At 41.9% G+C, this 72089-nt stretch overlaps 1 protein-coding gene across 1 annotated transcript; it reads left to right on the plus strand.

Moving 5' to 3' along the window:
• Nucleotides 1–1571: 1571 nt before the first annotated feature.
• On the plus strand, nucleotides 1572–45327 carry LOC146234291 (contactin-associated protein-like 5). The gene is made up of 24 exons (XM_084688498.1): nucleotides 1572–1644; nucleotides 8644–8754; nucleotides 10942–11135; nucleotides 17659–17806; nucleotides 20081–20284; nucleotides 21602–21786; nucleotides 22041–22184; nucleotides 23286–23553; nucleotides 24687–24830; nucleotides 25519–25690; nucleotides 28880–28986; nucleotides 30451–30570; nucleotides 32105–32305; nucleotides 34219–34375; nucleotides 34802–34929; nucleotides 35157–35327; nucleotides 35835–36053; nucleotides 36917–37156; nucleotides 38378–38602; nucleotides 39867–40000; nucleotides 41151–41238; nucleotides 42228–42431; nucleotides 42818–42892; nucleotides 43279–45327. Exons 1-24 carry the CDS (start codon nucleotides 1572–1574, stop codon nucleotides 43479–43481), a joined length of 3915 nt encoding a protein of 1304 aa, XP_084544624.1. The 3' UTR covers nucleotides 43482–45327.
• The last annotated feature ends 26762 nt before the right edge of the window (nucleotides 45328–72089 follow it).

A 72089-nucleotide genomic window follows, 5' to 3' on the forward strand; every position in this document is an offset into this window, starting at 1 on the left:
AGTAGACCTTAGATAACATTGTGCACATTTGCCCAAAAGTGCACTTTATTTAACAATGGAATTGTGTAAAGAAGTCTTGATAGCATTGGCATGCATCAGACAATAAGTGTACTATATGAACCCAATTTAAATAAATTGTCTCCAGTAGGGGTCCCTTTCCAGTCTAATGTGTACTGAAGGACAGGCTAAAAGGCTAGTCACCATGGCAAACTCACTTCCTGTCAGTCTAGCAGCCAAAACAACCAATTGGAATCCAGTGTCAATCTCTAAAGGAGTTTCTTAGTCCATGTGAGAAAGGAGTTCCTGCAGTGTCAAATATGATTGGAACCATCACTTTGGATTTGTACTCGTTATCTCTGGCAGGGCATGGAGAAGGAAAAAGTATATGAACAGAAATTCTACAAATCCTTCGCAGTCAAGAAATGTTGTGTGTTTGTATTGACTCAAACACAAAGATGAGTGCCATAGACAGACAAAGGTGTTTGAACGAAGAGTTGAATGTGCCTCAGTCCAAGGAGACAACATAAGCAATCTATTGGAATATAGGGCGATTTGTTATCATAAACGAGTCTGGTGTCATTGTAGGGCAACACTTGTTTGTTTGGTGTCTGAGATACTTGCTAATTAGCAGTAATTCCTGCCAATCTGCTGAGAAGCACTCTCAAAAGATATGGCACATTTTGTTCTTTGTTAGGGGTTCCAGAATTCCAGAATATGGTTTCTGAACCATAAAGTTATCAAATATAAATCATAAATGAGTCAGCATATTTAAAATGTTCTATAAAAGTAATTAAATAAACTAATTGGAATTCCAATTTCTTTTAGATTCTAATAGTAAATAGTGTGTGCATGGCTCTAAAATACATACATTTAGTTTAAGATCTTTACGGAAATATTGACTTCAAACTGTACATATAAATCCCACATACATATAGTTTGAAAAATATTTGCTCCATTGTATGGGCAGGAACACAGAATGCCTATCCCTGCTTTGTCTTATTGATGTACATTTCTAGAATACATCCCCCATGAATCCAATAGCCCGGTTAGAACATAAGAAACAATAATTGTTTCCCTCTACCCTCTACCAGCAGAAACCTAGCAAGAAAGGAAGGTAGAGCATCCCCCTTTGACTCCCCCTCAGCAGTAATATGCTAGTGTACCTTCATGATTTATGGAGTTGTTGCTGACTGTGTTGCTGTTTGATATTCAGCACACACCTCCAAAGCCTCAGCCTTCATGCCCTTCACTTTGGGTCGACTTTATTATGGGGAGTTCCAAACCCAACACCTGAACTGGGAAGAGCCCTTGTCTTGACACAGTCCTCTCTAAGCTTATTTTAGGATGAGAACCTTCAGGATTTATCAGTACATATCTCGGAGACAGAAATACCATGGGCTCGCATCTTAGGAGACGGCACTTGATTTGAGTATGCACCCATCCTCATACCTGTCAGGGCGAAAAGTGCTTACATGCAAAGTGTGTCACATTTCAGTGGATAATTCTCTAACACTTTGGGAGAAAATCTCCCTCAGTCACCCACCTGTCTTGTCAGTGTGTTGTAAGCGATTATGTCACCCCAGTCCCCCCTCTACTCCCCCACTCTGATAATCTTGCTCACTTGTCTGTATCCACTGAGGGAAGGTAAGGAACTTTTAATTTACTTTTTTTTCCTGGTCTTTAACAGCAGTTGGAGAACACTCAGAAAATGAGAAACAGAAAGCAGTAGAGAGAGAGAGAGAAAGATTTAGAGACAAATACATAGAAAGAAAGATATAGAAGAGAGAAGGACAGAGAGAAAGACAGGGAGAGCTCTGGTGCCTAAAATCTTCCCTCATGGCTTGGTGCCGCTAGTGCTAGCAGCATCAGTCCTAACGTGCTGACCACAGGGAAATGTAATTATACGACCACCAACTGTTTTACGCTGAGTCACGGCTTCAGTCGGGGCCTCCTCTATTCCAGCCCGATGACTTGCGCCACAGGGGTGGAACTGAAGTGTTTAAACGTGTTCCTGCACACATGTTGAGCTGGCTGATATGAAAATGTTCAAGCTGTGTTCATAACATGTTATCACCCACTGATAAATAAAAGTGGAAAGATTACATGTTTGGATCCATTGGGCGTACGTTCAATAATTGACTTCAAGTCATATATGATGTGTAACCTAATTGTAGGGAAAGTATACTTATCTGTTTTTAGATTTTGAGGTATTTATGAGGGGAGAGGTCAAAGATTTGCTATCATTCGGTCTCTCTGTCTATCTCTAAGAGTAGGGAGGGAGAAGGAGAGGTTCTGGCTGCAAGAAAGAGAGAGAGAGAGAGAGAGAGAGAGAGAGAGAGAGAGGTGAGATAAGAAGGGAGGAAGAGCAAACAGCCTGCAGCGCAGACTGAAGAGAGAGAGTCCACATGAAATCCCTTCAGAGTAAATTTGCTCTAGAGCTGTGATGTACGTAATGTACATTGGCAGATATCTCACTTCCCGTCCTTATTTGGGTCTTAGATAGCAGCTTGAACCACTCGACAGAAGAGACATCTGCTGGCGAGTGATCTGTGTGCAGTCAAATCAGGTCAGAGGAGATCCAGTAGGCCAAAAACAGGCAGAAGCCGTCATTCTTCAACATGGCGTACCGTGGCAGAATGTCTAGCAGACAGCTAGTTAGCTTTTGTGAAGGGGAATGTTATCAGCGGGCCTCCAACTGAGAGAGGATCATATCCATAAAACATGAAGCCTCTTGTAACAAAGAAGACTGAATGGATCTCTAATGGAGAGAGTACAGTAGTCATTGTAATCAAGCTGCTAACAGTTCCTATTATGTCCTCATTGTCCTTAGTTGCTTTTCACAAACACACACGTACATGCACATACACTTTGCCGCGCTCACTCACACACACAGCTCTGCTCATCGGCATCAACAAAGCCTGCTCTTGCAGTAAGTGGAGGAGCTCCACCCCACCTCACTGCTCTTCTTGTCCTGGCAGGGCTGGATCAGGGGAAGAGGACGCTCAGATCACTGGCCTCTTAATCTCCTGCCTGTTGGAAGGCCTCTAATCTCACTAGATTAGAACATGTGTGTGTACATGCATGTATGTGTGTGCTTGTGTGTGTGTGTGTGTGGGGGGGGGGGAATGAGTAAGAGTACAGGTGTGCTACTTTAGACCTACAAACAAAATGCCTTGTGTTTTTACATTTAGTCATTTAGCAGACGCTCTTATCCAGAGCGACTTACAGTAAGTAAAAGCGTCTGCTAAATGAATACATGTAAGTACAGGGACATTCTCCCCTGAGGCAAGTTGGGTGAAGTGCATTGACACAACATCATTTGTCATGGCCGAGACTCGAACCGGCAACCTTCTGATTAATAGCACAATTCTCTAACCGCTCAGCCATCTGACTCCCTTTTCCCACTTGGCATGCCCTTACCACACATAGTCTACATTTTCAGTGAATTATGACTTGTATTTATTTTCTACTATCGTACACTAATCCCTATCCATGATAAAGACTACATACTTAATGGAGTCTTGTTGGTAGAGCTTTAATGAGCTCTTTTACCATGAACAACTCATTACCCTTTTTTAAGGTGTTAATCCCTAGCTGTTTTTCATGCCTCAGAAAACAGGTAATAGGCTAATGAAAGCCTGTGGGCGATTTGATGAAACAGTCAAGAAAATGTATCTCAGGATTTAAGTGGTGTAGATATAGTTTGATTGGATTTAAGCTCTCATTGACTCAGGACAAGGTATGATACCCAGCAGATACACTATTGTGACTGGTTGGTAAATAACATTGCAGATAGTGGTTAGGTTCTTGGAATATAAAATTACATTTGTACAGAGCATAATGAGCTGTATGGTGTGCAATTGTCAAGAAGCTGTTTACTTATCTATTCATATATCTTCATATCAAAATGCGAGATGGGATGGGTTGTTTTTTTGAGTGAGTAGATCCCCTGATACAAGGGTGAAAAAGGGGGGAATGTTTAGGTATATTACAATGGAAATCAGTTTCATTAAATACAGTCAGCAATGGCCTGCATGACCGAGAATTCCTCAGTGTAAATATTTATGTTCAATTATCTGTATCATTTTTGTGTTTTTGCTTTCAAGGCCATCGATTCTTGTGAGAGGTACTAATGCATTGGTAGAAGAGAATAGGTTATCTGAACAAGAATGTGTTGTCAGAAAGGCCAGGAAATGTCATCTTCAATCCCCAGCCAGAAGCGTTTAATATAGTATGTGAATAACATATGATCAGAAAACGAATGTAGTGAAAACTAAATTGCGAACACACACACAGTAGTGGAGATAAAAAAAACTCTGGAGTTGGCTTTAAAATATATGTTTATATATATTTTCAGCTCTATCAAAAGCTGTCAAAAACGATGTCAGCGAATTCCTGTGTGTTTTCTACTAAAGAGTCACTGTTCAGCAGAAGCCAAGACCTCGGGAGGAAAGGTCTACAAAGTAGGTCTAGGATTTCAAACAAGGCTGATGGTCTTCCAAGAGTCAACTTTCTTCAGAGGAGCTCCGTGGTGATCTCCCTTTTTTAACCATCACAAAGTAGATTTTCTCTTCTTTTCTTTTAACATTTCTTTGACTAATGATTCATATTACCTGGTAGTGGGAGCAAAGTTAGAAGTCTATTCTTAAAGAAAGGAAAAAGTAACTATACACAGTCACAGTGTTTCATGAACATCTTATTTTTTTCATGTTTGTTTCTATTAACAGGACTTATAATTTTCTTATAGGCCCATGCTCTAGTTGTTGGTTTGTGTAGAATGGGTGTTTGAATCCTCACATACACAGGCACACCTCTATCCAATAACAACCAAGATTACATTGTAACCAATGGATTTAAAAGGAGAATGTAAAAAAAATGTTGACTTGGAAACACAATCAATTTCATTGTTGTAGTTTTTTTTATCCCAGTGCATTGTGGCACCACACATGTGGCAGGTGGTGCTTTTTAATTACCATAGGACTGTACCTGATGCTACTGTGAGAGGTGACAATTAGTCATTTTAATGGTGGTAATGAAAGTGAAAGACTGCCTGGGTGGAACGCGTGAGGACAGTCGGAATGCCGACCAGAAGAAGAGGAGGGAGACTGAATGTGTTGATGAGAGGGAACATGATTCATACATTTAGTGGGTGTCACCGTATGATTGACTTTTGGTTTGACATTTTTTGCCTCTCACATAAAAAACCCCATTAACGAATAAAACAAAATGTGTGATTCAAAAAGTCCCTTTGTGTAGGCTACTGTTAAAACTGTAGGCTTGATGCTGATTGCTTTTGCCAAAGGTTTATGGTCCAGGACACCTCCGTCAGAGTCATCCGACAGTAGTAGTGATGACAAGCTATAATAAGACCAAATGAACCAGAATGAGAGAGGAGGTGGATGTTATCCCTTTATTTACCCCTAGATCTTGTTTTAGTTCTAACCTCAACCTTAACCGGCTTTAGTCCTGACTCTAAACTTCTGTATTTCGAAACAGGTTTCTTCTTTCTTTTCATGCCACAAACTGCTGTACTCTTATATGTTTAACAATTGCAGTTTGCATAGACAGAACCATTAGGTTAGAAAATGGGACAACAATACATTAAAGGCCTGCTTGTGCACATACTTTTGTAGAAATTGGTTGAAGGATGGACTGCATCTGGCTTCCATGTGAGCAGTCTCAGCACAATATGAAGATAAAAACACCTACTACTTAGATTCATTGAACTCCATTTTAAGCTCTACTTTCTTTCAAGGACTGAGTAGTCCAGCTACACTTGAAGCAAACCTAGATGCACGCATATCATTCACCAAGGGCAGTTTTTGAAATCCAGAAGGACAAGAACCAATGAATATGATGCAGTAAACAAAACAAAAGAAAGAGGAAAGACAGCTTCTTCAATCTTTACAGACGTCTTCCCCTCTTTCCATCTGTGTGAAAGGTTGAAAGTTTCTCTCTCAAAAAACGCTAAGAGCTTAAGGACACATCCAAGTGATTCAACATCCTGTATGTTTCTGAGCGGATTTCAGCCTACTGTCCATTCCTTTAGGTACTTAGTGCCCCCATAGTAAGATTAAGGCAGGGTATCATATAATTCTCTGTCCACACCGCCTCAGAGCTTAGAGTCCAAACCTCACTTTCAACCTGTTTTTCTTATCCTTTTTGTACAGAAAATGTAAAGCCTTTTTCCAGGGTTAGAACTTGTCTCGACTGGTGTGTAAATGGTATCTCCTCTGATGTGCCTCGGAAACACTCACACTGAGAAATAACTAGAGATCTCCACAGGCTACAGACATCTCTCCACCTCCTGCCCTTTCCACCTTCTACCCTTTTCTTACCTCTTTCATCGCCATCCCCCCTTCTCCCAGCTGTCACTCTGTGTTGGTAGAGATCGATTCATAAACCCCTGGCCATCGTTTTCTGATGTCAGGCTCAATGAACAGCTTCTAAAAGGTTAATTAGCTGAATAATCAGCTTAAGGCGGGGAAACTAAAACTAGCACCCATTGGGAATGTAGGCATGCTCATTTTCCTGAGCCTGTTTTGCTATGTATTTAACCACACCAGTCACAGCAACGGGCGTAGCCATGGGGCGGACATCTGGGGAATCACGTCGACCTTAATTTCAGAACACTGTTCCCCATGTGCTCTTGCTTGTCAAATCATTCAGTAAAAATGCATGCAGGGGTGAGGCCAGGGTGAGGCTGGCGTGAGGCTAGCCTCTCAGCGGACGCTGGGAACGCCACTGTTCACCTGCAGATGCCCTGTGGGATGTGTCCAGGACTGTCAAGAGGAAGAGAGGAAGGAGGGGTCAGTGACAGGTCTGCAGTTTGGAGCTCATTCTCTGTCCAGCTGACGAGGGAGAAACCTGTCCCCGGCAATCACACAGCGCCGGAGATGAGGAAGAAGTGCTCTCTAATGAGGAGGGGAGAGAGACAGGGAGGTGGAGGCGGGCAAGTGTGGAGAAACAGCATCAGGGGGAGAGAGAGAAGAAAAAATATCAAGAAGCTTAGACGTGAGTGGGAGGGAGGAATAGAGTGCCAGGGAGAGTCTAAGGTTATGAAATAGAAATTATGCATGTGTAGGAACAGGAACCTTCTTCTGTGGAGAATGAGAATTGGGAAATCTTTTTTACTCTGTCCATTTCCAATACTTACCCAGTGAGACCAGGGCTGACCACAGAAAATGCATGGGGCTGGACTAGCACTGAAATAATGAAAACTTTTGACAGACAGCACAAGAATGTGTGATATGTGCCTGAGAAAATCCCTTTAGCAAAGTGAATGCGACACAGATGCTTTGAAGCCACAATTGAATAATACAGCATACTAATGGTTTGTCCCTTTGGTTTTCTTGACACTGCTCCAAGTAAATAAATGTATGTGTCAAGTGACGAGTAAGGGCAAACTGCAAGCAGCAAAAGAAGAAAAACTATTTGTGGTCTTTTATCCGAACAACGATTGCTTGTTGTTTTGTTTAGAACTGAAAATGACTCTGTCCCACAGTGGCAGATTAAAGAGACGGGTATCCCCTTCGGACACAGACGGATCGCTTCAAACACTTGCAGAGCAGTTTGTTGTCGGTCATTTCAAGGGCTCTGATTCTGCATAACCCAATCCTTAGAGTAGAACATTCCTCGGGAGATGAACCATGCTGTAATATACTGCAGAGCACAATAAGATGTGTACAATAAAATGTGGAGACTCAGAATATTCAAAATTCTATATTATCTGGTTCAAATCGATGATGTATGACACACATGACTAATCTCTCGGAAAGAGATTAGTTTATTTCCTTTCATTCCTGTCACATAGACGATGAGAGTGAGAAAACAAACTTTTACTGCGGTGCTCCATCATAAAAGTCACATTGACTGATTACAAAGAAGGTAATTAGACCACATATCCCACTGCACAAAGAATAGCCTGGCTTGATAAAACCTGAAGAAAAGGTTACAAGACGGAGTATTCCATCGGCACATGAGTGACTTTGAGAGGCTGTGTCCAGGTTCATCCCTGACTCCCACCCATTTATTACACTGTTTCCGGTGTCATTGCAGTGTAATGAGTTGGCTTCCACGTCTGTCCCCACACTGTATGATGTAATTTGTCAGGTATTGCAGGCAGTAAACTCTCACTTGATAGTCATCAATCATTCGCGGGAGGCAGAGTATGATACTCAAGGGGATTACACAAAATAAGATTTACACATTGGGATCAGTATTGCATAATGAATATGTGGTATATCATACATTGTCACTTACAAGATGTGTAAATGTTTTTTTGGAGTTTAATGACATATTAAATATATGGTAATAACTAGTCATCTCACAAATACAGGAAATTGCCATTTAAATGTAATGAATTTAGCAGATACTTTTATTCAAAGCAACTCAAGGGTCTGTCCCTATGTGCTGCAGATAATCAAGGACCAGAAGTGCACAGTTCTAACAGTAGCTTATACCTCAGTGGTTAGAGCCAAGGAATGAGCTGTGTTTGTACACAGTAACATTATCTCAACTACAATATTGCATAACTCTGCTCATAGGACAGTGCAATAACTGAAAGATTCAATGAACACTTAAGGTCAACTGAGCCCGGAGGAAGTCATTAACCTGATGCTGGTGCTGTTTTGTTCCCTCCAGATAACTGCGACAGCCCGTTGGTGTCCACGTTGCCTCCATTGTCCTTTCAGAGCTCCACCCAGTCCTCTCTCAGCACTGGCCCTCAGTATGCCAAGCTTAACAGGCGAGATGGTAAGTACAGTTAGACACAACACTCTCTCGGTTGTTGTTATCAACATTCTTGCATTATCCTCACGTGCAGTTGACTGTAGATTACCTGTGTTTGGTGAAATCTTGAGGCTTCCACCTTGGTTTCCAGAGATGTCCGAATAGGAAAACTAGTAGGTTTTTCAACTTACTAGCAAAACTGGGTCATGTGACTTGGGACATTCAGTTGATGTTGAAGACATTAACCAGTGTCCTATCATATTGTGCTACCAATCGGAATGTGCCACCAGTATTGCTGGGTTAGCTACAGTTGCAAAGTCTGGCCAAACACCAGTCCTAGCTTTATGTTCGCTCCAGAATAAACATCAAGACTTTAGCTCTGTCAATGAGCTTCTAAATCTCACTCAGAACTGTTCAATACTCAGATAGAGGTATTTAAAAATATATTTGTTCCGTAATCCATACCAATCAACCACGCATGTTTGATCAAAAGATAGTGTATATTAAAATGGTGTCATTCAAGATTTGACTTGGTTGTAAAAAGGTGTTGCCACCTATTATAGCTAGAATTCAACACCTGTTTTTGATTACACACTTGCTGTGAATCTTGTGTTGTTTTCCGAGTGTATTTTTAATATGGACTGGCGTAAAATGTTTTCAGACTAGTTGATTTATGAGTGTGTCCACCTGTGACATCTTCATAAATATGCAACAATCAAATATAGACATTCTCATACATATTTGATATGCCACAAACACATTTTGCACGTCTATCATATCCTAACTGTATCTCAGGTTATTCTTAGCGGTGGCCAACCTCCGCTACGGGTGCCTGTAACAACAGCACGATGCTGCTCCCTGGGGGGCTCCGTAAACGATGCTTCCTCCGTGGTGGAGACTCTGGTTTGATATTCTGCACTCATCTGCTCCCATGGTGTTGTGTCCCAGCCCACAGCGGCTGAGTAATGAACCTTCCTGCCAGAGCTGACCTGTTTCTCCAGCCTGATAGCTGGGGAGCTTGTGGGGTTACACACACATCTTCATGGAGCACATGATACATTATGTCTCAATATCTACACTCTGTTTCTTCCATGTCGCCTTGCATGATCTGTAGAAATCTAACATGAGATCATGACAGTGTGTTGAGGAACATGATTAAGTGCATGCAATGTAACACACCAACACTACCGACCATTAATCTTTGTCTTTCGGCATGTCTGCCTCGGCAAGTTTATCTTGGAAGCAAAGTCAATAGGCTATAGGTTATCAGGACAACACCCCAACTGTATTTTCTCCTAAAATATTTCTATATAACAGCTTGAATAGCAACTTGAATGTCAGACCAGAATAAAAGCTGTTTTTGTTTCGTTCTGTTATCTTGATGCTTTTAACTCTTGACCAACAGAAGATATCTAAAACGTGAAAGATAATCCATGTGTGGATCACAGATAAAGAGATCATACATACAAAGTACAGACAGGAAAAACCAGGCTGTGGGAGCAGATGAACAGACACCATCACTGACGACTTATTGTGTCCTCACACTCAAAGTCAAGTTTGGAGAATAGTATTTTTTTACTAATTATGTTGACTTATGATGGATAAAAAGTTCACAAAACATGTAAAGATGCCCATCTGCAGACTTTGGCAAGAAAGGTCAGATCAATATAGGGAACCATCGCAATAAATCCACTATAATCCCATCCAGCCCAGAAATAGAAAACGGATTTATAAATAATTTCATTTATTTATAAACTGATTTATTTATAAACCTCAATGTCAACAACGCAGTTCAGTTCCCCATGCTAGCTCAGAGTTCATCCATGGTATCCCCATGTGTACAAGTCACTGTACAGCATAACTATCTCTGTGATCAAACACAGCTGTCCTCACTCTCTGTATTCCCCTCACCCTCTATTCTTAAAGCACATGCTGAAAGTACTGTTCGCCATCTGTTTGTGGTGCGCGTGTAGCCTTCTGTATTTTCATGTCGAGTGACACCTATGACAGCTCAGTCAGCAAGTTTGGCTTTCTGGCTCACGATCTCTCTCTTTCTTGGTCACTCTTTTTCTTTCTCTCCTCCCGACTCTCTCGGTCTCTCTCTTACCTCTTACTACCTCTATCTTCTTTCATCTCTCTCTCTCTTTCTCACCTATTCTCTCTCCTCTCAACATTTCTGTCCCGTGACTCTCTCCTCTGTGCTCTCCCCAGGAGCGGGAGGCTGGTCTCCCCTGGTGCTGGACAGGCAGCCCTGGCTGCAGGTGGATCTGAGAGACAGGATGGAAGTGACAGCCGTGGCCACACAAGGGCGCTACGGCAGCTCTGACTGGCTCAGCAGCTTCCTGCTTCTCTACAGTGACACGGGCCGGGCCTGGCAGCAGTACCGGCAGGACCACGGAGTTGGGGTGAGTCTTGTTTGGGGGGATCGGTGTCAACTGTATGGTGCTGCTACGTGCTGCATGATCATGGACCGTAATACAAGCTCAGATTTCCCAGACTTGTTCATTTAGGTTTTAACCTGTAACAATATCACACAGTAGTCTGAACACATCTGATATCAATGCAGAATAGCGTTTAAAGTTATGAACTAGTAGAAGAAACGCTCTGTCAGTTATGTTAATCCCCGAAAGTACATACCTCAAACAAGCTTCATAAACACTTATTTCAGAAGCAGACAGGAGAATAAAGATGGGCATCTTAAGGGACAGACTTCTCTTCCTGCCTGTCAGCTCCCACCTACTAAATGCTGAATGTGATGTTTAGCTGTACTAAAGATCTGAATCAAGCTGGAAAATGACATTGCTAAATAAGACCTCTTTGCTTCTCAGCTCTATCTCCCCTCGGCAGTTGTAAGCAATGCTTTCAAGTATTCTCTTCTTTTCAGAGATATTGTTGGGGAGAGATAGGAGATGATCAAGAATGTTGAATTCTTGCACTTTGCTATCTTTTAGAAATTCTTTCAGATCAGGGGTTTTAGCTAAGAGCCTTTTATTCATGACTCTAACACAGAGTGAATCACATGATAATTACGATAATCATATTCATACAGTATATCTTTAAAAACTTGGAGTATAGGATGGACTATGGAAACAATGGTATTTATTTCAAGTTGTGAAGTGCTGAGAGCAACGCCAAAGCTCATCTCTGAATGTCCACATTTGCCGTGACTGACTCACACAAACATAAAGTAATCCGATAACAAAATATCATCTGTGCATGGACACACATTTTATGCACGGACAAATATCGGTCTTGCTCCTGATCATTCCTCAGCCAAACAGTCCACTGAATGGAAGACCACAGAGGCAACAGCTGCATATTGCTACACATAGCTGGAAGGTTTAAGTGCACTCCACTTAAAGGGCCTGACTGACTGAAAGCCCTGCTGCAGTGAACAGCCATTCCAGTATTCCTTACTGCATTGATGGAGGTGGAGCCACCATTGGATCCAGCGTGGTGGTCTTTGTTCTGTCAGACTCCAGTAACCTTGACGCTGACTTCACTCCTCACCTCTCACTTGTTACTTAGCGCCAGGCCAACTTTGATACTCTTTTGAGTGGTTTGCAAAGTGCACAAGACTTTTTGAGTGCTTTCAGCCCAGTTATTATCTTACACCAAATATATGGATTTGGGACACTGGGAAGATTTGAAGGATGTCATGTCAATGGTTCATGTTCAAGGACATGGTCTGCTTGTAGCTTCTCTTGACTTTGCAGGACCTGTGTTTACTTTATGGTAGACTTATTGTGCTGAAAGAACAGTAGGAAACCATGGAGGAATTGAGAAATTTTAACATGCATCAAAAACTTATTTTTGGGCTTATGTTTGGGACTTGAACTAGTAAGTGACAAGGAGTAACATACTGATTCACCTGGAAAAATGTAAAAGATTGACAGTTAACTGACCTGTTAATAAATTATTACTTGAATTTGATAACCATATGCTTTGCTAATGGACACAATATAATTAATACTTATAGCATATTATATACAGAAAGCATTCAATGTAGAGATTCATGAAAAGGATCTCCAGTCAAAATCATAATCATAACAATGTTAACGTTAGACATTGTGAGGATATCAACCAATATCTCAGTTGTTCAAGTGGTCAGTTCTTTCCATTAAACAGTTTCTCCCAGGAGTCTTTGGGGCTTTTTGTCTTACTTCATACAGCGACTTTGTCCTTGATAAGAAAAGAATGTCACTGTGGTTCAAACTCTTGAGCTGCTGAGGTTTCAGAAGTTCAACCTCATCATAATTCCCCATGAAAGGTGTCAGAAAAAAACATCTTTTGATGTAGGCGCACAAGGTACTTTTTAGAAGAACAAAAAAGTTGTTTCTTTAATCAGAGATAGGAATTGAGAGAAAGAACTCTTAAAGAGACGGATAGAGACAGAAACAGACAGCTGAAAATAGAAGCTGAGGGTGAGAATAACAACAGAAAGAAAGAAAGAAAGACAGACAGAAAGACAGAAAAAAGAAAGAAAGAAAGATAGAAAGACAGACAGACAGCACCTTTTAAAAGAATTGTATTCATTGACATGCTGCTGGTAATTTTCTCCAAGTCCCAGGATCAAAGACATTGAAAGACCAGTGCAGCTGCAGCAGATACGTCCCTGCATACAAATTGGGGTGAAGCTAAAACAGCAGGATTCATTAGCCCTGTGTGCTTCTGTCATCTTCCTGGTGACAGTGTGGATGTCACACTGCCTTAGGCTGGAGGGAAACACAAGCAAACACATCTTTCATTAGTTCCTGGAGACCAGCTCCAAGGTCCTGTTCCATTTCGATGGATCACATGACCAGAAGTCTGATCATGTGTACTCTCTCCCTCCTATTCATCCCTTGATTCCAGCACCATAATCTTCCATTACATGGTGGCCTGGGCGGCCTGTAGGTAATCAATATGGAGTCTATTCCCATTTGAGGATTGATTGGCTTAGACCATATGGTCTGATGCTCAATGGAGATCTTCCATGGGTTTAATTGATATTGAGTATGTGACTCATTTAGCTGTTCAGGAAAAGGACAAAGGGTGTTGAGTTTGTAATTGTTCATGGATCTTCTGAGAACCAAACCCAATCATTTGTTTTCTTTAGTGATCAATATGGGCCCTTAATGGCATGATCTCAGTGGGTTAAATATCTATCTGATGTCTTGAATCAGTTCCGGGGAAACAAGAGAAATACTTTTATTAGGATTTTAAAATTGAGCTTCAGTCTAGCTTCAGAGTACCACATGGAATAAGGCTTTGACTGTATGATTATATGAGGAAGGTACAATCTATTGACGATTTGGGTATTGGTTTGTTTGTATTTGACACTATTTCACTGAAATACTGGATGTCTCTGTTATGCAGCTATGTTTCAACAATGTTTCTGCAATGTGAAGATAGTTTACTTTTATAATTCATATTGTATTCAGAGAAAACCAGCAGCTCTTGACAAGATTTCTAGAAAAACTTCTATGTAGGGGTTAGAGCTAGCTTCAATATATAACCTCCCTCTCTGCTCTCATGAATGAGTCATTGAGTATATTCACTAACTGTAAAATAAAAAACTACAAGAAAAGAAAACTTAAATCTAATCTTAAATCTAACTTAAATCTAGTTTAATTGTATTTGTACACAATTAATACATTTATTATTTAAATCACTGAAATAGAAAATTGACACCTAATGAAATTGTGTGAGTGCAGGTTAGTATTATTTTGTCAATCATCTTTCATGTTTTATATTCCTACTTGGGTAACACTTTATCCAATGCTTTTTGACATTTACAAAGTGTTAAGATAATAAGACAACTCATTTTGTTTAATAAGGCATAGATAGTTTTCACTTTAGATTAGATCATGCAAATAGTCTTCATTAACAGTTAGTACATTCTTTATATAGCAGCCAGGAATCAAACTGGCAACCTTCAGATTACTGGCCCTATGCCCTAACCGCTCAGCCACCTGAATCTCTGACACAACAGCTTAGCTAATTATTTAATAATGTATTGTTAATGTTTTATAAAGGATGAACTAACTATTAGCCAACACTTCGTAAATGCAAAAAAGCGTTGACTTATTATGAAGTGTTTCCCATACTTTCAATTCAAAATCATGATCGTATTTCAATTTCCTTTTACCACACATCACCAGAGCAGCAGCAGATCACCAGATGTGATGACATCATCTCCAATCTCAAGTCTCATCCCAGGTGCTATTCTGTGTTTTCCCTCTCATTGAACATAGTAAATAATAGATTTTCCTCAGATGTTTGCCTATGTGCAACTGTACCGGAAAATCTGATGCAGTGGAAGAAAGTAGCACTCCCTTGCCTCCCCCATAGTCCTTACCCCTGCCTCCCTCTCATGCTCCCCCCTTCTCCCACCGCTGGCCCTTCCACTCCTGCCCTATCCTCTCTTCCCTCCCCATGGGAAAGCTTTGCTGTCTTAGCCTCTCTAATAAGCCTGGTAACCATGGCACTCAGGTTTTCTCTGTATTTGACACGTAAACAGGTGTCAAGGGTTGGGGTTACGGGGGGATTAAAAATAACAAACATCCGGTCATTTCCTCCCGAATGCCCTTCATATTTAACCCTGTGTCATTTATTTATGAAGTACTTCTCTATTCTAAACTGCTCTACCCTGCTGTACTCTACTTTTTCCTGCTCTTTTATACTCTACACTGCTCTATCCTGCTCTGCACTACCCTGCTCTACTCTTCTCTGTTACTCTTTGTTCTTATGAAGCTCTCTTCCCCTCTGTCTCCAACTCTGTATCTGTATCTGTAGATACTTTCCTGGAGGTTTTCAACACTAATCTAGCATCTTGATTTTAACAATTATTGGTTGTTGTGTTGAATCTAGTTACGTTACAACTAGGGTTGGATCAATAACCTGCTGTAAGGTAGCTCTGCAACAACATGATGAGTTTCCTCTCGTGTGTTGGGCTTGATTATGTCTCCAGCAGTAGCAATGCAGCACACGCATGCAGCTACAGTAGCAGCAGAGCACTCTGCTTCACCCAGGGACAGGCAGTCATTCAGCTGATGTCAGTGACTCGAGAGAGGACCACACGGGAGAGGGGCAGTAAAGACCTCTAATGACAGAGGGGGGAGGATTCAGGAGTTGATACAGAAATAGAAATAATGAAGTCAGGGTGAGGTTGGGAGCTGTTCATGTGGACAGTGACTAACCTGAGCCCTGGGTTCATCTGGGAGCTGGGAGCCCCCTCGGGCCTGAGTCCTCAGACTCAGGCATCACATCCGCACTCTAATTACCAGGATGTATTGTCACAACTTTTTTTTTCCGATATGGAATAACAAGGAGCATTCTGGGACATGGTTTGTCCTCTTTACGCGATACACTCCATGTCTCTGGAGAGAGTGAGGTGGCGTGATGCAAGACAACTGGGAAGGGGGGTTAGTGTGTTAAGCTTCTCGCTCGCAGGTTTCCTCCCACCTGGGTGAGTTTGTCGTACATCAAGTTGTCAAGGTCACGGATCTTGGTCCCTCAAGTTCATATGTTAAGTGACGCATGTGAAAGTTGTGTTTCCAGTGATGCAATTACCATGAACACATGTAGGATGTTTTTGACCATGTTTGAATCCAAGGTGTTTTTATTTATCACACATATTTATGGTGTTGTGTAATATATGGAAAAGCTAAATAATAAACAGCTGGCATTATTACCTGTCACAGTACAGTTGAGTTACAACTGAAGTGAATGCTGTCCTCTGGAACACAATGCACCACTTAAGACAGTTTATTTAAGCACAAACATGTAGACTGAATCTCAAGTCGATAGATGTCAATCTGAAGTCCCCTGGTTCCTTTCGCTTGTTCTCAAGGAGCGTAAGGAGGAAATATCTGGTCCCAGTGACACTGCGACACTCAGACTTTATCATATTGATCCAAATGTTCAGATCAATACACTGCCAACACAGAAGACATCATCTTAATGAGGATGCATCAGCATTGTCCAAATACAACATCAACATTGCTGCAGAATTACATCATTGCCAGACAACGTGCTAAATGGCCACCCCATACTGACTTTCTGTTTCTAAACAATCCATAATAAGTCACTTTTATTTCACTTGTGTTTTTCAAGGTAAGCTGGCTTGATTGTGTTGGAGCTAGTTTTGGCTATAAAGCTTAATTCAATGGAGACAAGACATGTCTGATGCGGCCGGCTAAGTAAGAAAAACCAGAGGATGTTTCTGATAGAACCATTGTACCAGGTATATAATCAAAACAAAGAAATAAGAAAACCCATGAGGGCCAGTGAGGTGATTCTGACACAAGAAGGGAAGGAAATAAATAGAGAAACATTAGACAAATTGGATCATGTAAATGGTTCCAGGGCATTTCTAATTCAAACAGCATACTAAATAGCTTGTGTTAAGGAAAAAAAATGGAAATGAATTCAGCCATGCTATGTATACTGTAATAACACAGCACTTTGACCAGGGCCGTGCTATTCATATTGTAATAACACAGGACTTCAATGAGGACTTCATTGTACACTAATGAAATGAGACTGCAGTGGGACAACAAGACAAATATTTATGGATCTGTGTGTTTGTGTTTGTGTCTGTATATGTGTGCGTGTGCGTGTGTGTGTGTGTGTGTGTGTGTGTGTGTACAGCATTTACAGTATGCATAGATGCAATTTCTCATTTGATGTACTGTACTTCGATATTTCACGAACAACAAACCTCAGACATAAACATAAAACATAACCGTAAACATAAAACATCCATATTCATCATCTTGATGCACACACTTTAGGTAATAAAGCTGCATTGCACTTTTCTTTGCCTCTCAAGGTCCTCTTAAGATAAATGCAGAGACTATACATTAGAGATCATACTGTAGTCCCAACTCTTCACACTTAACCAACACTAATCTCTCTTCATCCTGCTCTGTCCTGTATCTGCAGAGGTTTGTGGGGAACATGAACGCTGACGGTGTCGTCCTCCACAAGCTCCCCCATTCCCTCAGAACCCGCTTCCTGCGCTTCGTTCCCCTGGACTGGAACCCCGTCGGCTGGCTGGGGCTTCGGGTGGAGCTGTACGGCTGTGCTTACAGTGAGTCCCCCCTGGAGGACCCCCAACCAGGTCATAGCCCCCGAGTAGGACCCCTACCCAGCACCTTACCTAACACCAGTAACTGTAGGCCCCTTAGTCAGCAGACAGCATCTAGCCTCTGTAGGATTCCCACCCAGCACCTAGCCCTATACCAGCACATGTAGATCCTTACACAGCACTTAGCCTCAACTCAGTAGTTAATGAATTTCCAGTCTTTTGAGACATTTGAAGAGTCCTAACTTACCATGTAAAACACATAACATACCACATCAGCATGACAGTCATTTGTTTTCATTAAAATGGGACCCGTCATGTAACGGTTGTCTCAGTGTAGGTCAGCACCCATCACTCTTGGAACATTATCTGAACAGGCTGGGGCTCTTGTGCTGACGCTGTGTATAGATGCCTTGTGAATACATGAGCTATAGACAAGCAGGAGTGTTCTGACATCCATCATTATCAGCGCCAAGCCACCAAGCCTGTCCATGTGAAGCATGTCCTGGTTCCTCTGTAGCATCTTGGTCCAGAGGCTGTATGCTGGAGGACAACCAGAGGAGCAATGCTCGTGTTCCTGTTGATGAGGCTCTATGGTACCAGTGTGCTGACAAAGCCCAATGCCAGCAGCTAACAGAGACAGACAACATCAGGCCTGCCTGTTCCTGAGCAGCCTTGCTCAGCTTGGGAAGCCAACGCTGAATAAATAAAGAGGGCCGTCTATGGGACGCCTCTGCCTGCCACTCTGCTCTTACTGGATCAGCAGTGAATTACTGCCCCGTGAAAGACAGTTATAATTATCCCTGAGTGAGGGCTTTCATAGTGCCCAGGCGCTGCACAGCATGATCTCTGTGTCAGTGCTGGATGGTGGTTCACTGTGCTAATAAATGCAGAATGACAAGGCTTTTAACTTACCAATGGAATGAAACTCCAGAGTGCAGTTACAGTGCAAACAGAAAGACAGAAGAACAGAACCCCAGAGCCAAACACCATCACATGGTCTGTCAAAGAAGACAGACATGCACTTATGGAAAAGCCCATGGATTTTGCTAATGGAGCAATCATCATCATTACTAAGATGTGTCTCTTAGTAACGGTAGGTTTTATACATCTTGTAAATGATTTAAGGGGCCCAGACATGGTTCTGGCACGATCAATAAAAAATTGAGAAGTTCGATATAATTAGCATAACTGTTGCCTTTATGGCCTAAATTAGCACATTTCAAACAGAGCATGTCAGGTTTTATTACGCAAAAGACATAAAAGTGGGTCATTATTAGAACGAGAGAGCATCTACCTTCACTTCAATTTTTGCTAAGTGTGTAAGTCATGTACGTGTTCTATTCTCAAGTTAAGAAATGGCACCAGGGGTAATTTCAGAGATAGAGAAGGCTTGTCTTCCCTGTTCTGACCATAGACTGTATATAAAGGTTATTTATATTTACAGGCTATGATTCTGACTCATAATATTTTTAGTTTGAAGTTAGTTTGATCTGTAAAATTCTCCTTGAACTTCAGAGACAGTTAAAAGACCCCTAAAAAGCACATGTGACATTGTCTTTCCATTTGCAGCATACAGTGTATAGTTTGTGTTAAGATTCTGTTTTAAATTCAGTTAAAACTTACAGATACCAAAGGGTGTGTTTGGTTGTCATTGTTTCTACCCATGTGAGTGTGTTCAACATTGTGGGGAATGTGTAAAACAATTTTGCATAGAAATGCCTTTGATACAATGTGATGTAAACGCTATTTGAACGATTTAGCCAAACATGTCAGTTTTCCCCAGGCTTCGTGCAGACTCTCTTGTTTCTCTCGTTGTATCATGCTCCCTGAGCTCTGAGGAAGAAGAACAGGTGCATGTTAGAGATTGCATTATTTATTCAGATAGTTTTACCTACACCAGCTGAATCACATTGGGGAAATATAATGTATTCTGGCTTTTAAAAACAGCAATTCAACATTGTCCCTTCGTTCTGTAGCACTGCGTGCAGTTTGAACCGTAGACTGGCAAATCTAAAGCCATACGAATGGTTTTCACACAGCATGTGTCAGGCAGGGAGGAAAAGTGTGAGAAAAGATATAAAAAAAAGTTGAACATTGTTCCAATCAGAAGTGTGAGTGGCAGCCAATTCAGTTCAAAGAAGCAGGGGACTCTACTTCAACTACACTCCAGGCGTAGAGGCAAGCATACACCTAAAGCTCAGTGGCAATGCAGCTAGCTGTGTTTGGGCTATTTTCTGAAATGCATTGATTTCTTTGATCTCTCGCAATCCTACTTAGAATCGTACGTGGCGGACTTTGATGGCAGAAGCTCTCTGCTGTACCGGTTTAACCAGAAGTCCATGTCGACGGTGAAGGATGTGATCTCCCTGCGCTTCAAGAGTGGTCAGGCTGAGGGGGTGCTGGTCCACGGGGAGGGCCAGAGAGGAGACTACATCACTCTGGAGCTGCACCGGGGCCGACTGGCACTCTACCTCAACCTGGGTGAGACTCTCACCAGGGGGGCCGGCCTCTAGGAGCTGTTGAAGGAAGGTGCTTCTGGAGGACCAGTTAACATGGAGTTGAGGGAGCAGTTTGGTTAATGGACTGTGACTGGTGGGTAGTGTGTGCCTGTGTGTCAGAGGAGAGAGAGACAGAAAGAGAAAGATGGAAAGACTGAGGGCCTCATGTACTTACCATTTTGCGCCCACTTCAGGCGTATTTGTTTTGCAATTTGTGCGTAAAACCATGACGAGGTATGTACAAACATGCCGCACTGAGGTAAAAGTGCAGCCTGCTTGTCACAGGAACAAAAAATTGTAAATTGTGCTTTTCCGTATCATGCATATGCATTCACGGGAGGGCCAAGGGGAAAGTGGGAGTTTCCCCAAAAAAGATGGGAGGGGATGCGTAAAGTGTGCCTAATTATGTATTCCGCGGTATGTACAGAAAACGCCCGTGAAAATGCGCCTCTATTTTGCGGTGATATTCTGCTCCTCTTAAAAGCAGGTGTAAACCTGGATGCACACGGGTTCCCTCGCATATGCCTCCTGGTGAAATGACAGCAGTAATCCGAGCAAGAGGAAGACATAGGCCGAAGAGACGATCTGAAAGGATTTTTGCCACAAGGATCACACTTTTTAAGTTGAGTGAAAACGAAATCATTACGCGTTACAGATCAAGCAGCCATGCAATATGGAGGGCTACTGGAATTTGTCATTTCAGTCCAGATAGCATTTTTTTGTGTCGGTGTGGAATTCCGGCCTTGTATATTTCAATTCGCTGTTACCTCATGAACAAGCACCTCTATTTCGTTATCACTAAATCTTTGTTTTTGCTGTTTTGACTTTGGTGGCTGATCCATGATAAAAACAGAGAAGGAGGCCCATTCAATTCCCCGTTTAAATGCTTGCAATTTACGGTATAGTGGGCGAAAAAAACTGCTGCGCTGATTACCCGATGAACTGCAGGTTTCGTAAATTACGACGTAAACTGAAGTATCAGAGCATGCGCCATCTGCGGGTTGGCCATGGCTCTAATAACGCTACGTTTGCAAATGTACGTCCATGAGGCCCTGAGAGTGATAGCAAATAAACCAGTATCAGATAATGTCAGTGCCTGTGTGTGTATGCTTAGTTGGGTGTTTGTCAGTGTATGTATGTGCCTGTGCATGGATACGCGTGTGCGTGTGTGTGTCCTTGCCCTCTCAATGACCACTCCACCTGAGCTCTATTGACTAGCTGGTCTAAAATTGTTAAGGGTTCAGTAAGTAGCTCAGCTGGTATCCAGTGTTCTCAACGAGGTTTGTGTGCTTGTTTCCAGACGACACCAGGCTACGGTTCAGCAGTGGTCGTGTTGCGGTCACTCTGGGCAGTCTTCTGGATGACCAGCACTGGCACTCTGTCCTCATCGAGCGCTTCAACAAGCAGGTCAACTTAACAGTGGACACCCACACACAGCACTTCAGAACCAAGGGGGAAGGAGACTCACTAGAGGTGGACTATGAGGTTAGTTCTCCTTTCTCCTCAGACTGACTGAACTGAAGGTGGACCACAAGGTGGTTCTCTTCTAGCTTCTCAAGCTGTAGCTGCCCAGATGTCCTCCTCTGACTTGCTGAGGAACTGTGGAATATGACATGTTAACATCATTAGCAGGGAATCTTAGTGAAGCCCCTAAGGTGTAACCTTCTGTTCTGAAACCATATTAGAAGATTGAATTCTCTTTATGTCTGACGGCTCCTTTCCCCAACCTTCTCCTCTAGCTGAGCTTTGGGGGCATCCCACTGCCTGGAAAGCCCGGAACCTTCCTCAGGAAGAACTTCCACGGATGCATTGAGAACCTCTACTACAATGGCATCAACATCATTGACCTAGCAAAGCGACGCAAGCCCCAGATCTACAGCGTGGTAGGAGCTTGAATGTGTTTCTTTTATAGAGGCATTATAGGGTTTAAGTGTTGCTTCTGCTGCAGCACACTAACACAGTAATTCATGCCAGGGGACAGGATGCATGTGTATTTGTGTGTGTGTGGGTGTGGATGTGTGATAGGTTAACAACACATAATCGTTCTAAAACAAAATGAATCACAGCAGGGGTTGCGTAACAAACTAGTCTTGACCCAGGAGTGGCGCTTAGTGACTGCTTCCAAGAGGCCAGAGTTGTATTGTCCACTTTAGGTCTAGCTCTGGAGAGAGATGAGCTCTTGATGATGCAAAGATGAATGTATCCAGGGATCTCTACAGTCAGGTTATTATTACCTCTCGCTCCCCTCCTGGGGTTAGATTGCATTATTCAAGGTGGCCCACGTCTACAGTGGATGTGTTGAGATATTGTGCCACCTTAGATGACGCGTCCTGGTGGATACAGTACTAGCCTTGGAGGAGTCTTCTGGCTCACTGGGTTTACAGCCGCAAACACAGCAGCTTGACAAACTGCAAGTGTCACATGGATGCTGGCAACAAGAAGCTAACACAAAACTAGCATTAGCATGAATAAGTTATCGATGGTTCCGAACTACATAGGACACTTGCCTTCAGCCAAAATCTTGGATTCCCCATGGAGGGCTTAATCAACGTTAGTTACTGTTTGCACTTTGAATCACTAGGATCGATGACGTGTTCAATCCTGCACTGCAGTGACCTTTTGTGGTGTCCAGGACCTCACATCCTCTGCTCTCAGTCGTCCTGCTCTGAGAGTCACAGTGGGGTTGGCAATGACATTTAACCCAGCTTCCTGCCCCCCCTTCCCCCACCACCACTCTCTAGTTCCTCCCTGTTTCTCTGCACCCTGCCTTCCACTCTCTCTTCCTCACACACAAACGAGCATGAACATACACATACATTCTCTCTGCCCCCACCCACCTCTCTCTCTCCCTCTGGAAAGGAGGCCAGTGAATGTGTTTGTAGTCATTAATAACAGCAAAGCTTGCATCATATTTTTAATTAACCCTGATATGTTGAAAGTTGATCTTGATCGCGGCAAGGTGACTGTGGTTCCTTCGTCTCCAGGGCAACGTGACCTTCTCCTGCTCAGAGTCCCAGCAGGAGGCCACCACCTTCCTGAGCTCCAGCAGCAGCTTCCTGTCGCTCCCGGCAACGCCGTCCGCTATGGGGGGTCTGGCGGTGCGTTTCCAGTTCCGCACCTGGAACCCAGACGGCCTGCTGCTCTCCACCCTGCTGGCCCAGGAGCCCCGGAGACTGGAGCTGCAGATCAGCAACAGCCGGCTCCGTCTCACCCACCACACGTCAGCCCAGCAGAAATCCGAGGTGTCCACTGGTGAGGACCAGCCGCTGGCCTGCAGGAGCCAACCCCCACACACACACCCAGACAACCCTGAGATTGAGAGGGCTCAGAATATAAAAGGGTCTATTATTATTCCACAGACAGAGAGGCGCGATCAGTTGTGCCTTAGATGATTGTCATTTCTTACACTGATGGTCTGTAAACGTTAGGAGGAGGACAGATCTGCTCAGCTTATTTCCGAGTCTGCAAACAAGATAAGAATCAGGTTTTTCGGATGTGTTTTTCCCACAACGGGAAGATGAATCGTGCATATCAGTGGATTTGGTCATTCATACCAGCTTAGTGAGACGGTTATCCCAGTCAGAGCCAAAATCCACATGCTCCTTAGGGGCTGATTGTTGGGGTCCAGATTTGAATATTAACAAACAGAGGTCAGTCTCCATCTGTTGCTCGTTGGAGGATCTGTACAGTCACTGTCACAACCGGGGTGCTTTCCTCTACTTTTTTCCCTCCATTGTTTGTTTCAAACAATAACTGTCTGAAAATCCAGCTCATTTAAGGGAACTGAATGGTCATTCTTTTAGCATACAACCTACCTCTCACTCCGACACCAGATGGCTAGCACAGAGGGGATTGTAGACACACTGCAGACAGGCGCTGTTCAAATGCCCTTCATTGTAAAGGCCCACGTTTAATTAAATTAAAAATTTAAAAAAATAAAGGGCTGCACCTGTGAGGCTTCATGTTGTTTCACTCCCAAACAAACAGCAGGAAACAGGCTGTGAATCAGCTTGGTTTATTTGATAATGGAAGGTTATATACAGTGTTAATTAAATGAGGGAGAAGGAAATCTATAAAGTCAACATCTTTTAACAGCTTCTGACATAACAGGTTGTGCATAGCTCTTACAAACAGATTAGGCTGTGTACTGTAGATGGAGCACAGAAATGTATTAGCTTTGCTTGATAGCATGTGTTTGTTAAACAGAATATGAATCTACTTTATATCAAAAGAAAAAACATGTCAGGATGGAAATATTAGAAAGAGGATTGGAGAGATTTCAAACACCCTTGAATATATCAGTAACATGTAGAACCCTTTCCAGAGGGACTGATAATGTCCTGTTAAAACGCTCTCACTCAGACCTGTCCAATGTGCTTCCTCAGGTCACAAAGTGAACGATGGACTGTGGCACTCGGTGAGTCTCAGCACGCAGGGTCTGCAGGTGACCATGAGTCTGGACAATGAGCCGGCCTCCACCATCGAGCTGGGGGAGCACCTGGAGGCAGGACACAGCTTCTACTTTGGAGGTCAGATCACAAACAACGACAAGCTTCAACCTCAGAACATTCCTGTCCATGCCTCATATCTCCTACTTTTCCTCTCTAACAAATCCAATGAGATTATATCAATGTGACTGTTCAATGTAGGGTGGTTCTGATGTACAGTGTGTTCTGGCTTCATTGTAAATGTTCCAAGCATAGTGCCCTGGTAACCCATTCCTGATACTTAGAGTCTCTGTTCTCCTTATTGAAAGGGATGTATAAGCAGAGATTTACTTCATCTGACCAAACTTTGGAGTTCCCAGAACTTGCCATGTAAATCACAAATCTTCTGATGCTGGCATTTTACTAAGCTGCTTTAAAGGTCTTTAACTAGCAAAAATGGAGATTCTCAGCAGGTTTAATTCTGTTCTCTTTCCGTCTCCATGGTGACAGACACCCACCCATCAGAAGGGTTTATCACAGAGCATGTTTAAAATGTTTTATAAATACATGAACAAAATTGAAAAGGAATAAAACCCTAAATATTCAGTTTAGATCATTTTCATCAAATCATAGTTTTCTGAGTATTTGGCGGTGCATCAGCAGCCAGTCAGCACACCAGCCTCTTAGCATCTCAACATATTTCTCTAAGCCTCTTTTGTTGCATTAGTTTGGTGATGGCTGCTTTGACAGATGTCAGGTTATATAAACCCTCCCCACTGTGTCATTTTAGGTTGCCCCTCTTCCCAGAGTGTCTCGGGCTGCAGGAACCCCACACTGGCATTCCAGGGATGCATGCGTCTTATTGTCATCAACAGCCAGCCAATCAACCTCAACCACGTCCAGCAAGGCCTGCTGGGAAGCCACAACGAGCTTCAGTTTGACACATGTGGCATACATGACAGGTATGACAATTAACAGATGTCAAAGTTTGATGAGATGTGCTCTCTTCAATGGAGCTAAGGTTTGTTTCCTGCAAGTATATTTTGCAGGGAAGATCCTACCAGGTCTCCTGGGGAGGCAAACTGTCAGACCCTCGCCAGCTTTCCACTGGGGTCCCACAGGGCTCTGTCCTTGAACCCCTCCTCTTCTCACTGTACACCACCTCACTTGGACCAATCATCACCTCCCATGGCTTCTCCTACCACTGCTACGCTGACGACACGCAGCTGTACCTGTCGTTCCCCCCGACTGATCCGGGGATCTCAGCTAGGATTGAGGCCTGCCTCGCAGACATCTCCGCCTGGATGACCGAGCACCACCTCCAGCTGAACTTCTCATCATCCCGGCCAAATCCTCCATCTCCCATGACCTCTCAATCACCCTGGGATCTGCGACAGTGACCCCTTCATCCTCTGCCAGGAACTTTGGGGTTACCATGGATGATGAGCTCTCCCTCACGGCCCACATTGCTGCGGTCTCCCGGTCATGTAGATTCACCCTCTACAACATCGTGAAGATCAGGAGATACTGATCACTCCACCCAGCTGCTTGTCCAAGCATTTGTCCTCTCCAAGTTGGGCTACTGCAACTCGCTGCTCGCCCTTCTCCCAACATGCGCAACCCACCCTCTTCAGAGGATTCAGAACGCAGTGGCACGCCTGGTCTACAACCTACCCAGACGCTCCCACGTTACTCCACTCCTCATTTCCCCATTGACCTTCCGAGCAGCGAACGGGACTGCACCCGACTAAATCAAGTCTCTCCTGCAGCCTTACACCCCCACCCGCCACCTACGGTCTTCTTCAGACAACCGCCTCGTGGTCCCACCGCTCAAGACTACCCGGTCCCAACACAAGCTCTTCTCCTGCCTGGCCCTCCAGTGGTGGAATCAACTCCCCACCTCCATCAGAGACACAGACTGTCTCTCCACCTTCAAGAGAAGGCTCAAGACGCATTTGTTCCGGGAGTATAACAGTACTTAGGAATGGTTTGCTGAACCCAATGCTAGTTTCCTCAAGGATTACATGACTCTTGCTTAGAGACTTGTTGCTCTTGTTGGTTAGTGGTAACTGATTTAAACTGTTGCATTTGCTGCGAAATATTATATTTTAGTTAATCTTATTTTTATTTTTATTATTGCTTGCTTTTTCTACTGGTACACTAGCACTTAGAGATTCATGTTGCTTAATTGTAACTTGCTTAACTACATGCTCTTATGGTTCTTCCCTTTGGCACTTCTTTTTTGGTCGTTCACAATGTGTGCTTCTTGTTTTGGCAACCCGCAATTCTTTGGGGCTATCTTGTTGTTATTATCAGTGACCTATGCACTTTGTAAAGCTCTCTCTTGGAAGTCGTTTTGGATAAAAGCGTCTGCGAAATGAATAAATGTAAGTATATAAGACGGTTCCTTTAGTGCTACTGCATTGGAGTATACCCAATAACCATGTTAGCTAGGGCCTAAACTCGAACATCAACCCTACGCCGGTACTGTCTCTACCACCATTATGTATGGGTCGATCTAATTGTCAGACAGTTCGAAAGTTATGCAAAGTCACCTTGGAACTCATATTTGAGGATTTCTTGCCTGAGAGTGTGTCAGTAGCTGAAGCACAGAGGAGGGGACACAGTATGGAAAATGATAGGAAAAAGGTTCACAATGGTTAAGGTCGCATAGAGGCTTTCTTTGAACTGTCTCTCTAGTGGTGTGACTGATTAGCCACAATTACTGTTGTCAGTTGTCCTTGTTGCCATGACACCTTGTGGAAGGCAGCCTGAATGAAGATTCACTGTGCTGTGGTGGTGTTCGCCTTTCAGTTCGGGGAACTCTTCGGAAAAAACCCACTGTGAAGCAACGCACAAAGAATGTGTATATAGGGCTTGTGAGATGTAACATAAAGAAAACTAAGAACTAGTAAGGTTACAGGGAGCAGCACTGGCAATGTGTGATGAATGATACACTGTTATTCTCAACCGGTAAGTTTCCATTGTTCACTGTTCAGAATGATGTACATAATTCCCATCAAATATTGTATAGTATTGGAAATACGTTCCGGTTGGCCTTCTAAGCAGCATTTCAGAAGAGGAAGTTGGAAGAACGTTGATACTGTGATAACCCTTCCTGTCAGCCCCTGTGGATAAACAGGATTAAGAAATCAGTTTAAGTCTGTGGGGTTCCACAGCAACACAGTTGCAGCTCTTTGCTTTGACCTTTACAGTTTTTTAACATAATTGTGTGAAAGTGAACAAAATCACTGTAATCAAGCAAAATTACCATAATTTACCAGGACTTCCTGTACCTTAGTGTCGAAGATGATTGTTGATTGATCATTCTGTGATTGATCCTTCTGGCAGCTTAACAATGTTGCTGTTTGTCATTACAGCGTTTTGTGTGCTTATTCAATTTGCCATACTCTATGTGGCCTAGCTGTGTTACTCACATTTGTCTTGACAGCAGCCCCCCCCCCCCCCCTGCCACCTGCCTCTGTGACCCCTCCATGACTTGACGCTCCTTGGTTCTGAAGAAACAAATAAAAGAAACACATAATTGATAGTGAAACACAAGTTGGCTCTTCAACTCGTCACTTCCATTACAGGGAGGGGGGAAATCAATGTCTTTGTTCCTGTGGGCACCAATTATAATATGTGATGCCTAAGCCCTTAGAGAATGACAGTCTAACTACTAGAACTACATTGTCCAAATCATTTCCCCAAAAAATTGAGGACATAAGAGGACAGAATAATTGCTTTGTCCAATGAAGATCCTGAACATTGGAGCAACCATTAGGCCATCACTAAAAGCATCACTACCCATGACCAACAAAGTTCACATGTAGCTTTAAAGAAACTAAATGGCAACTAAATTGGCTTTACAGCTCACACACTCCACACTAACAACAGCTGTCTCCCGGGATTAGATAGCATTCAAGAATTTAACAACATACAAGAGGTTGGTCCAGAATCAATCTTTGGAAACCCTGTTACCAATCAAATTGTCTCGAGTCTGAGGCATGATGCAATATAGTCTATTTTGTAAATATATTTGAACATAACTTTGGGTAATATTGTCTTTCTTCTTTCTATTCTCTCTCTCTGTCTCTCTTTCTGTCTCTCTCTCTGTCTCTCTCTCTGTCTCTCTCTCTCTCTTTCTCCAGATGTCTTCCAAACCTGTGTGAGCATGGTGGTCAGTGTTCCCAGTCCTGGACCACCTTCAACTGTGACTGTTCAGGAACAGGATACTCTGGAGCTACCTGCCACAACTGTGAGTGGATGTGCTTGGTGGAGGCATCTGGAGGCGTGAGACACATGAGAGCATTGCTGTTCGTCCTCCCAAATGGACTTTTAGTTATATTTTTGGTCTCACCGACTTCTGGGTACATTGCGTGAGCAAAGCGTGAGAACGATACTAAATCATTTTTGCTTTGCCCTGTGCTTTAGACACAGTGGGCCTAACGCTTTTGCGCCCACTTCAGGCGTATTTGTTTCGCAACGTCCGCGTAAAAGCATGGCGATGTATGTACAAACATACCGCACTGAGGTAAAAGCGTAGACTGCCTGTCGCGTAAAATGAAAATGGCAAATAGCGCTTTTCCATATGCATTCACGGGAGGGTCAGGGGAAAGTGGGAGTTAGCCATTAAGAAATAGGAGGGAATGCGTAAAGTGCGCCTAATTACGTATTCCGCGTATGTACAAAAACAGCCTGTGAAAGCACACCTCTATTTTCCGGTGAAAATGATCCACCTGTTAAAAGCAGGCGTAAACCAGGATGCGCATATTCTTCCTGGTGAAATGGCAGCAGTAACCGGAGCAAGACGAAGACATAGGCCAAAGGATTTTTGCCACAAGGATCACACTTTTTGAGTCGAGTGAACACGAACGCGTTACAGATGAAGCAGCCATGCAATATTACAGTTACTGGAAGAAATCAAAGATGACATTGAATCTCCGACACAGCGTTCACATTCCATTCAGTTGCAGTTGTTAAACTCCTCACTACATTACAAATAGGCCTATTGGCATCAGGATCATTTCAAACAGTCATGCTGTTTTGACTTTGGTGGCTGATCCATTATAGAAAGAGAGAAGGAGGCCCATTCAATTGCACGTTTAATGCTCACAATGTACGGTATAGTGGGCGGAGAAAGGCGCTGATTACCCGATGACCTGCAGGTTTCGTAAATACGACGTAAACTGAAGTATCACGGCGTGCGCTTTCTGCGTACTGGCCATTGCGCTAATAACGTTACGTTTGCAAATGTACGTACATGAGACCCAGTGTCTGCGGTTCCATACTGTCGGCCTTTATCCAGGCTGTTTACTATTTACTTTGATTCCTCTTTTGTATACATAATCAATTTCAAGGCAAAACTGTACAGTTGTAACAGTTCTAGTCCACTGTAAGGTAACAAGCAACACCATTATGCTTAACATATTGTGGCTGTCCCCATCTGCATTAAAGACAGTATGAAAATAAGTCATAAATACAATGAACTTTAAAACTTCTTGGTGCATGTGTTTGTTACCCCTGTCTCCTCCCTGCTGGTGTGTGTTTACAGCTTCTAATCATTCAGCAGCTGGAAACAATTTAGCACACAATACGCATCTGCCATATCACCAAACTATTTTCTATGCCTAATGACATCTGCTTTGTAAATGTCATGCTATTTCTAGCTCATTCAGGAACTGTACAGTAATCTCCTTTTCCCTTTATGTTTTCCCTCCAGCTATCTATGAGGCGTCCTGCGAGGCCTACAGACAGGTGGGCAGCTCCTCGGGCTACTTCTCAATTGATCCCGATGGAAGTGGACCTCTGGGGCCCACACAAGTCTACTGCAACATGACAGGTGAGCCACTGTCCCTACATTCCACCCAGCACACGGTAACTTCAGGACCGGATTAAGGCAATGGGCTTTAGGGGCTGCAGCCCTGGGCCTCGCGACCAGGGGGGCCTCAGGTTGCCAGATGCCGAGTGGGTCAACGGCACCGCGCATAACATTAGAAACATTCAGAGTGAAAACAAAAATAATGTGCGAAAATGTCCGGTCAAAGAAAGCACGAGTGGGGGCAAAATCCGCAATACGACTGAGCTCGAATAGCTTTGACGACTTTTTATAGTACTAATTGGCTGTCCATCAAAAGGAGATGCAGTCTTTCGATAGACCCTCCAATCATCAAGCAGAAGCCCAGCGTCCAGGCTAGCCCACTCCTCCAGACGCTGAGCGTCCGTGGGCGGGACATAATCGCAGCATTTATCCAATGATCGTACAATTTCGAAGCACTGTAAAAAACTGTTCAAAGCAGCCCATTGAAGCTGGGCTTCAACAGTGAAATGCACTGTGACGCTACTGGACTGTATGAGAAGGAAATCAGTCAGTCGACCTGCTACGTGGCTGATTCTGAACGAACTCGTCTTCGAGATGAACGTGTTCTTAAAACATTTAAAATGTTAACACAATAGTAAATATTTGACAACGGCGGCGTCACTATTTCAACCACCGTAGCGCGTTAAGTGCAAGCGTAGGGTTCGGATTCGGTGAAATAAAAGGTTTGGCCGAAACCAAAAGCCCAATATTCGGCCGAAACCAAATCCTGGATTTGGTGCATCCCAAGTCAATAGAGCATGACATACTGCGCCCACTGGACTTTGAAGAGCTCATTGATGAGTTTGCTTTGAGAATGAGCAACAACGGGCCTTTTAATATCACTGATGTGATGATGTTGATGGTGAGTCACATGTTTAAACTGATCATATTTATAGAGTGGCTCTGTGGACTGTTGTGTCAGTGCACCTGGCGTGGGTTTGTGTGCATGTCATGATGTGCGTCGGGGCCTCATTCTGGTAATTAGCCCCAGGCCTCAAAATGTCTTAATCCGGCACTGGGTAACCTCTGTGTATGTTAGAAGCTTTTCAAACATAACAGGTTCCTGGTAGAACACATTTGTGAGATTAAGTGGCAGCTGACATGTACAAAAGTTAAAAAATATTTTTTACCAACCGGAAAAGGGTCCTGACTGGAGTATACGCATTACAGTTTTGGGACAGAAGCTTTTTGGGGTGTGTTCAATTCCACAGTAATCTGGCTTTATGAACAGAATATGGTTTAATATTGGATTACATATCTTTAATCCTACAAATATGATCATTCAGAATATGTTGTGTTCTATATGAAGGCTTTATCTAAGGTCTTGATGTAGAGGCTTAAATGCATTCCCCCGATTTCAGTTTATCCGTTCATGTGAGGTAACAACACATATATATCTGATGCAGTAAAATACAGACATAAGACTGTCTTCTGAGCTATATACTGAGTAATAAACTGAACTTTAGCCACTGTTTTAATAAAGTGTGTGTATGTATGTGTGAATGTGTGTGTGCAGATGAGAAGGTGTGGACAGTGGTGACCCACAACAGCTCAGGTCCAGTGAGAGTCCAGGGTTCCTCCATCCAGAAGCCCTACATTATGAGCTTCAACTACAGCGCCTCGTCTGACCAACTACGCACCCTCGTAGCCGGGTCCGAGCAGTGTCAACAAGAAGTGACATACGTCTGCAGGAAGTCACGCCTCTTCAACACTTGGGGTGAGTCTTCCAACTTTTTAAAGTTTTTTGTTGTTGTAGTTCTCCAACCTAAGATAACATAAGAGTTCTGCTGCGCATATCTTTCACACTTCACTAAACAGACATCAAAAGCAGGAACAGTACTGCATGACCGAATGTTTAGTCACATCCTCTCTGTGTGTTCCCTGATGATTCTGTTCTATTAAACAATGTTTGTGAGCGGTCGCTTGGGGAGTTGAATAATACATCGCTGAATGTGAACTCAGTTAGTCACTTGGTTCCTGCGTAGCTTGGGGAGAATCGACAATAGGCTCATCATTTATAAAAAATGTATGGAGGCAGATATCTATGAGGTGAATATCATGTCACAGCAGACAATAAACAAGTTTGTTATGCCCAAGAAACAAGATCATTAAAGGACTTTTTTCTTCAGCCCAGCAGATCTGAAACAAAATATAATTGCATCCATTGTTTACTTCATCGCTTTAGAAATTGACGCTGTCTAAAAAAGTTATTTGCAATTTTGTATTTTTTTATTTAACTGGTCGCTATAATTGTACTCGCCTCAAAAACAGATGCTTTTCACCGTAGTGAACGTCATGGTCGTTCTACCCCCAAATGTCCCTGTGAAGACAGTTTTCATATTCTTCACAACTCAACCTGGATGTCTTAATCACAAAACAATGATGGAAAAACCTACAGCACTCTTAAACGCAACGATTTGCGTTAAAAGTCAACTTCCCAACTTTGTCACTCTTTCTTACTTCAAGGTTTTATAGCTGACGTAAAAATGTGTCCTTCAGCAAAATAAAAAACTTTCATGACTAAGTACTTTCTATCACATCCTCCGAGACTAAGTAACTCTTCTCCCTTCGGGGAAAAATATACGGTGGATTTAATTACATTTCACTTACGTGTTCAAGTACCTTCAAAATCTCCTCATGACTATTTAGATTTAACTGGGAAACAAGGTCCTCAAACACTACTTACCTGTCATCTGGAGGCAGATCTATGGAAGATAACAACCTCTGTGTTGTTGAATTATTATCTTGGCTTCTTTCCCAGTCACCCAAATCCATAATTATATCCCATATCACATTGTTACAAGGGCTAATGAAACGTAAACAGGTGATTTATGGTTTTGCATCATGATGGAAGCTTGGAACTTGATGAAATCTCTTGGCTTTTAACCAAGGTCACCTGAGTTCTGGCCAAGCCTCTGCTGTTAGTGTAAAACAGTTCACTCCAGGTTTAACCTAACCAGCTTGTGGTTTGTGTATTGCTGTATGGGCTGTGGGAGCCATTCAATTATTTTCTCGAGGAACAACACTTTTATTTTATATAATGATGATGTTGATAATGATGTTAAAGTTGTCTGTATGGTCCTAGATATGCTCTCATCTACTGCAGGTCAGCAGTCCAATGCAGGGTCCTGTGGAGAGGCAAAGGAGAGAGGCAAGGCTATTTAGACAGACTACAGTACATGTGACCAGTCTGACAGACTGCAGTACATGAGGCCAGTCTGGCAGACTGCAGTACATGAGGCCAGTTAGACAGACTGCAGTACATGAGGCCAGTTAGACAGGCATCACTCAGCACTCAAAGGGATGGTGCCAGCAGATACCAGCAGGTTCCAGCAGTAGGGCTCTGACTACCCTCACTAGGCCACTCCGCAATGGTGAGCCCCAGACTTTCACCAGGTTTCTGATGGGTCCATGCCCAATTCTCTTTGGGATGCCAAGCGTGAGATTGTTTTCTGAAGACATGTCACACTAAGTCTTTTTGTTTGTTTTTTGTGTGTAAAAAAAAGTGGTTTTCCCATAGCAAAATATACAGTTCTGCTATCAGGGTTGTTGTCGTACGATTCTTGTTGTCGGTTCTTGTGTCGTAATCCTGAGAGTATCCATGAATGTGCGTTTAATCTGTGTTTGTAGACGGCACCCCGTTGTCCTGGTGGGTGGACCAAGGTGGAGAGAGGAGGACCTACTGGGGAGGCTTCCTGCCCGGGGTCCAGCAGTGCTCCTGCAGCCTGGAGGAGAACTGCAGAGACATGAACTACTTCTGCAACTGTGATGCAGACACAGACTCATGGTAACATAAGACCATCACCCCCACATGCTATATCTCCTGATGTTCAAGCTCATCACCACCATGAGCTGTATCTCCCCGTGTTCATGATCATCACTCTATCTCCCTCACAATTTAATTTGAGCTGTAGGCTACTGTACCACTGTCATGTAGTGTGGGCAAACTGTTTGTTTCTATTAGTACATACTGTTTAGTGGCTGCATCTTGATTATTGGCTACCCTCAGTGAAGCCACAGCAATGGTAACACACTTAACTGCTGTAAATGGAAATACTGTAATGGTACTGTATAGCATCTCCATTTTAGAATGGTTAGGAACAAGGTCTATTCTAGTAGAGCTCTGAGGTAGTGGGCTCAGACTGAAGGACAGAGAGGGCTCCTGATTGCTTCATTCTGCCCTCAGCACTGAGCTCCTTTTCCTTAATTACAGGTCTAATGACACGGGAGTCCTCTCCTACAAAGACCACTTACCCGTGAGGGAGGTTATTATTGGAGACACCAACAGGACAGGCTCGGAGGCTGTCTACAGCATCGGCCCACTCCGTTGTTATGGAGACAGTAGGTGACCGCTTCTATCTTGTCATCTTAAATCAGGACAAAGAAATGGAATAAGATTGTAACACAGATTTTTTGGGGGGTAGAAATACAATTTCTTCTAAGCTGTGTTTTGACAGACTGCATGGAAATGGGTATTGTTGCCCATACAGAGCATGTTGAGATGTTCCTGTATGCTCTGGTCACTAATGTGTGTTTACCAGCTGACCCTCCTGTCTATTGTGCTGCAGAGTCTGTCTCAAACGCAGCGTCCTTCTACCAGGAGTCGTCCTACCTGCACTTCCCCACCCTGCAGGCAGAGCTCAGCTCTGATATCTCCTTCTACTTCAAGACCAGCGCCCCCTCTGGGGTCTTCTTGGAGAACCTGGGCCTCAAGGACTTTATCAGAGTGGAGCTCAGCTGTGAGTCTGACCGACACACACACGCATGCACACACACATTCTCATACATGCACACACAAAAGCACACACACACAGCTACTCAGAAAAGTGCACACACACTCATTCACAAAGGGCATCATGATAACAGCTCTCCAAAGCTTCTTTTTCAATGGGCAATATGAGAGTAGTGTATAAAATATGTATGATTTCATATAATGTTCCCTAATGTATGACCACATCAGCCCAACTACATAGATACTACGTGATCAGGAAAGTGACAATTTAGTAAGGAATAAAGATTCACAGCATAATTCAAGCAACAACAATGTAATCAAATGGAGAATAATTTAAAATATACATCAGTGTTTATCGTGTGAGGATGGGAAAGGAGGTACAGGAATGTGTGTGTGAGCTTGTGTGTGTTTTGAGGGAGTTCTCGCAGGAGATGCCAAAGTGTGTCAGCTATGTGTAATAAGAAATGTGCTGTATTTCCTCTGACCCCCGTCTGTGGTGCCTGTGTGCCCTCAGCTCCGTCCATGGTGACGTTCTCCTTCGACGTGGGAAACGGCCCGGTGCTCCTGGCGGTCAAGTCCCACGTGCCCCTGAACGACCGTCAGTGGCACCACGTGAGGGCGGAGCGCAGCGTGAAAGAGGCGTCTTTGCAGGTGGACCAGCTTCCCTTGCGCTTCCTGGAGGCCCAACCTGACGGACACCTCCGCCTGCGACTCAACAGCCAGCTCTTTGTAGGTGGGTGTGGTCACCACTTACTAGACCCCGCCCCTCAGGAAGTAATAGAATCACCTATAGAATCACTAGACCCTACAGACAGTTATTTAATTTGAATTAGCAGATTGATTTCTTCAATTGACATCCATAGGCCAGCTCAAGAAATACGATGTTCCCAAACATATACCAGGTCATGGAATGAATTATAAGGCTATTAGATATTTTTTTTCAGATTCATTATCATTACTTCACAGTAACTTTCTGGCTGTGCCAAAGCATTACACAGATGAATAGCTTTGGAAATTCCATATAAGCTTCCCAGAGATGTAATCTTTGTGGGCCATAAATCCTGCTTAGTCATTCCCAGGCTCGTTCTGTTGCCTCTAGTTATAAAGGCTGGAAAGGTCAGCCTAACACTTTATCCTAATAGATATTCTTCCATATTTGCATATATTTAGTCTTAATGAGACCCCTCACACTTGAGTGCTTTCCAGAGTTCACTTGGCTCTCTGGAATTAAACCAGAGGGTGTTGTAAATCCTCATCAACATCAGAATGGACTATAACGAGTATCGTATACAGTAGATATGGATTCCTATGAGTAAACATTATAAATGTTTGGGACAACCAAGTCTATCAGACCAACTAAGTCTATCAGACTTATGAATAAAAGATCCCTTAAATGCGGTCTGTCATTCAGGAGGAAGCAACTCACCTATTGAATCACTAGACGCTCCCCAAGTATTAACTGGCCTAGAGAATCACTAGACCCTCCCAATCAGGTATTAACTGGCCTATAGAATCACTATAACCTCCCCATCTGTTATTAACTGATATATAGAATCACTGGACCGTTAATAAATGAACACACTCTTTGTCCTTCAGGAGGAACGGCATCCAGACAGAGAGGCTTCCTGGGCTGCATCAGAACCCTGACCATCAATGGCGTGACCTTTAACCTGGAGGAGCGGGCTAAGATGACCCCAGGGGTGAGCTCCGGTTGCCCTGGCTACTGCAGCGGTTCCAGCAGCCTGTGCTACAACAGAGGGAGGTGTCTGGAGAAGAACAGCGGCCACGTCTGTGACTGCTCCCAGTCCGCCTACGGTGGACCATCCTGCAAGGAAGGTGGGTAGAGATGGAGGACAGTGTACACAATTTGTTAGCCGTTATTAATATATAATATACAATGAAATTTGAATCGTTTCTTGGAATAATCAATTTGTCATTTTAAATGATGTATTGGTAACTCAACCAACAGTTACCTTCTGCCTTTTGCACTATTATCAACCTGTGAATGTATAAATGTATTGTTGTTTTTCTCTCTGAACCATGAAGCAGTAATGTTTTAAGCTCTCATATGAGCCAGATGATCAGCTATACTCATTGAAAACTCTTTGATGTGTCTGTTTGCAGCGGTTTGAGTGGGATTCTTGCATATTTTATCATTTTCTCTGTGAACTGAAAAATTCCCTGCTACTGTAAAGAAGCCATCACCTTTCATTTACACTGAAGTAAACATCCATTATTGACTTGTCTCAACCCTCGTGTGTCTTTGTAGATTCTCTCATGTTTCTGTGTGGGTGAGGGACTTTCCCTCTTCAGAAAGTCATGGCTTGTTCAGAAAAGTTATGCAAACAACAAAAATCCCTGATTGCAATTGTGCTTTTCTTATGCAACTTACTGGAATTTTATTCATCCAAGTTCAGGATCGCGGTGGAAGAGGAAACTATTTTTGAGTTTTTTCAGCAGTCCTACGTCTGTTGAAGGAAAAGTGTTAAGATCAGTGGTGTTCAAAGAGAAGATTGGGCAAACAGCAAGTGAGGAAATGATCAAAGCAGGAGAGGAGAAGAGAATGACAGATCCTGGCTGCTCTGCTGTCTCCAGTCTGTCTGGGAGGGTCCTTCTTTGACTCCTCATGGATGGCTCATGCAGGAGTAGATGCGTCCTCTGCAATAACTAGACTGTGAAAAAAGTTGTGTAATGGCCCCTATGAACCTCTGTATTTTCTGAACACGACAGTGTTGTTTTGGGAGTTCAACTTTCAAGGGTTAAGGTTATAAAAAAGCTTCCCATTAAAAATCCCCATGTCCAAGAGACATACAACCTCTGAATCCTGGGATAACCTTTATCATCTTTTCTCTCGCTCTTTCCCTTTCTGTCCTTCACTTCTTCCTCACTTTCACTTCCTCTTCTATCCCTTCCCCCTCTCTCCCCCTCCATTTTCCTCCTCTTGGTTTCACTCTCTCTCTTTATACCTCTCTCTGACCACTCTCACTCTATCACTGTCCCTCTTTCCTCTGTCTATCTTTCCTCTCTCTCCCCATCCTCCTCTCTCTCTCCCTCCAGAGGTGTCTGTGTCCTTTGACCAGGAGTCCTCGGTGACCTACACCTTTCAGGAGCCTTTCTGGGTGATGCAGAACAGGAGCTCCCAGGCCTCCAGTGTGTACAGAGAGATGAGCAGGGCCAGAGAGAACATGGGTTTCAGCTTCCTGACCTCCCAGAGCCCCGCCATGCTGCTCGCTGTCAGCACCTTCAGCCAGCAATACATCGCTGTCATCCTGGCACGCAACGGTACCCTCTGCTCATTACCGTATGATTAGGATGTATAGCCAATTCAATCCACTGACTATTTACAGTACTGGAACTTCTTGAAAAATCACAGGGACCAAACCCTCTGTTGAGAAAGGCTATAATTAATTTAAATCGCAGAGGTGTTAAAAGCGGTAAAAAGGTGACGTCTCAATTGTTACTCACTTTGCCAAGTTTAGAGGCAGACAATTGCCTGGAACAAACTTTCAATTTAAAGGATGTGCAATTCCTATCCTATGAAAGGATTCCGTTGTAATCCCTTCACAGCTTATTTGTCATATTACAAATATTTGGTCCATCACAAAAAGGGACAGGGGAAATTGATTTGCCTGCTGGCAAACAGTGCCAAGTTCACCGATGCGTCAACCGCTATTCAGCTCAGAGTATAATGAAGCTATGAGTGCAGGGGACCCTTCACCTTAGACCTCTAAGCTGACAGCCTCTGGGTCAAATACAAAGGGCTCAAAGCATCATGTTGACTGACACCCCTGTGTCTCTCCAAGTCACTGCTCTTTCAAGCTCGTCAGTTGAGAGCCCAAGAATGTGTACAGGTTGGGTAAATATAGACAGAAAGAGGGAGAGGGGAACACTTTATTCAAGGTAATCTCCATCCACCAGGGTTCTGTCAGGACACTCTCAAACACAACATGAAAAAAACACGTTGCTTTCACCGCCTGAATTGTAATATTGACCCAACTTCACTTGATAATGCAAAGCTCTCTACCTCTCTGATCTGGTGTCGTGTGTGGGGGAGGAACACTGAGTGCATATTGACATATTCAATACAAGAGCAAAGAGCTTTAGGCTGCTCCCAGAATAATTATTTATATATCTTAAGAGCCAACTCTAGGGGCCTCAATAGAGAACCTTCTATTTATAAAAAATCTCAATTTCATTGCTCTTACAATGGATTTTTGTTGAGTATTAAGTACAATACATCCTTACCTCCCTCAGTGGTCACAATGCTTATTATTATTGATTGATATGCATGGGTGTGCTGAATATGCTGAATATAGCTTACAGTATATTGAGGTAGAATGCAGGCTTTTCAAAAGGTACTCTCAAGCCCCCAGCTTTCCAATCAATAAACAACTCTGTGAATTTCACTCAGGCACGACTTGAGGACAATTGAAATCTTCAAAGTAGCCTGTGTCCCCCCCCCCTCCCCCCTCTATAAAAACATCTGAAATAGATTTTGAAATGCAGCACAGTAATGTCTGTGTTGTTTTGAATCGGTGTCGTCCAGGGAGCCTCCAGATCTGGTACCACCTCCATGCCGCCAGGAAGCCAGATGTGTTCAGCCCCAGAGCCTCCAGCCTGGCAGACGGATTGCTTCACCGCATCAGGATCCATCGCGAGGGCAGGGACGTCTATGTACAGGTGGGTCAGGACACACTAGACCATCACCTCATCACTCACTGTACAAACATCTTCACAGGCACACACAGGCCACAGAACACAAATAAGTTGCTTCAGAAGTTGCGCTTTCAACTAGTGCAATCAGTTAAACGCGTTATTAACGGCGTTAACGCAAACCCATTTTAACGGCATCGATTTTTTTTATCGCGAGATTAACGTTCTTTTTGGCCTAGCAAACTTTTTAGTTTTTTTCACATGCTGTTACAACAATTCGTAAAACTACAACACCACACCGGATTTAGCTAGACCGGAAACAAAACAACGCCGCACACACTTGTTTTGGCTTGCGAGCCGGCTAAAGAGTATAGCCGACGAACGTTACGTTTTGAGTGGATGGCGCGGGCGAGACGCCGAAACGGATGCAAATAAGATTCTGCATGGAAAGTTTACTTTAAAAAAGTTGTCAAATGGTTCCATTAACAAGACCAAAGTGATCTGTGTGTTTTGTCATTGTGAACTGAGCTATCATCGCAGCACGTCCAGTCTGAAATACCACTTGATGGGCATGCACACAGCTGATGCGAAATCTCCGCCCCCTCGTCTTTTCCATGTTGATAAGAGCATTAAAATTAGAAAAAAGAATAGGACGAAAAATAATCAAGGGACATTTGCAATTAATTGCGAGTTAACTATGACATGAATGCTAATCGCGATTAAATATTTTTTATTGTTTGACAGCACTACTTTGAACATAGAACATTGAGATCGTTCTTCCCTTTGGAACTTATTTGGTTTTCACGTATTTCATGTAGGCCCTATTTCATGTTTTGGCTGCTCGCAATGTTTGGGGCTATCTGGTTGTTATGATCAGTGACCTAAGCAGTTTTGTAAAGGTATTTCTTGGAAGTCGCTTTAGATAAAAGTGTCTGCTAAATGCATAAATATAAATGTCTGCTAAATGCATAAATTAGATAATTTAACTTATTGTGTTGGCCGGTTTATCAGTGTGGATGCTGAAGGTTTCAAAATGCATTGGCTAGAATCTTTTACACCGTCGTTTGAAAAGATCATGACAGAACTTAATACTCAATCCATAATATATTGGAAAAACTGCAATGGTTTTAGATTGCTTGAAACCGGGCTTATTATTTGATTATGTTCCACTCACCAGATCGACCAGGACATCCACCGAAAGTACTCCCTGTCATCTGATGCTGAGCTGATCCTAATCAGATCCTTGACTTTGGGCAAAGTCATCGGTAAGCCCCTTTATGAAATGAAACCGTAATGATAGTTAATCAGATATTATGCTGCTTAAGGACGAGCACCCACGTTCAAATATCTATCAAAAAAGAACATTGTGGGTCACTTACTGAACCTTTAGAGGCCAAAATTGCATTGAAAGTAAAAATGAATGTTTAAAGAGTAGAAAATAAATTCCCCTCATATTTTTTTCTGACTCTTGGCTCAACATCATTACCATCATGCACCATTTCCAGATGTCAGGAGAACAGCATAATATCACACAACAAAACAGCACGTTTAGGCCTACTGCACACACCTTTTTGTTGAGCGCTAATGGCATTTAATCTTACATTTAGAGATACAGAATATGTTATGTAATTCACCAGCCGGTAGGTGGTAACATTTACACAAACTATCATATTGTCAGCTTATGTTTGAAATAGCTGGCATAGATACAGAGTCTTAAAATCTTTGTTGTAAAAGCAAAGCTTTCGCTGTGATTGCTAAGTAGCTGGCTCCTTTTTTCATGGCTATTTCATATTCATTCAGTTGAATTGTACCTCCTTTTTATTTCATCTTTTCTCTTAAGTCTTTCATTTTGTTCAATTTGTTTATGATCCCATTGTTTTCATATAAAAAAAGCCCTTTTTGACCTTCTAATCCTATACAAAAAAATTGAGAGTTGATGATCAATGCTGAAGGATGATTCTTTTTATATCCCCTGCTGCTGTTGCCATAGAAACATTCATCTTCAATTCTGTTGGCAACGAGAGTTCTAATTCACAGGGAAGAGAGCTATTGATGTTACATAAAGTTCACTGGGACAAAGACAAAATAGTGTCTTTTCAATAGCCAAGACAAACAACAAACAACAAAAAAAACATGGTAGCATTATTTGTGTAGTGGTTCATTTAGTCCGAAAAAAAGTTTTGTTTAGGGTAACCTTTCTGTCTTCTCGGATCAATCTGCTCTCTAATCTTTCCCTGGTTATTCTGGATCACAGGAAGGGAGAACTTTGACGAGGAAGTGATGCAGGCAGGTTCAAAAGGTTTCATTGGCTGCCTGTCGTCGGTCCAGTTCAATCACGTGGCTCCTCTGAAGGCTGCCCTGCTGAACCGAGGCAGCTCATTGGTCAGCGTACGGGGTCAGCTGGTGGAGTCTAACTGTGGAGCACTGGCTGACTCCACCCCATCACATTCACTCTCAGGTACAAGTCTGTCACACCCTCTCTGCTCTGTCCCTGGATGAACCAACACTGAATTAACATACAAACAAGATCCTCTCCACCTCTCATCCACAGCAGTTTGTGTTCCTAGGCAGCAGACTGGAGGAGTCTAAGTCAGGTGTGGCTGTGTCTTGACTCCAGCTCAGAGCCCGTTATTACATTCCTAGCATAAATCAGGACGCAGTCACAACAATAACGAGCTAATACCTTCCAACCAAATGGAACTTTTGTTTATCATTGTTTGTGCACTTGCACAAAAGCATTATCAGGAACTGCAAACACCCTGTTGAAAGCACATCCATTGTGCCGTACAGCTCAGTCACTCATTACTGAAAGTTAATGAATGAACCTGTGGCTGCCTTCCCCAGATCAAGCTTCCAAGCCAAACAAAGATAAGGAGCAGCTCGGTAATGATACCCGAAACAATTCAGCTGTAATAGGAGGTCAGTTTCTCTGTGTTTTGTTGATTAATGTGGTCTAAGCCCCAGCTGTCTGATGTTTGACTCTGCTCACTCTCTCTTCTCTCTCACACCTTGTTTCCCCCTGGTCTGTTATTCTTTTCATTTTCTACTGCTTTGACTTAAACTCACTCTCTTCACTCTCTTTCTTTCCATTAGATTTATTGGTTACCTACTTTACAATTGACTTACCTCTAAAATGCTCTCCATTATCAAACCGGTTATCAAGATATTGCTACTACAATTCCGTTTTCTATACAATACATGACACTGAGATCCACCGTACATAATCACAGTGTTTGCTTTTAAATCACAAGTTCTCTACCTTGATCAACTAAGATGGCCGCCCCTGGCCCTTCCTTCCTCCTCAGGTGTGGTGACTGCAGTGGTCTTCATCACTCTGTGTGTGGTGGTGGTGATGAGTCGTTTCCTGTACCAGCAGCGCCAGGCCCAGAGGAGCACCAGCAGCATCAAGGAGAAGGAGCAGCAGCGGCACAGTCTGGAGACGGCCTACCGGACCGAGCTGCACCTCCACAACCCAGTCAGGGACAACATTAAGGAGTACTACATCTGACACCCAGTGCCCAGCCAAGCCTTCAAACCATTGCTTCCCTCTCTTCTGTTTCGCCCAGCTGTCTGCACAAGATGTGGCTCCCCCTGGCATCCTCCTCCTCCCAGAGTAGAGACCGAGAAGTCCTTTCTCCCGTAGGGAATTGAAGGAAGACGGGAAGATGTCCCTGCTTCTGTCTAGATACTCAGAAAACAGAAGTTGTAGCTGACAAAGACATTGTGCTGTGGACCAACAAATGATGTTGGCTATGTTGACAGGAGGAGACAGTCCGCTGATAGAATATGACTATGGGTTTGGTGCAATGGATTCATCCAGCGATTTTGTGTACACAGTGTCGGGAGAGGTGGGAGGGCGGAGGCAATATCAAGGGTGAAATGCATAAAAGGTCCCTCAGGATCCTCCAGTAGAGGTGGAAGGGAAGATGGATTCTACGGCTCTATTAAGCTTTTTTTCTGCCTCAATGTGGTGAGTGCAGTTAATGTACTTAAATGACTAGAATATGGTCCAAAATGTAACAACTTTATCCTAGATAAAGAAAACAAGAGTGTAGGACAGGTCTTCCCAGGAAGTGAGACTGTTTGGTGATTGTATCAGTAGCTAATGACAATGTGGTGCTCTAAAAAGGTAAAAACAGGAAGTAATCTCTGGTGAGATCTTGGGGATCTTGGGGAATTTAGGAATTAAGAGGATCACCGGAGTGCTCCTCGGCCCATTACACAATTCTAAATCAAATAATTTTATTTCAGACATCTGCACACTTCAATGTGGAATATCCCAGTAGTTCTCAAACTGAAGGGAGGGGGATCTATACATATATGAATGTATAATATATAGAGAGATACAGTATGTTATAATGCAAGGGGAGGCCTCTTTTTTCAAACAGGGACCTGACTAAATCAGTTTGAGAAACACTGCATTTTCCCTATTATAGAACATTCATCATTGCTTGTTAATTCAAACAGATCGTTAATACATGATAAGATTGCAAAGATGTTAGACAATTCTCTTTGTTCCTCCAAAAACCTTACCTCCAGTTTGCTTTCTGTTTCTTTCAAAGCAAGTATGTTTTCACTGTAGAAGCTGTATGGATGGGGACTGCACTGTGGTAAGGCAAGAGTGTGTAAAAATAACTGCTGCCTGTCCTCTGGCTTGAAAACCTATCAAATACCACTCAAGTGGCGTCTGGCCAAGGGTTAGAAGACCATCAACGGAGCTGAGCCGTGTGTGAACATTTCTATTTTTCCTCCATGTTCTCTTGAACTCGTCTTTTTGTATTTTGTTCAAAGCTATTGTTCATCTTCCGATATTTTTTTATGTGTGTGCTTTCCTGATCAGGGTCACGTGATCTTGTATACCTTTTGTAACATAGCATTCCTGTTTTAGATTTAGGTTGTGGATTAGCACTGCCGATTGTTGTTGTTGGAGACAAAAAAGGGATGCATAGCGTAGATGTGTTTTCTGTCTCACATTAAGAGGGATGATCATGAATGACAAATCTCTTGAATCTAAGAAAATGGTACAGTGACAGTCTAACTACAGCAATGGCAACAACAACCAAAAGAACAAACAATGCATATTTAATATGCTGAAGTCCTACATGAGTAATTATTCATTAACACACTCAATCACAAAGTAGTGAGGTTAACAAAAGCCAGAAAACTTTTGCCTGAAAACCTTTTTATTTACAATTAAAGTGTCCTTGACTGCAAGTTGTAATTAACCTCTGAGACCTTTTTTGTACTCATGTTGATATTGTGGTTATTTTGAGGGCCAGTTTTGTATGGCTTTAATTGTACAGGTATAATATTATCAATATATGTTTAATAAAATCTGACATTCTTTTTTGAAACCAACCATCTCTTCTTGAACACATATTTGCAATTCAGATTCCCCTTCTTGTGTGTCTGTATTCTGGAGCTGAGCCAGCAGATGCCTTCTCAAAGGGACGACCAGAGGCCTGTTCCATAAAGCGAGTTGACCAAATAAGCCAGACTTATGTCAGTAAATTCAACTAATTTCTAGTTCATTCGGTTCCATAAAGCTAGCTCAACGTAGTTCGAACTAGTAGCCTGGCTTCCAGCCCAACTTAGCCCCGCCCACAACAAAAATTTGGTCGGGAAGTTGGGTCTGGAGGGGCTCGTATTGTAGCCTGACGTTGTCATACTCATAATTCTAGTCAGAATATGAGTCTTAAAACTCTCCGTTGGGCTGTGTGTTTCAACTGAACTCGTAAAACAAATGCTTCTTCGCTCAATTGGATAGACCTACAACCAATCAGAGCAACGTTGTTTGTTGAAAACAAATTCAACCCAAGGGCTCTTTTGTGACGTTGTTGATTACGTTAATGTTTATCATCTGTCCATCATCGTATAAAGCCCGCAATTTAATTGGTCCGCCCAGATCCTGGTTTTATATAGTTTTTCCCAATACCAGACCCTCCAGACCCAACTTCCCGACCAAATGTTTTTGTGGGCGGGGCGAAGTTGGTCTGGCAGCCAGGCTACCATATTGGGGACAAACGATCCTAAACTAACAATAGCCTACTAAAAATAGTATTGCGATCGCAATACGCTGCTGTCTTTTGTTGTTCGTGACAAGGAAGTTATTTTCCCTCACACATTTTCTGTCCAATAGATTAACAACCTGTATGACCGCTTGTCATTGTTTTTTTTAAATGTCAGTCTTTTTTCAAACGTTGGTTCGCTTAAAACGGAACCGTGTGAACACTAACTGGACCTAATGAAAAATGCAACAAAGTAGCAACTCATCCACTGATTCGGACCAAGCAAACGGACTAATAGGTGTGAAAGCACCCTAACTGTCAGGCTTAGCTTGACTTGGTGGTTACCCAGACCTTCCTCTAACACTGACCCAACGGAAAATGATTTACCACGGATATTCTCATGTTCTTATTCTCATCAGTTCAATATGTTCAACATTGATAGAAAATCAACTTAAATTGCCTACATAGGCTACAACATTTAGCCTAATGCATGTAAGGGATAATGCCCGACGTGGTGTCCAACATAACCTGATAATGGACAATGCGGAGGCGTGAACCGTCCGACGCGCAGCTGAGTCCAATTATCAGGTGATATTGGACACCTCTAAGGGCAATATCCTGCTTATACCATGGTCACTTGCCAACATTTTTTTTTTACAAACATTAATTTATGTTTTCAGGCATTTTGCAAAAGAAATCTAACGTTTTTTAACGTTAGCCAACTCTGATATTTTATAGTCCGCTAGAATCAACACCGGCTTCCCTTGGCTGAGCCATTAGCCCAAAAGCTAACGTTATGCTAGCAAGATTCAAAGGCAATAACATTGTGTACGGTTGACAAACTGTAAATATAATTTTAAAGTATGTTTGACAAGAAGATTAGCTAGCTAACCAGCCATGTCGCCGTCACTGCATGTCAAAATCAATATCAAGATTTTCACGAACAATATCGGCCATTTAGTACTACAGTATGGCCGCAGCCTGTGGAGCGAGGAGAACAGCAAATTAATGTGAGATGACCGCATCAAAGTTTACATATTCTCCAAACAGTGATTATAATTTGACAGTATGTTTAATAACAAGACTAGCCAGCTATCAAAAGCCATGTCACTGTCCCCAAATAAAAGAGATTTTTAAGAAGAAAATAATCGGCCATGTGTAGAGTTGGCCGAGAGTGTCTGAAATAGGCAAGATTGACTAGCGAGGTGCGAATGGGATGTGAGATGAGCGGTTATGTGACACTGACACGGTATACATTCATAAAGGTAACATTTTCAAATAGGTTCAAATAAATATTGAAGTCACTCGTTGTTGTAAATTACAAGTTAACTTATTGTTAAAGTATTTCAAAGTTGTAAAAGTTGTAAATGGAGGCTTTGACTCCGTCACTGTTGTTATGGTTAGCCTACTTATTTCAGACACTTTGTACAGGCTCATATATTATGTTGCCAGCGGAATAATTTAGAACGGTGAAAAGACAGATTTGCTGCAATGACGCAGTAGGTGTCCGTTATCACCAGATAATGGACACCCCTGCAGCCAATCAGAATCAAGTATTCACCCAGACCGTGGTATAATAAACGATACTGAACAATTATTTGATACACGCCACGTTAAACGTAGCCTATGGTTAGCCTAGTTTGTGATTTCAAATGTTTAGGCATCAGGCATAGGCCTTTCTCAATCTAAATGATCCAAGTATAATTATCATAGATATAGTTGTTAACAGTAGCCTACTCGTTTACAATTGTAGAACTAACCTAAATCCATAAACAACATATCCTCCATTTTTCCGACACAACAACCATGTTATAAAGTTAGGCTACTGGGTAGTCTTATGTATTGATTAATAGTAGGCTATTCATTTAACAATGTAAAAAAAGTCAATTTACATGTGTTTAGAGTGTGTCTTTTTTTAATCAACAAAGTAAAGGTCTAAAAAAGGACCTTGAGCTACGTTGCCTGTCGCTCACATCAATCATGGCGTGTCCTTTCATTTTTATGAAGCGGAGGATGAGGGAGCTGTCATAGTACAAAGCTTAAAGGGAACGTTCTTTCTGGAAGAAGTCACGTGGCCGTGTGCATTGCTTTTGCCGTGGTGGATTGTATGATCCATGTTTTACCTTTCGGGCTGCCTAAGAAGAGGGTGCACGCGCAATTAGCTTGACTACTTAAATGTGATTTGAATTAGTAGGACTGTTTGAGCTGAAATGGGCTTTTATGGAACCGCTTTAGCCCTGCTTGACTAATTAAAGTTATTCAAGTATGGTGTGGGACTTTAAAGGTCACATGAAATGCTGTTTTTGGATGCTTTTATCAGGGCTCTCAAGTTTTGAAGGCAGGCAAGAGTGACATCCCCCACCCCCCGACAAGGGGTCAAAATTAATTAATTAATTGCTTTTTACCTGACATCCTCGAAAGGAAGCAATGATTAATGCATCCATGGCCAGGATATAATAAAATATGACATTATTTTAAAAGTCAGAGGCATGGGGCCTATTTACGTCCCGCACTGGGTTCAATCCTGCCACCTCTGACATCCCAAGAGCCGCCACTACCAACTACGCCAACGAAAAGCTAGATATCCATTGTTGCGGGTGGCCTGTTACTCACCTGAGGAGTGAGGGTTAGGGTTAGGGTCGGTAATATTTAGAACTCACTCCTCTAAAGGTTAAAACAGGAGATCATGACTGTGCTCAAAGTGATGCTCAAGCTCCAGCGGTTTGCTTTGTAGGTGAACAAAACTTTCGGAAGACGTAGCAGAATCACAAAAAATTACAGGATATGGTTGTTGCATTAAATCTTACCCAGATAAAATGGTGCTATTTTCCGATTGGCTATTGTATAGACCCTTTCTTTTTTTTGATAGTGAGAGTGGGGCGGCCGAAGGAATTTTGGTTGGGTGCTGCGGCATATTAAATATATTATTTAAAAAAAATTCTGCGTGAGAAATACAATGAGTGGAGGGAGGGTGTGACTAAAGACCGAAATGAGTGACTGTCACTCTCAATGCGTGACACTTGGGAGCCCTGTTTTATATAGGCCTTTGTGGTTCCCTAATACTGTATCTGAAGTATCTTCCCCGAAATTCAGCCTTGGTGCATAGTTACAGCCACTACGAGCAGTCCCTCAATGAGCTTTCCTCAAACGCGCTGTTTCTGTGTCTGTAGCTTTAAATGCTAATGAGGAGGAGAGGGCGGCAACATGCGCTAATGTTTACAACGGATGTATGCAATGGCTCGTAGCCCCAGTTGCTGTAAGATGCCTCGAATTTAGGTAACCAAATACAGTAAAGCAACAAAATGATATAGCATTAGTTAACTTACTTATCCAAGGTTTGTAGTTTGACCAAGGAGATTAAGTAATGATCCAGAATTTAATTTCAGCACGGCCAGCTTTGTGTTGGCTCAAGTTGAGGAAACAGTAGTGGCTGAAATGTTTGGCACAGACATACAAAACTTTGGGAAGTTGTGTCGGCGCATTTCCAGCGAAAATACAATTAAGATACTGGTTGTGCAGAGGCTCAGATGAAGGAACTAAAAAAAGCTTTGTGCTTGCATTTGTACATCCAAGCAATGAGCAACTGTTATGCTTTGTTTGTTGGCTCGCCATGATGTCTCTCCAGGAAAAACCAATATTGCACTCGCCCTTGCACGGTGGTAGCTCAGTTTCTCATGGGCGGTCTAGATGATCTGGGCGGGCAAAGCAGAGAGAGGGGAGGTAACCTTGCTCCTATCTACGTCACTAGGAAGAGATTTTCAAACAGAGCAATTGAGCCTTCATTTTGTCAAAGGCGGAGAAGAACACCCAGGGCTTGGTTTACACCTATCGAAAATGATAGCCCCTAGGGGACCAAAGGCAGGCTAATGGAACTCATATTCATGTTAAATAACCTCCTAAAATGAAGTTTTCATGTCATGTGACCTTTAAGTCCAACTTATTTGAGCAGCCTTAATGGAACAGACCCTAGACGTGAAGGCGTGGAGCATGTTTTCATTTAAGTCCTTAAATAACCACAGTAAACTGTAAATGGAACAAACAAATTCAGTGTATGCATGGAGTAATGCATACCTAATGTCGTTGTATCCTGTCTTACACTACACAAGTTCATTGTTAACACTGAACAGAATGAAATCTGACCAAAGACAACAACTTGATGCTTATGCAAAAATTAAACATCTGGATGGATCAAACAATGTACTCAAAAGAATTTGTGTGTGTTCTGGGATTATTTCAATTTAAATGATTTAAATTGAATTGCCCTGTCCATGCAGGTACATATGGATAAATGTATTCATTGTAGGGCCTCAACTTTAAGTATGGACATATGACATCAAACAGAGGTATCGTCTAACCCTATTGAGTCGCATTTTAAGTTGCAGGCACTGTGCAAAATGAAAACATCATGTCATTTGACTGCTTGGCCCCTCCATTGCTGCTTGCTGCTACATTTGTTAGGATTCCTCCGTAAGGAAGAAACCTACTATTATTGTTAGTATTATTACTAGGATTCCTCCGTAAGTTTTATAATTTGTATTTTTTTTTTCTTGTACCATTGGAGTCTATGGCAGCCCCTTGAACCATTCGGTAACTTTTTGTGAAATTTGGCAGACTCATTAAGGACAGTCCCTTCTTTACTCACACCAAGTTTCATGTCTCCCACTATACCACTGTAGCGCCACCAATAGTACAAACCAGGGTTGTATGAAAATAATTTGTAGTATAGCGTGATGAGTCAGGTCTATAATGGATATGTAGCGGGTTGAATATTTAGTGTTTAATAAATAAAATCTTGGCACCCCTTTATTTTTTTTAAACATACGTTTACAAATTGTCAACTGCAATTGTCAGGGTTCACCAGTGCATTAGATGGTGCTAGAGTGAAGTGTGAAGCTAGAAGCTTTAACCCTAACCCTAACCCTAATTATGTTATATTAAAGAATTATATCCTGATTCAGGGTAGTTTCAGACATGACATGACATAACCTCTCATTGAACACAACTTCAACATATACGCAATGTGCACCCATGCAATATACGCAGATGGTATATGATATAGTGCTTCATAAATAAATGTTCTTGATTGACTTGTCTTTATTTGAATTGTGATTTTGGAAATAAATTTCACGTTGTGAAAGAAATCCCTGATGAAGATGCAATTTGGAAGGGTGAGCATCACTGCTCTCATGCATTGCAGCTCATCTTGACACACCCATAACCTGTACCACCTACTCTGTGTTCAACTTTGCACACAGACTCTGCAAACTGCACCGGAGGTAGCATTAAAAATATCAAATCGAGCCTGGAGCATCAGCCATGAGATGGCTGCATGACCAAAGAGCGGGAAAATAATTGTCCCCAAAGTCCTGAATCCCAACGAGATGGAACAATTTGACCTGGGGGGGTCCTGTCCTATTAGTGTAACCCCCCGCTTATCTTTGTATTTAAAAAGAGAGCTACCATGGATCTTTGGGCATGCTAAGCCCTCAGTTTTTCCCGTCCTCTCTGTCCTGTGCCAGTGTTTGGTTACTGTGTAAGAGCTATGCAAACGGTGCAATTGTACAGTATGCATGGCTGAATGTGAAACCATTCACAACCAACCATGCAGACAAGTCCTTATTTTCCATATATTCTGATGACTACTATTGTTTTATCACCATGAAGAATTGTCCTGTAAGGAGTGATGTAAATCAAGTATTTGAATTGCATGCATGACATAATGGTCATGCACTTTGAGTGCTGAAGGTAGAAAAGCAATGCATTCAATTTACTATTAGCTGGTTTACATCTATCCAGTCGGGTATAGTCTTGATCTAACTCTGAGTGGAGAGCAGGGTTTTTACTATCAGCAATACTTCAAACTGTTTAAAAATGGCAAACATGAATGGAAACATATTTGCCATTGTGTGTGGATCTATTACTTTTGCTGACATTTTTTTAAATTTGTTTTTCATACTTTGCCTGGTGCTCACAAGAAGGGAACCAGGTGTCAACCAACAACATCTTCTCAGGTTCCTTCTAAGTTTGGTTATTTTTATCAGCTTTTTTTACCAAATGTGTAGATTTCTAACGGCGGTTTTACAGGCATTTGAAACATCTGTCATCCGCTCTCTAGCCATGAATTACTTTGCCTACTTGATTTTCATGGCCAGCTATTCCTGCTCTTCTTGGATCAGTGTGTTTTACTACTTCAAGATTGTACAACGGAATACGGCCATGTTCACCTGGGTGAAAACCAACATCGATAAAGTCACATATTGCGGTCTCGTCATAGACTGCATTTTTCTCCTCTCAGGCTGGATCTCTGCCATATTTGACGAGCTGAGTACTCTGGGCCTGGTCTACCCTGACGTCAGTATGGTCCACCACAACTCAACACTTCCCCAGGCAAGACACACAGCCAAGAGTTATCTGTTTTTCCTGTCTCGTATTTTATTATTGACATATTTCGTCCGTCCTATGAGTTGTATGGCGTGGTGCTCCAGCCGCACCTATATCTACTTGCACAAGCACATGAAGAGCATTGTGGGAAACAGCAGCTTCTTCTCCCAGCCGCAGCTGGAGGCTCAGATGAGGGTTGCTGTCACATGCATGGTCCAGTCAGTAATCTTTTTACTAGGGAGTGTGTTAAGCATTGTCGTGATCTCCATTTATGACAACCCTCAATATCTGAAGCATGATCCAGAAGGTTATAGCCACAGGAGTATAGCTATGTTCATTATTTTTTCAAATTCTTTGTGTTTGGGCTTTTCACAGTCTGTTTTCAGACACAGGATGATTGCTCTCTTTAAGAAAGTAGTTAAATGGATTCACATTAAATGATGAGCATGTTTATGGTTTGAGCATACATCTTTCAGAACTATGTAGTGTGCATTAAAATGTGTTAACAGTTTTCATAGAAAGATACTTAGAAATTCCAAGAAAATATGTGTTCTGTTTTATCTACTGAGGTTATAAGCACACTGTGCTATGTGCTAGGTGAATAGCAAACTGATTGAGAATCTGTTAGGACGGGTATTGATCAATTAGCTTGAAATTGGATTGTGTATTCAAATAACAGTTGAATCAAACAAATTAGTTGCCTTAGATCTCTTTAAATACAGACATGATGGGATATCTTACCAAATGAGAAATAAATCAAATGGTTACTTGAAGCACTTCCTCATCTATTAATTATATTGTTTTCCATTAGACAAACCAAAACGTTTGTGGTTTTGGATATATATGTGGTTTTCCTGTATTGTACTACAAGGATTGTGAAACAGGATGTCTGTACAATAATCTAGACATTATGAAAATAAAAACTATTGCATGACAACCGTACAACATAATTCCAATTTAGATTTTAACTTTTTTAACTAATTGCTGAGCTTTCCATTATAATATTTACATATTAGGTGGACTTGAGCATAAAAAATGGGACTAGCTTTACTAATTTAAAATGGGACTCACAGTGTCTAATTTGCCTATTCCATGAAGGATTGATATGACCTGAAAAAGAAATTAGTCAAACAAGTGCAAAAGACAATCCTACAATACTACAAAGCATAATCAGATTAACCAAAGAACATTGGAAGACATTCAACCATAGAACGGCATTGGATAATTTTGAATAATCATTTGACATGAAATGTTGCACAGATCCTTATGGGACTGAACATTTCCAACCATGATTTGATGGTACGCAGCACTTTTCCATTTTCAATATGAGAGTGTGTTGACATCCACGTTGTTGATAGTAAATTTTTGCCTAATCTGTGGCACTAACATTAGCATATGCTACACACCATTGATATTAAAATTGTGTCTAAGGAGAGGAGCTCCAACAGACATGACAAACAGAAGTCCTTCACTGTGGACAGGACTGGTTCACCGTGTCAGTAGTTTATTCTTTGCTGTTGGGTTTAATATCATTTTTAGGTGTTGTTAAAAATATGTTTTTTGATCTGTGCGTGCTACGTGATAAAGAAGCAAGATTTAAACAGCCTCTAATGTTTCTTATCTGCTCCACTTTGGCTGTGAACAGCTTTTTCAGGCAATGGTTCTTCTTCCCGTGATTTTTACATCAAACACTTGAGAGAGCTTTGTTCATATTGTAGCATGTCTTCTTATGTGTGGCTAAGCATCTTCTATTACACCAAGATTGTGCCCACCCGACCCTTCTTCATCTGGATGAGGAGGAACATCAAACTGGTCTTGTACTCCTGCCTCATCGTTGACAGACTGTTCCTCTTGTTGATGCATGTGCCACGACATGAAATAACTCAAGCCAGGCTTGGCTTGTCCCTGTTTTCCAACACCATACTTACGATGGTATAGTGGAGGTCTACCTAAGTGTGTTCAGGCACATCCATCCTTTGTACATGTTCCTCTTCATTGTGATGATGGCGGCATCTTCAGGAGCTACCCTTGCTTACCTTCGTGGGCACATGAAGAGCATGGAGGGAACCAGCTCGTTCTCCAGTCCCCTGCACAAGAGCCAGATGAGGGTCACCATCATGAGCCTCATCTACACCCTTCTCTACTTCCTCTACACTCTCTGGGTGCCTAGGTACAGCCTTTTTCTCGACAAACTTGACAGACAATTCAACATTATTCAGTAACTTGTACCTTATGTTTGCCTCTCTGTACTCTCTCTGCATCACCGTGAATCTTGGGTTTGGCGAACCTCTTTTTAGACAAAAAACAGCAAATATGAGAATGAAAAGTATTTTTGTGGATCTGTGTACAAAGATACCAAAGTTGAGGTAAATTTGAATGACTAAATGGGTTTTAACTTTTTTAAGGATGTTTCATTATGTATTGATTGTCTTGCTTATTAATTTGCTTTAATTATATCCTGGAGTAGTTTTGAGCTGAAATTATTTAAAGTTTGCAATTCAGATTTGATTTTAGGGATTGCAGTGATTGACTTTTTCACCAATGTTTTATTTATGCTATTATAAATAGGTTATAGCAGCATTTGGGGAAGTAAAGTTACAAATTGTGTTTTGCATGTAACATTTTACAAAGCATTTAAATTGAATGTTTTGCAGTTAGTTAAAGTTAGTAATGCACAAATACCTTTGATACAGTTTTAGATCTAAATGTTTTGGAGCAGAATAGTGCTTGATCAAATATGATGCCACAGCTGTAAAATACATTGCCCATTGACTAAAACAACAGCTTTACCCCAATAAAGGGCAAAATGGTTGCAAAGTTACTAACCCAAAACCAATGTCCACTGCAATGGAGATAAAGGAATTGTTAAGTGTCAGAACAGCATTAACTCCAAGTGCAGAAGGCAAGTGAACTCAACTTCGTAGCATGCCATGATAATTAAACAAATTCATAATTTTTTGAACAGAAAATGTTATGTTAAACTTGTGACGTATTATAACATGCATGGACAGTTTGTCTCTGAGCATAAATGTTTCAATGTTTCCATTTGCAAAACACAGGCCTGGACCTTTCTCCAAGGCATCTTAACCCCTAATTTAATAAAGGAAGACATCCAAATAAGTCTTTTTTTGTTGTTGTTGAAAACTACTGTTCAATTTAATAGACCTGATCAAGATCATAATCCATGTCAATATTCACTTGGAGAGCAGCAGAACACCAGCAGGAAGAGTGACCCTCATCCAGCTGACTACAGTGAAGAACTCCCATTCATATCATCGTCTCAGTAAAGACACACATCAGTTCAATGCGAATGATTGTGAAACAAGGCAATTCACTATATTCTACTAATCGTCTTAGGTCAACAACAATACCAAGAAGGAAATAATATGCTATGTCCTTCAATTGGGGAAATATAGATGTATTTTGTCATGACAGTGGTTATGTTGACCTTCTGACACCTGGTTAATTGAGACTTCTGGCCAACAAGTAATCTTGCTAGAAGCAACCATTCAGCCATGCAGTATCTGATGTAATATGGAATAAAAGTATTGATGATACAATGACACATTTTAACTAATATAAATCATTGGCTTGAGCATTTGTCGGATACAGTGTGTTTGCGAAATGGTTAATTTGAACAAAGCTTATGTCCTCAGGCTTGGTTGAGATGCAACACTACGTATTTCAAGAATACATGACCTCATAACTGCTGAAGTTGCTAGTATGAGATGGTGAACACCTTCTAGTTCCAACAGTCAAGATAATCATGTGCTACGCAGCTCTAGTAGGATGCGAGTGAAAGGCAGAACAGGGTGAGCAACTGCCAGAGAGGGAGTATTTAAATTGTATCCATTAAATTACTCTCCAGATTAACATTTTTGAAGATTTTTGTGTATGTATGGCTTTCGTGTCCAGTGCTCACTTGAAATGTATCTCTACCCGGGAACTTTAAGACAGCAATATCCTTGATGGTTCACATTTGTCTAATTTACGTTCAGATTTGGTTTCAAACTACCCTTCATTTGTTCTCATTTTAATTATTTTTTATTTTTTATCACATCTTGTACACATACAGTTATGGCCAAAAGTATTGGCAGTGACATGCCTTTTGTGTTTCTCTATATTTATTGCAAAAACCCACATTTCAACATTTTGGGGCCCTGGCACAAAATGACCAACAGACATCATTTCACTAATCATATAATCAGAACATGGGAAAGTGCAAATGAGTACTAGTCAGGTGAAATCAAAAGTCAAAGTCAAAGTGGTTTATTTGTCACATTAGCACCCACTAGCATAGAATCATATATATATATATATATACTGTTCAGCAACACAAAATATGCAGAAGATGAAATGACTATACAAACATGGACATAAAATAACCGAAGCAATAACAATTATAAGTGAAAAACTAGCAGCAGTTTGAAGTGTAGGAATGGGGAACATTGGCTATATGAATAAGGACCTAAAGAAGTATTAATAATATAAATGTATATTGTGGTAGTGCCTATGAATGGGTACAGATGACCAGAGAATGCCCGGAAATGACCAGAGAGTGTTCAGGGGATGTCCAGAGGGTGACCATAGAATGTCCATAGTTTGTCAATGTTGCTAGTTCAAAAGCTTTACGGCCTGGGGGAAGAAACTGTGAGTCTGATAGACCGTGAGCTGATGCGTCAGTAACGTCTGCCAGATGGCAGCAGTGTGAACAGTCCATAGCCTGGGTGGCTATGATGTTTGGTGCTTTTCTAATGCATCGCATGTGATACGCTCTGCTGTCTTCACCACCCTTTGGAGGGCATTACAGTCAGCAGCAGAGCAGCTGCCATGCCAGGCAGTAATGCAGCCTGAAAGCACACTCTCAATGGTGCACCTGTAGAAGTTGGTGAGAGTTTTTGCAGACATGCCAAACTTCTAGAGTCTCCTCATTGTATAGGAGCTTTTGGGCAGTTTTAACCGTCGAGTCCACTTGCCTGGACCAGGTAAGGTCATTTTTGATGAACGCACCGAGAAATTAGAAATCAGAGACTCTCTCCACTACAGCTTGTACACTATACCCAATGTGTATGGGGGCATCCTCTACCATTTCCTATAGTCCATGATCATCTCCTTAGTCTTGCCGACGTTGCGAGAGAGGTTGTTGTCTTGGCACATTGTTACCAAGCCCCTTACCTCATCTCTATAGGTGGTCTCATTGTTGTCCGAGATTAGACCGCACAGACCGCATTAGATCACACAGTCCTGCGTGAACAGGGAGTACAGATCACTATATCATTCTGATTGGATTATGCAAGCAGACTGATTGCTATAAAAAGAGGGACTCTTTGCATACTGTACATAGAATGTTTTTGACAAAAAAAAAGCCTTTAAAACTGAAAACGAAAATTAAATGCTTATCATTGTTTTGCAGTATACCATAGAAATGTGAACGATTAATCAGCAAATACTGAAGCAACACACTTAGCAAAACGCAAGATTGGTCACCGCCTTACTTTTGGTCATGACTCTAGTATTATGGAGCGCAACACTGCTGTATTTAAATGTTTGATACATCTATTTGCTCTTCTATGCACACCTAAGCTGAGTTCAAAATGAACATTGCACAATAATAATGTAGGCCTACTTTAATACTTGAATCCTTTAATAATAGTTTTGTTTAATTTTACCATAGTAACGACTAGCACACTAGTATTAATGCAAAGTAAACACCCAGAACCCAACAGAAGTCACTCTTTAGCCAAAGTAGCCCAGTGACCCTAAACTGGAGGATGTTTTGACCTGGCCTCATTCCACCTCTGCATATTAATGACACACTGTTATTCTGTGTTCTGCCCATATTCTCTATACTGGGCCAAAACTAATTGGCATGCATGTGTTTTCTCCTCCCTGTGATCTGCCCTTAATAGACTGCTAGTAGGAGCATTGGTGAACCATTGAACAGGATAATTGTTGTTGTAATTACCTGTAAAGAGCTTATTTCCACACAATTAGAATGGCAAGAGGAGCTCTTCAGGGGACAAGCAGAAATGTGGGCAGCAAGCCCTGGCAGAGTGGTCATGTTGGCAAACAATCCACTCTCTCTGTGGGGTCCTGCTTCCTTCTGAATTACAGATTTTTTAATATTTTTTTCCTAAACTCCAAACCTAATATAAGGGGATTCATATATTGCTCGCAGTAACACCTCATCAGCATATTGTGCACCTTTACCATGCAACAGCTTTCAAAGGACTACGTGGGCCTGTTGGGATATAAAGACATATGGGGACTGAGATGTGTGAGATATCTCATCACAGTATTTCTAAAGAAAGTGTTTGTTTGTTTCTGTTTTCTGTTTTGTTAAATCTCAGAACCTCAGACGTTTTTTCCAAACCAAATACAGGCTTTAAGTTTAACTGGAATACCTAGGGCATAATAGGGCCATGCATCATATGCCAGCAGTATTGTAAGTAAACAAGGATGCACAAATGTATCAGGGTACACAAAACCAGGACATCAGAGTATGAATTTTGAAGGGGGCTTTTTGTCTTAATGGCAGTCAAAAGACTGTGTGTCATCTGAAACCATTACTGTGTCTTTACTGAGTTCATCTCTCTACATCAAATGATCACCTTCATTTATCCTATTGATCGGATCCATTGACAATTTCAAAGACAATTTCAAAGCAGCAAAGCTGAAAGGGTTGCCGGCTGATGGTCAACACCAGGATCTGTTGTATCTGACTGCACTATTCATGACAAGAAACTTAGATTTTATAAGTCAGTTAAGATCTCACAAGGAAGTGGTATCTGAAAAGATACATGACTCTCCATGTTCTGCCCTGCTAATGAGCATGTTGTTATTTTTTATTTGCTGATGGCCCTGTAATATAACTGAACTGGTTTTTCTAACACCTGTTCTTGAGGATGAGATTATCTAAAATACAACCCAATAACTTTTTATTGCCAAAAAAAACAAGTGAAAAAACAACAGCTCAGATTCTAAAGTGTTGATCTGCTTGTTGCAAAATGTCACTGTCACTGATCGAGATGATTAGTCCCTCCTGAAGAATGATGTAATATAATTAAAGTCACCTTTTACTCCTCTGAGTGGAGAAAAGCACGAGAGGTAATTAAGAGTTAAGTCACAAGAGAGGGTTGCAGTTCACTCACCTGTGATCTGGTTGTTTAATCATTAATTAGCCTTTGGCTTTGCTTTCCTTTAATAGGCAATATAACCTTTGTACATTTATTTATTTACATTAGAACACACAGGTACAGTCCAAGGTAACAGATACAGTTAAAACACTTAACTCTCATGAGAGGTCCTCTGAGATAGTCGATTTAGGTAATGGAAGCAAAAAAGGCCAGAATAAACCACCAGAAACAGAATGAACTTCTTCAGCCTCAGGATTGTCAGAAGTCTCATTGCAATGAGCCACATAATACAACCTTGACCTTTATCCGCACACCTATTCAACAAAGAATTACATAAATAGCATGTCAGACAAAAGACAGCGAATCGAAAATGTATACAAATGAAACCATCCTCGTAATTTGGGCATACATCAATGAAAACTTCCTCTGGGCTTAAAAAAGAATGATTTTTGAGGGATGGGTTGGAGAACAGATCAATGATATGATGCATGCAGGTCTTGTATGCTCTGTTTTCTCCAGAATTGATTTTCTCAGAATTAGACAATTGTTATTGTGAGGATATGGGATACTCAATGGGAATAGTGACAAGCATTTGTCACCCATTACCACAAGCAAAAAGACTGTTCAATATGTTGCGTGAAACCCAATTATTTTCTCCAGAATTGTTTGGAGCCTATGTAATTACTGTGGGCTTAAACTCAGAGAGAGCGGATTTCAAACCAAAATTGAATATTGCTATTAAAGTAGCGCTAATACAATTCCTGGATTACCTTGCAAAACGTAATCCATCATTTTGGGGGTTTATATGTGGACTCTGTGCATTCTTGTCCAACATATTTCATGTGTAAACTTGCGCAATGTCAGCTTGCAGTTCATCTAAGGTGGGCAGCTCAGAGGGTAGCCTATGTTTGTGAAGGAATGACTAATGACAAAAACCTGAACATGAATTGCTGGCTGACATTTGATATTGCATAAAGTATGGTTATTCTATTGTACAAAAAAAGGGCTTTTACTTCACATAAATATAACTCACAAGAAAAATCTATCAAGGTCGAGAGATGAAAGCAGTCTCCTTTCTTTTCTGATACCAAGATATTACTCCTTCCTGAGCAGAGCTTTTTAATGCACTAGCTTTGAAACATTCAAAAGTGTTCAACTTGAGTCATACCAAGGGGCAAGAAATATATTATGAACTGAGAGATATAAAGATATCCATGGAAAGAAAAACTTGTATTTAAAGAAGCTTTTAAAGTTCATTATTCGATTGAGGAATCAAATAAGGGGCCAAAAGCTTAAGCATAAGCAAAGAAAATACAAATCAAAAACTGTTTGTAAGATTGCTTCGTAAAAAAATTATAATTAAATGCTTTTCACAGTCCTTTATGATTTTTTCTTTTCTGCGTCAATTACTTATAAAGCCTTTACAATGTCACTAAAGAATTGTCAAACTAAAACCCAGGTTTGCAGCCTATATCCTCACCTAGAGTGGCTGTTTGCTGCATTTCTGGAACAAATATGATGCTCTGCAACCTTACCCTGAAATAACAAGAGCCAATTTCAGTTCTATCATACATCAAACCCAGACCGCAGTTAGCTTCCTCGCAGTATGGCCCCTGGTGAGAGCATATACGTAGAGCCTGAGTGACAGGCCATCACTCTTTTAATCTCCCCCAACCCAGAGCGAAGCAGGATTTGGGAAATGGGTGTCGCCATTTCCACCTTTATCAAGCATGACACCTTTACCATGCGTCTGTCATAGAACACAGATGGTCGACACTGTGTGAGTTCAAGTCTCCTTCAGTCATACTATTTCAGCCCTTGTTTTGTTTACCTTAAATTGCTAGATGGGCACCAAATAGTAACAATTCTCAACAAGAAAACATGCTTAATGTGTTTCAAACTTCCATCACCGATCTACAGTTTAGCAAATATGTTTCCCCTGGTACATGTGTTCAAGTTCAAGTCTTTTATTGTCAGATGCACAGACCAACACAGGGTCAGATTGAGCACTGAAATTCTTAGGACAAGACAACGCAAAGAAACTTGGCATAACAAGACATATAAGTACTCAGAACAAGTTTACACCTATGACAAGTTAACATATTATATAATATACCTCCAAAATATGCAAAATAATAAACAATAGAGTATACTAAAGCTATAATACACATAACATCCTATACTAACCTTGAAACCTATACTTACCTAGATGCAAGTAGGGTACAATTAGTGCAACATGGCTGATTGTGCAACCAGTAGCTAGTGACCGTGTGTAAAGTGACTAGTGTGAGTGTGTCGACAGTGTATCAATAACCATATCAATGTTCATTCAGAAACCTGATGGCCCTTGGAAAGAAACTGTAGTCCAGTGTGCGTATGCGGGACCGAATGCTTCGGTATTTCCTGCCAGAAGGCAACGGGGTAAAATGACTGAAGTATGGGTGGTAACAACTCTTAGAATCCTGCCAGCTTTCCTGAGACATTGTGTGTGGTAGGTGTCCTGTAAGGCAGGGAGCTTCCTGCCGATGATGAACTCAGCAGACCGGACCACACTACATAGGGTCATGCGGTCCCTGTCTGTGCAGCTCCCATACCACACTGTGATGCAACCAGTCAGTATGCTCTTTATAGTGTATCTGTGAAATGAGTGAGGATCAAGAAGAAGAGGCGTTTTTCCGGGCCGCTTTGACTACCTTGTCCGTGTGAGCAGACCAGGTGAGATCATTGCTGATGTTCACCTCGAGGAACCTGAAGCAGCTGACCTTTTCCACTTCGATCCGTTGATTTGTAGGGGTGCATGCTCCTCTTCCTGCCGCCTCCTACAGTCCACAATTATCTCCTTAGTCTTACTGACGTTGAGAGAGATGTTATTGTCCAGACACCATGATGTCAGGGTATCAACCTCCTCTCTTAAGGCTGACTCATCACTGTCATAGATGTGGCCCACAATAGTTGTGTCGTCAGCAAACTTAACAGGGAGGTTGGAATTGTGTGTTGCCGCACAGTCGTTCAGTGAACAAGGAGAACGGGAGAGGGCTGAGCACACAGCCCTGGGGGGTGCCTGTGTTGGTGATCAGTGTGGATGGTCTGCGATCACCGATTCTCACCACTTGTGACCTCCCCATCAGGAAGTTGAAGATCCACTTGCAGAGGGAGGTGCTTAGTCCCAGGTCCACAAGCTTGGAGACCGGTCTGGAGGGGATGATGGTGTTGAATGCTGAGCTGGAGTCAATGAACAGCATCCTCACATACGTATTCCCTTTGTCTGTAGACCTGTTGGACCTGTATGCAGTCCATAGGTGGACTGACCTTTCAACCGGTCTGACCTGTTTTAGCTTATGCTCATGACTCAGACACAGCACGCAAGCAGCTCTCAACTCTTTTCTCATTTAGCCTGGGCTGCCTGGATGATGTCGCTCACGGGGGCACGCCCATACATTTAATTGAATGTAGCCTACTGGCAGTCTGGCACATGTGGGTGCTCTGTATTTTCCATGGGTGCTCGAGCTCCGGAGCACCCACAGTATCGGCGCCTATGGTGAAGGGTTTGTTTTAGAGTAAATAGAATTTTTGACAAAACACCCTTCAATCAATCAGTTAATGTCAGTTTGTCATGAGGATTAATACAATTTAAATTGTTATTATCCATATTATTTTTAGCTTGAGTATTATAGCTATATACAGTGTACATTCAAACACCTTTCCAGTTAAAATTGCATACAATATTTATGTGCTGTTTGCTTTAAGAAAAACCCCATTAACATACATAGGGTGCATGCATTCTGTACATTTCTAGATAATATCAGAACCATCCCCACTCTATAAACAGAAGATAAATAAATGGCATTTCCCACTGGCTAGTCAGAGGATGTGAAACACAGCTGTAATTACCAGTCGAATTAGACTGAATGAATCATACAATTAAAAACAATTATGTGGTTGATTAACTAACCAGAGACAGAATGAAAGCCTGCGGCTTAATCAGAAGGGTAACCCTTTAGCAGGCAGCATGAGCCATGAGAGAGAAAAATAAATAAATTACAAGACCATTGAAGAAATGCGTCTAAAATAACCCAGGACACAGGCACAAAAGCAGACCAACAGTGATTGACAAATGTGTGTCGAGAGGGTATAGTGTGGTATAAGTGTGCTTTACTATCCCAAACCATCCAGTTTGATACCAATGAAGTGCAACCATTTTTATTGAGCTAGTGCTACTGCTTTTAGTTGTAGACCTAACCCTGATCCTACAGTAGCCTTAACCCTGGCCTAACCCCAACCTTAATCTTAACCCCGGTCTAATCCCCTGTTCCTACCCCAACTCTGGCCCTTGCCGATTCCTGGCCTTAAGACAAACGTAACTATACATTGACCCTGATCCTAACTCTGACCAAATTGTGACCCTAATTCTGACCCTTACCATGGCCTTGATGTGAAATATCTCACTCTAACCCCACACCAACCTAGAATACACATACTGGGCCCTATCTTGCACCCAGCGCAATTGACTTAGTCAACGACGCAAGTGTCATTCCTAGTTTGCACTCGACGCAAAGCCGATTTTTCCCTCCACAGACGCAGGTCGAAATGACTTGGGTGGTTCAGCGAAAAAGGAGGCGTGTTCCGGCGCAAACGTTCCCTGGTGCTATTTTGCAGTTTCCGAAAAACAATTCCGCCACTGACCGGGAAAAACGTTGTCTAAAGTCAATGGCGTAATATTCAGATGCTATTTTAAGGGCGCAAGCTTGGTCCGTGCGCACTGCTGGCAAGGCCAGGGTCTTCTTTCTGCGAAACTACGTTACATTGTTTTGATTTATGGCGTGATACATTTCTTCAATGATTATGAAAAGATTTTCATAAGAAATTTCTATGTATGTGAACTTCATTTGTAACAACGGTGGCAATTTTCTCCCATTACTGTTTAACCGAAGCTAATTTGGTTAGGTTTCTTCTCCCATGCCCATCAGAATCAGAATTCGGTTTATTCGCCATGAAGCTTATGTTACACAAATACTCAAAGAACTAAACTGAACCGCTGGCGTGCGCCTGGCAAATCCGCCGTTATAATAGCAATTCGCTATGGAACAAGCGCTGCTCTTAAAAGCAAATGTGAGATGATGCTCTGATTGGTTTATTGCACGTTACGCCCAAACCACACCCATTAGTAATGTAGCTACTTCAGACCAACCCTTTTTAGATTTGCGCCAGGCGCAAAGTCATTTATCCCGGCGGCAAAATGACAACCAAGCTGAAGTCACACCCACAAAGTTACTTGCGCTTTGCGTTTTGATACTTGCGTTTCAGATCGTCAAAATAGGGGGGGATGAATTGGTGCTAAACTGAGAAGATTATGAGTAATTCATGTTGCTGAAGCATTTCTTATTCTACTCAAGGACATGATTTTGATTGGAAAAATACACATGTATAAGCAGACAGAAATTATAACCTGTTGTCAATTTGATGAAAGTTGTATTTAATAGATGTACTAAGGACAGTTTCATCTTTAAAATACGTCCGTTTTCCAATGAAAGATGAATCGCATCAGTAAGATCTCCTTTTATGAGGTTTCAATTCCTGTTCCCTTTTCCTCCCTACAAGGCTTGGAGGGACAAAACAAAAACATATCTAATGGGATTCAAAGAGAAAAAAATCACAGTAATGGTATTGGTTTGCTGGTAATATTTGCTCTAAAAGTAAAACCATGCAGAAAAGCTAATGGTTTCTATTCACGGTGACCCTTAAGATAAACGACACACAAACCAGTCCTCATTAAATGGGTTGACACAAGCCATTTTGTAGCTAAAGTTTCATTTCAAATATAATACCACTGTAAAGGTATTAATGAAGCAGTGTAATGTTTTGCATCAAAGCCATGATTTGATTTCACAACTATTTTATGTTGTTAAACAATAACAATGCTTAAGTAACTGCTTTGCTCCGTCCTCCAGGATAAATGCAAACAATATAGAGATTGAAAGTGACAAACTAGTTTTGTCAGTAATGTCATAATTTGTATATAATAACTTTTCTCTTTTCTCTTCCATCACAGTCCTACACTTGTATCCTCCCATGAAACATTAACCTAGAGCTTCAGTCCAAAACACTTTCAGAACCAAAACTTGTGAAGGCCAGGGCAGAGAACATGCTTTTGACGGCTCAGAAAATACATATGTTATTGTAGCCTACTCTCAGACCGATGCGTAGAAGGATAGGCTGTGTTTTTTTTCCTACTGCACGACTGTTAGTTTCTTATCTTACTTTGTAGAAATCCGAATGAGATTAGATCAGTGGAGGACGCTAAGGGGCCGAGTGTAGACAAACGATTGAGTCCCCGGTTCTATTTGTTCTCATTCCCTCTTAGTTTCTCTGTTTGAGTTTTTTATTCATATTGATTTAGTTTCTAGGATGCTGAATGTTTCTTGGGCCTAGACACCAGTTGAGAAACCCTTTCTGTTCCTCAGTATCATGGGTTTTACTTATTGGTAGGTTGTTCACAAAGTATGTTGTGGATCTTAGAAACAGTCAATACCAAGTTTTGTATTTAAGGTTTTTCCATCTAAACATCACTTAAAAAATGGGGGAAAGGAATCATAAGGACCTACAAAAGGTCCCTATTAAAATGAAATCAGTACTTTTTATATTGTTTGAAACTGCTACCTTAAAGAATGGCAATCCATACATAACACATGACCTTTTTGTGGTTGAAAGCTTGTCTAGAGGTATGCAGTGAGTATCAATACAGCTTGACTGGAGTTCATCTTTCTATTGGGAGTCGTTATTAAAATAAATACAGAATAATTAAAAAGTGCAAGCTTGTTGAAAATGCAAATACAGACTGCTGAATACCATGAATGGAGAAAACAAAAAATAGTAAATAAAATTATCTCACTTTAAAATCTAAGTCCCCTAAATGTGTTCTGCAGGGAAAGGTTTGCAGAGAATCCCAAGCCGAATCGATTTAGCTGAACTGCCATGCTGGCCGGTTTTCTCACCAAAGCTCTGGGATATTCTTTAGGGTCTATTTATGTAGCTTGTTCCACACTGGAGGACAAAAAGAAAAAACAGTAAGTCCAGACCTTTTTTTTACCTCGACTTAATTGGATGGATGAACTAAATATCTTGTAGCAATCAATGGGTATTGATCCACCCCCTGCAATGCTTTCACTTCCCTCCTAGCATGAATGCACTTGAAGAGTGGTTGGTTTTCAAGTGCAACTGAGAAAGAAAAGTGGATATTATATATTATTATTGAAGTCTGGATTTTGTATTCTGATCTGTCTTTGAATGACCTCTGCACATACAGTAAGTTTAGATCTAGTTTAGATATAGCCAAAACGGAGACTTCACTGTATACAGTATTATCTCACCCCTGTGTCGCAAATATTAATCTATCAAGCATTGCACAGTCAGTCAGTGAACAAGTTTAAGAAAGCTTTATTGCTTGTGTCCGGGCCACAAGGAGACAAAAACATCACAAGCCATTGTGCTACAAAGATTGTCTGTTAGCATGTTGTGCTAGCTAGCTATTTGAGCAGCCCCACTCTTTCCAGTCATTGGTTAAGACAAAGGCATGCAAATGTACCATGGCTCTTCTTCATTGGCTCCCTTGAATAGACCTGGCGTGCGTGTGTGCGTGGAAACTTACAGAGTTCTCTGACCCTAGGCTTGACCACATGATTCACTCAGCACAGATAAGGTTAACACATTTATTGCACCTCTAGTAAGAATGGTCAGCCTAGGTCAGTTTGTTTACGTAAGCCTAGTGTTGCCCAGAGTTCATGTTGGGAGAGGGCTCTCTACTGACAAGGAATGCTGAACACAGAATCATTCTTATTACAGGATAACAGTTACATCTTTAACTTTTCTAACACCCTGTCCCTTGGCTCTATTGAGAAATATAACGACATGAGCTAACAGTTACAGTTAGACCTGTGCTTGAGGTTACAGTTAGACCTGTGCTTGAGGGCACCAGTTCAATGTCACTCCACTTTACCTGTATGTTGTAATTTGAAACTTATTTTCATCTAAGAAGTTTTTTTGGGCATCGAAGAACAAAGAAACATACACCTTGTTTCAAATGACACAATACAGAAACATAAAGGCTGTCTTCATTCTGTAATAGAAAGAGCGTTATTACGCCAACACACTGTAAGGCCATTCCATATAGAACCTACATGAAGCAACTTGGCGGCTGAGATATCAGATTAGGACCATGTCTGGAGGACGCAGTATGGTGAAACCACCATGAAATTAGATTTCAGTGGGGCGGGTCCGGTGAAATTGACTGGGTTTTGACACAAGGACCTCATATATTGTATCTGCATCTGTCACGCACTCTATATGGAGGTCTGTGTCTTTCATGGGCCACCTTGAACTATAGGCTATGGGCCGTAAATAACCTTGAGGGTCATCTAAGTTCCACTACTACAACATCTCCAACATGTATGGGGGGGGGGGGGGGGGGGGTGACACCCTCAAACCACTCATATTTTAGAGAGAGTATATCACCGTGGGAAAATGGCTAAGGTGACGTTCAGTAGCGGACCCTTTAGGAAGCACTACACAGAATTTGTGTAGTGCTTCCTGTGGAAGTCTGACATTTAATGCACTGGAGGCAATAGTCATCTCTCACACTCAGCATTGGTATGTTGTTCAGAAATAATCTATTCATAGCATTGGCCTTTTTTCTATATACAATGTCCTGGTTCAGCACTGGAAAAAATAGATTTTTAGGAAGGAAAAGGTTTGTAAATGTCAAGAAAAAGAATTACGCCTGGCTGATGTCATGATGTTTTGTGAAAATGCACTGCTCCTGTACTCCATCAAGGTGAGTACTAAGATTTTTCTAATAGCAGTGCTATTGTAGATTCCCAGTCATTACTAGGTGGGTAGCCTCACCCCCAGGGACAGTGTAATAAGCACATAAAAAGCGCACAGCATGTCCAATGATGACGGGGTTGCTCAGTGTTCATTTGATGCTTTGATTGTGATGTGGGGTCATTGGGTCATTGTCAACCACAGAGAAAGTAAATGGAAGACCTACCAAGGTAACGGTTTGGACCCAATCTCATACATGCTTACCAAGCAGAACTGGATTTTATGACACAGCTGCCTCATTTGTCTCTGTCGGGATGACAATATTATAATTTGAGACTATGGCACACTGTAACTGCCAAATATGACTAGTATTGCCTTAGACCTTGTTGAAATGTAATTTTCTCACAGGGAACCATATTGGAATCCATATGCATTACCTGGTACAATAAATAAAAACAAACAGACAATTCACAGTTATTTTTCTGTTGTACATTCTACCCGAATTGGACAGTATTAAATATTAAATTGTCTATACAACAAATCTATTCATTCACACGTACATGTACATTACATGTATTCATTTGGCAGACGCTTTTATCCAAAGTGACTTGGGTCAACTTGAGGTTGAATGCTAGGAAAGAAGAAAAGAGGCACTGGAAAAGCATATTCTGTCAAACAATACACTTCTCACACGTACAATCCGGCACAAATCAATTGTTAATCAATTTGGGGTAAAATAAAATATGAATTGTTACATCCGGATGTGCTGTTTAAGAAAATTAATTATGCAATAACTATCAAAAGGCTGTCAAATGTAAACAGTTACACTCAATAAATCAATTTGATGTTGTTTTAAGGTAATTGGGGTATTGACTAGTTCAATTTAATCGGCCCCTCACTGCAAACCTTCTTAGATGGTTAGCACACACACAGACCATGCCAAAAAAATGTAGGTAACAACATCGATTTTTGTTTAGAATGTCAAGAGACAATCATTTTCACCTACTTAATATTTTTGCTAAGTGAAACCTGGCAAGAGAAAAAAAGAGCAGACTTGAAAGACCCTTTAAATGGAAAACTAAAATCAACCAATTTCATGCATGTTGGCGGTAGGGGGTAATCAGATTTCACACTGTCTGCTTCCTGTGTTCTACTCGTATTGCAGATCTAGAAAACCTATTTGTAAAACCTCCATCTCATGAGGTGTTTGCGTGTTCAACTGATGAGGGGACAAGGAACTTTTATTCTATCTGCTCACTTTCCATTAGTGCTCTTCGAAGCAGAAACACAATCAGAAAAAGACGCGCTGAATTTTGTTTTGGCAAGAAGCTTCGTTTTCGCATCTTACAATGGGCTCCTGTTCTTCAAAGTCACTTGTGTTTGTTCAGTTATGAACTGTGGTACTGTTTCATTTTTTTTTTTTTTTTATGTCATAAATATTAGTAGGCGTAGGTGGAGATGTGAGGAACGACTCACACAGGACTGTTTATTTGTAGAGTATAATAAATATACTATAATATAATATGTATTCATTCTACATTCATTTATTAATTACCCAAATAATGTATTATTCCTTCTTATAAGAGATTGCGGGAAAGACAAGTGTACGACCTCCATTAGACGACTTAAGTTATGTGTACCAATGCTAAACATGTTCAGCAACCACATACTGTATTAGACTTTTGACATGTTATTGTCGATTCAGTGCCTATAAACAGATTTGAGGATCCAGAAAAACCTTTAGGGAACTGGTGAATATAGCACAACTCGCCAGAGCCTGCGTATTTCAGGGCCAGAGAAGCGAGGGGGTAGAATATGAGACGGATTTGTAATCTAACTTCTCATCCAATGCCACGAGGAGATGGACGGTTTACTGCGGGAGCGGCGTGTCCGTGACCATGAAATCATTAAAGGAAGGAAGACGTCTCCCAGTGAGATCCTCTGATTGGCCAATGGATCGATGAGAAGCATGCTTCACACGAGAGGGAGGAGCCCCAGGGGTGTTAGTTTGCTCCCAAGAGGATTAAATCAATGCTACACTGGCAACACCCCTTAGAATGCATGTAACAGTGAGAGTCACTGTTGACGTACATGTGTAGAAGTGCTTCAAGGCATGTTGAGCTGTCAGGTAAAAAAAGTGCTGTACCCCTTCAAAATGTCAGAGATTTAATCCTAGCATGCCATGTTTCAGTCCCCTTTAGAGAAACAGCAATGTCAACAAGTCAAATGGCAATTTTACAACCAACACACACATGTCACAGTCTCCACTGTTCTGTACATGTAGTGTGTATTATAGATGCATATTGTCTTATAGATACAAACAGCAACTTTTCCGTTTTCAGGACTGTCCCTGACTCTCATCATGGGCCCTGGACCTCTTTAAGAAAGGGTTTACTCTGCCTCCACCCGCCTCTGCCTTTAAAAATCCCTCCGATCCTACACACCTCCCTAATAACAGCAATAGACTAATAATGGCTGTTGTGATCGGCAAAACAAATCAGATTCAGGCACAAAGAAACCAGCAGAGCTTCTAAAACATTCAAATTGATTTGTGGCCTGTGAGTTACAATATCAGCTGTGGCTGTTGTTTTGTTTCACTTGCGGCTGTAGCTTTAGCACTCAAGTTCACGCCAGTCACTGATTTTTTATGGCAGCTTGATTTTTTTCCTCTCAGTGAATGTAGCTTTAACTGCTGATTGGTGGATATTTTCCATCTCAGTGATTGGAGCTGGTACCTTGGCTCAGAGAGTACCTCTACAAGGTCAGAATCGCACACCTGAGGCATTATGGGTAAAGCAAACACATTGGGTAATTGATTTAAGTGGGTTCAGGGAGGCTCAGACAGGCTTACTGAGCGTCATGTTTATCAGCATATCTGGGCGTTTTCCTCTCTGTCCTGCACTGATTAAACACACACGGAAAACACAAGGATGGATGCATGGACATCAAACACCCATGCACATGCAGAGGCACACATGCAAGCACACACACACAGACATACGCACGTAAACGCACACATAAACACACAGAAGCATACACGCATGCAAGCACACGCCCACAAACATACACATACAGTATACACTCACACACATACTCCCCTTTAGGTCCATGGCATCGCTCCAGTGACTTGTCACACTGTAAACTGTGATAAACTGGCCCTGTGGACAAAGCAGAGATGTGCATGGGGGAACTGTACTGTTTGTTTAGAGAAGTGAAATGTGGGCGATATTTACACAAACACAGTGTTCTGCACACAAACACATCTACCCAGCCATACACACACACACACAAATCTCTTTTGACTCCAAGCAAAATAATGTGTATGCCACCACTGTGGACTCTTTCTCTCCTTCTCACACACACACACACACACACACACACTCTCTGACTCAATAACACTCACAGCACATGCACAGATGTTTTCCACCCAGACTACCTTGCGGGAGAGTGGTCACTGGTTGGTCAAGAGCCCTGTGGGGAGTGTTGGTGGTTAAATGGCCGACCTACAGCATTGCCTGCCCACCCTGACACAAACAAACGCACACACACACACACCCCGTCACACACACACACACCTCTATGATCTTTGCTTTGCTTCCCCATGTTGGTGTCGCACCAGGCAGTGTCTGCAGACAACCTGCTGTATTGGCATTTGTGCTGCTCCTGTCGCCCACCCCCTGGGCCAAACCAAGCATCATAGATTTCCAGTCGTCTGGCATTAGCCTCTGACTCCCGACTGCAACCTCTCCACCCGACTCCCCCACCGCGTTCTCA

Source organism: Hypomesus nipponensis, chromosome 23 (genome assembly GCF_054491055.1).
Source record: "Hypomesus nipponensis isolate SF chromosome 23, ASM5449105v1, whole genome shotgun sequence".
Classification (NCBI taxonomy): domain Eukaryota; kingdom Metazoa; phylum Chordata; class Actinopteri; order Osmeriformes; family Osmeridae; genus Hypomesus; species Hypomesus nipponensis.

What these genes read in the sequence shown, in the direction of transcription:
- LOC146234291 (XM_084688498.1), top strand. Translation starts at nt 1,572, where the DNA reads ATGTCACCCCAGTCCCCCCTCTACTCCCCCACTCTGATAATCTTGCTC. An exon ending in CAAGCTTAACAGGCGAGATG is followed by an intron (nt 8,755 to 10,941) that starts GTAAGTACAGTT and finishes TGCTCTCCCCAG; the next exon opens with GAGCGGGAGGCTGGTCTCCC. An exon ending in GGCACTCTACCTCAACCTGG is followed by an intron (nt 20,285 to 21,601) that starts GTGAGACTCTCA and finishes GCTTGTTTCCAG; the next exon opens with ACGACACCAGGCTACGGTTC.